This window comes from Pinus tabuliformis, chromosome J (genome assembly GCF_031772625.1).
Source record: "Pinus tabuliformis cultivar Carrire ecotype Pingquan chromosome J, CPIR1, whole genome shotgun sequence".
In the NCBI taxonomy this organism is placed as follows: domain Eukaryota; kingdom Viridiplantae; phylum Streptophyta; class Pinopsida; order Pinales; family Pinaceae; genus Pinus; species Pinus tabuliformis.
Genome location: NC_142295.1, coordinates 593,978,562 through 594,050,650, shown reverse-complemented (window position 1 = coordinate 594,050,650; position 72,089 = coordinate 593,978,562).

Genomic DNA, 72,089 nt, shown 5'->3' with positions numbered 1-72,089 from the left:
CATCTCCTCGCTCGGCACGACGTACCGATACACTGTCAAAATTGAGCAAAATTTCAAACAGAAGAAGTGAGATTTTGGATCTGCAAATCCGAAGACCAAAGGACAAAGCCAAGGCGGGGTGACCCAAGTCAACCCGTCGAAGCCGCAAGACAAGAACAACACCATGAAGTTGAAGAAGGACACAAGAAAGTGGTGTGAGTTCCACAAGAGTCCCACTCATAACACAAGTGAGTGTCGAACCAACCAGTCGCTAGTGGCCGAGTTGAAGGCTTCATAATCAGATGCATGTTCTGACCCTAAGTCAAAACCTGACAAGGGGAATGGCAAAGGGAAATAGATCATTGATGCGGAGCCCAGTGTCACTGTTGCCATCGCCAAGATCCAGAAGAATGAGCCCGAAGATCCAGAGGAGGGGGAACGTCTTTTCCACTCACAGATGTGGGTGAAGGGTTTGTCGCTGCAATTCATTATCGACAGTGGCAGCCAAAAGAACCTCATTTCAGAAGAGGTCATGAAGCGGTTGGGCCTATCGACTACACCACACCCGCAACCATATAGTATCGAATGGCTTCATGAAGGACGAGATCTCAAAGTTCGCCAACAGTGCCGCCTTCCCTACAGCATCAAGCCCTTCACAGACGAGGTATTGTGTGTTGTTACACCTCTGGATGTTTGTGATGTATTATGAGGCCAACCGTACTTGTGGAGGTGCCATGCTGTGTATGAGTCAAGGCCTCGCGCTGTCATTATTTCTTTGGATAATTCATTATACAGGATACCAGAGGTAGCCCCACCAACCACCACCTCTTTGATCTCTACTAAGAAAGGCAGCAAGCTCATCTCTGAGACTAGGAAATTCATTTTCTGTCTGATTCGCTCCCAAAGTAAGGGCAAAATCATCACCACATCCATGACCCCTGCGAAGGGTTCCTCCACGTAGCGGCAACAATAAAGGAATACAGTCATGATAGAACACAGGAACAACTTCTCCTCACCCACAAGGGTACCACACAAGCTTCAGGTGGGCAACAAAGTATGGTTGCATCTGCAGAAAGAATGCCTTACAAGAGCCCATCAAAAGCTCCGACCACGGTGACATGGTCCTTACACCATTACTAAGGCTGTGGGAAATGATTCTTTGGAGCACAACATTCGTCCATTCCTTCGCCTCCACTAAGTGTTCAATGTGTACCGCCCTCGACCATGCTTCCCACCATTACTGGACACATCCGAGATTGCAGAACAACTCCCCAGGGACCATGTTCAGCAGATGGAGGAACTCAACGCAATGGGGACCATTGCTTCCTAAGGTGGGATGAATGATCCAGGCGAATGTTGGTGGCCACCCACCTATCCCATTTGGACCCCCACAATTTAAGTAACTTGCTAAGCTAACATAAAGACATAAATAAACTTCAACAACTAACTACCATTCTAGGCTAAGAATACAACTACAAAAGAGGAACTTCCACTGCTAAGGTTGGGCCCTAACCCAAGAGATTCATCCCTCTGAGTCAACTTAGTGTTGGATCAAAACATAATTTTTCATTATCATAAAAATTTCAAGTACATCATAACATTAATAGTCAAAATGTTATAGCTCATATGGCCTCTTGGCTACAACAAAAAATCAAATCCTAATGAGTCCTTTGGCTCTCTGATCCAGGTGGATGTTGGTGGCCAACCACCTATCCCATTTGGACCCCCACAACTGTCTCTTCTAGTTTTTTAGTTTCCGTAATTGTAGCACAATTTACTATTTTTAGCAGTTTTTGGGCCGTGAACTAACAGAGCCATTTTGAGGCCCTAAATGACGTTTTTTTGGAAAATTTGGGAGCAACATAGGTCAATGGATCGATGTTTCTCTTCCCAAAGTTGTAGTGCTCAGATAGATATTTCTAACGAGCTATTGTATGCATCAAACGAAGATCGGGTGCCAAAGTTACGGCCTCGGGAAGTTGATGTACCAACTTACCCAAAACGGGGCCCACAATTTGGCGTTTCATCTTTTAGGGTTAGGTTTTGGGATGTTAAGGGTTTTCCATTGTTTCTCAACAATAATAGGCCTTCGAGCCTCATTGTAACATAGTTCAGAGGCATGTAGCCGCCACATGTCTTCTCAGAGATAAACTGCCATTGCCCTAGCTGGTGTATTTCCATTTCTGTTTGTAAGCATATTTTAGTATTTTACTTTAAATGAAATGAAGTATTATTTCTACTGCATCTCGGTATTTATGGTTATATCTATAATCTGTTGCATTCTTGTTTAAATCCGGATCAGTGGTATCACAACGGTCAACGTTTTCTTTGTTTTTCTTTGCATGTCCCCAACAAGGTCGGAATATAAGGAGTTAGGGCTTGAATTGGTCGAACATTTGCAAGACCAGCCTCGCAAATCCCGACAGCCTCCCATGGCGGATGAAAAGAAAGATGATGGGGCAGGAGATCCTATCAAAATCTTGCTCGAAGAAGCCCTTGAGCGGCAAAGGAACGTGATGATGGATAGCTTTGCGCAGATCCTTCAACGGCTACCCAAAGGCGACGCATTAGCTTCCAACAACTACTCTCGAAACACCACACCGTTTAAGGTACAAGTTAATTTTTAAATCCCCATCTTCAAGGGTCAAATAGATGTAGATGCCGTAGATAAATGGTTAAATCTGCTAGATGGGTATTTTTCTGTTCATGAATTTTTGAGTCGAGAAAAGATTGTTTTTGCTCTTCTCAAAGCAGCCACCCATGTCAAGGATTGGTGGGAAACCTACTGCAAGTAGAAGAATGAAAGTACGGGCCCACTAGTTTTAGCTGCACCCACTTGGGATTCATTATGGGATGTTTTCAAGGAGCAGTACTACCCTGTCAAAAGCTATGAGGACAAATACATCAAATGGACCACACTACTGCAGGGAAGGGACCCAGATGTGTCGGAGTTCAAAAACATTTTTCATACCCTTTACACACAATTGGGTATCAAGGACTCTGAGCTGCATTTGGTACTCAAATGTCGTGATTTCCTACACAGATACATCCATGAAGAGATGGAGTTCCTTAACATCTCCTCGCTCGGCACGACATATCGATACACTCTCAAAATCGAGCAAAATTTCAAATAGAAGAAGCGATACTTTGGATCTGCAAATTCGAAGACCAAAGGACAACGCCAAGGCGGGGTGACCCAAGACGACCCGTCAAAGTCGCAAGATAAGAACAACACCACGAAGTCGAAGAAGGACATAGGAAAGTGGTGTGAGTTCCACGAGAGTCCCACTCATAACACAAGTGAGTGTCGGACCAAGCAGTCGCTGGTGGCCGAGTTGAAGGCTTCAGAATCAGATGCATGTTCCAACCTTGATTCAAAGACTGACAAGGGGAATGAAAAAGGGAAGTAGATCATTGATGCGGAGCCCAGCGTCACTATTGCCACCACCAAGATCTAGAAGAATGAGCCTGAAGATCCAGAGGAGGGGGAACGTCTTTTACATTCACAGATGTGGGTGAAGGGTTCGCCGCTACAATTCATTGTTGACAGTGGCAGCCAGAAGAACCTCATTTCAGTAGAGGTCATGAAGCGGTTGGGCCTATCGACTACACCACACAAGCAACTATACAGTATTGGGTGGCTTCATGAAGGACGAGATCTCAATGTTCGCCGGCAGTGCCACCTTCCCTACAACATCAAGCCCTTCACAGACAAGGTATTGTGTGATATTACACCTCTGGATGTTTGTGATGTATTATTAGGCCAGCCATACTTGTGGAGGCGACATGCTGTGTATGAGTCTAGGCCTTGCACTGTCATTATTTCTTTGGATAATTCATTATAAAGGATACCGAAGGTAGCCCCACCTACCGCCACCTCTTTGATCTCTACTAAGTAAGGCAACAAGCTCATCTCCCAGACTAGGAAATTCATTTTCTGTCTGATTCGCTCCCAAAGTAAGGGGAAGATCATCACCACATCCATGACCATTGCGAAGGGTTCCTCCACGCAGCAGCAGCAACAAAGGAATACGGTCACGACAAAACACAGGAACAACTTCTCCTCACCCATAGGGGTACCACACAAGCTTTAGGTGGGCAACAAAGTTTGGTTGCATCTGCAAAAATAACGCCTTACAAGATCCTATCAGAATTTCTAACCACGCTGACATGGTCCTTACACCATTACTAAGGCCGTGGGAAATAATGCTTTGGAGCATAGCATTCCTCCATTCCTTCACCTTCACCAAGTGTTCAATGTGTATCGCCCTCGACCATGCTTCCCACCATTACTGGACACATCCGATATTGCAGAACAACTCACCAGGGACCAAGTTCAGTAGATGGAGGAACTCAATGCAATGAGGACCATTGCTTCCTAAGGGGGGAGGAATGATACAGGGGGATGTTGGTGGCCACTCACCTATCCAATTTGGACCCCCACAATTTAAGTAACTTGCTAAGTTAACATAAAGACATAAATAAACTTCAGCAGCGAACTATCATTCTAGGCTAAGAATACAACTACAAAAGAGGAACTTATACTGCGAGGGTTGGGCCCTAACCCAAGAGCTTCATCCCTCTGAGTCAACTCAGTGTTGGATCAAGACATAATTTCTCATTATCATAAAAATTTCAAGTACTTCATAACAATAACAGTCAAAATGTTTCAGCTCATATGGCCTCTTGGCTACAACAAAAAATCAAATCCTAATGAGTCCTTTGGCTCTTTGATCTAGGTGGATGTTGGTGGCCAACCACCTATCCCATTTGGACCCCCACAACTGTCTCTTTCAGTTTTCGTAATTGTAGCACAATTTACTATTTTTAGTAGTTTTTCGGGTCCTGAACTTCCAGAGCTGTTTTGAGGCCCTAAACGACATTTTTTGGGAAATCTGGGAGCAACGTGGTTCCATGGCCTAATGTTGCTCTTTCCAAGGTTGTTGTGCTCAGATAGATCTTTCTAACAAGCTATTGTATGCGTCACGTCAAACAAAGATCGGGTGCCAAAGTTACGACCCTGGGAAGTTGATGTACCAACTTACCCAAAACAGGGCCCACAATTTGGTGTTTCATCTTCTAGTGTTAGGTTTTGGGATGTTAAGGGTTTTTCATTATTTCTCAACAATAAATAGGCCTTAGATCCTCATTGTAACACAGTTCAGAGGCATGTAGCCGCCACATGTCTTCTCAGAGATAAACTACCATCGCCCTAGCTGGTGTATTTCCATTTCTGTTTGTAAGCATATTTTAGTATTTTACATTGAATGAAATGAAGTATTATTTCCGCTGCATCTCTGTATTTATGGTTATATCTGTAATTTGTTGTGTTCTTGTTTAAATCCGGATCAGTGGTATCAGAGTGGTCTGCTTTTTCTTTGTTTTTGTTTGCATGTCCCCAACGAGGTCGGGATATAAGGAGTTAGGGCTTGAATGAGTCAAACCTTTGCAAGACCAGCCTCGCAAATCCCGATGGCCTCCCATGGCGAATGAAAAGAAAGACGAGGGGGCAGGAGATCCTATCAAAATCTTGCTCGAAGAAGCCCTTGAGCAGCAAAGGAATGCAATGATGGACAACTTTGCGCATATCCTTCAGCGGTTACCAAGAGGCGACGCATTAGCTTCCAACAGCTACTCTGGAAACGCCACACCATTTAAGGTACAAGTTAATTTTTAAATTCCCATCTTTGAGGGTCAAATAGACACAGACACCATAGATAAATGGTTAAATATGCTAGATGGGTATTTTTCTGTTCATGAATTTTCGAGTCGGGAAAAGATTGTTTTCTCTCTTCTCAAAGTAGCCCCTCACGTCAAGGACTAGTGGGAAACCTACTACGAGCAGAAGAATGAAAGTACGAGCTCATTATTTTCAGCCGCACCCACTTGGGATTCATTCTAGGATGCCAACAAGGAGCAATATTACCCTTTTAAAAGCTATGAGGAAAAATACATAAAATGGACCACACTGTGGCAGGGAAGGGACCAAGATGTGCCAGAGTTCACAAACATTTTTCATACACTTTGCACACAGTTGGGTATCAAGGACTCTGAGCTGCATTTGGTACTCAAATACTGTGACTGCCTACACAGATACATCCAGGAAGATATGGAGTTCCTAAACATATCCTCACTCGGCACGACGTACTGATACACTATCAAAATAGAGCAAAAGTTGAAATAGAAGAAGCGAGACTTTGGATCTGCAAATCTAAAGACCAAAGGGCAAAGCCAAGGTGGGGTGACCCAAGTCAACCGATCGAAGCTGCAAGACAAGAAAAACACCACGAAGTCGAAGAAGGACATAGGAAAGTGGTGTGAGTTCCACAAGAGTCCCACTCATAACACAAGTGAGTGTCGGACCAAGCAGTCGCTGGTGGCCGAGTTGAAGGCTTCAGAATCAAATGCATGTTTCGACCTTGAGTCAGAACCCAACAAGGGGAGTGGTAAAGGGAAGCAGATCATTGATGCAGAGCCCATCGTCACTGTTGCCACCGCCAAGATCTAGAAGAATGGCCCAAAGATCCAGAGGAGGGGAACGCCTTCTCCACTCACAAATGTGGGTGAAGGGTTCGTAGCTGCAATTCATTATCGACAGTGGCAGCCAAAAAAACCTCATTTCAGCAGAGGTCATGAAGCAGTTGGGCCTATCAACTACACCACACCCACAACTGTACAATATCGGGTGGCTTCATGAAGGACGAGATCTCAAAGTTTGCCAGCAGTGTCGCCTTCCCTAGAGCATCAAGCCCTTCATAGACAAGGTATTGTGTGATGTTACACCTCTGGATGTTTGAGATGTATTATTAGGCTAGCCATACTTGTGGAGGCGACATGCTGTGTATGAGTCAAGGCCTCACACTGTAATTATTTCTTTGGATAATTTGTTATACAGGATACTGGAGGTAGCCCCACCTACCACCACCTCTTTGATCTCTACTAAGAAAGGCAACAAGCTCATCTTCCAGACTAGGAAATTCATTTTCTGTCTGATTTGCTCCCAAAGTAAGGGGAATATCATCACCACATCCATGACCCCCGTGAAGGGTTCCTCCATGCAGCAGCAACAGCAAAGGAATACGGTCATGACAGAACATAGGAACAACTTCTCCTCACCCACAAGGGTACCACACAAGCTTCAGGTGGGCAACAAAGTCTGGTTGCTTCTACAGAAAGAACACCTTACAAGAGCCCATTAGAAGCTCCGACTATGCCGACATGGTCCTTACACCATTACTAAGGCGGTGGGAAATAATGCTTTGGAGCACAACATTCGTCCATTCCTTCACCTGCACCAAGTGTTCAATGTGTACCGCCCTCGACCATGCTTCCCACTATTACTAGACACATCCGAGATTGTAGAACAAATCACGAGGGACCAAGTTCAACAGATGGAGGAAATCAACACAATGGGGACCATTGCTTCCTAAGGGGGGAGGAATGATCAAGGTTGATGTTGGTGGCCACCCACCTATCCCATTTGGACCCCCACAATAGTAACTTTCTAAGCTAACATAAAGACATAAATAATCATCAACAACTAACTATCATTCTAGGCTAAGAATACAACTAAAAAAGAGGAACTTCTACTGCTAGGGTTTGGTCCTAACCCAAGAGCTTCATCCCTCCAAGTCAACTCAGTGTTGGATCAAAACATAATTCCTCATTATCATAAAAATGTCAAGTATGTCATAACAATAACAGTCAAAATGTTTCAGCTCATATGGCCTCTTGGCTACAACAAAAAATCAAATCCTAATGAGTCCTTTGGCTCTCTGATCTAGGTGGATGTTGGTGGCCACCCACCTATCCCATTTGGACCCCCACAACTGTCTCTTTCAGTTTTTCATTTTTTCGTAATTGTAGCACAATTTACTATTTTTAGCAGTTTTTCGGGTCCTGAACTTTCGGAGCCATTTTGAGGCCCTAAACTACGTTTTTTGGGAAATATGGGAGCAAAATGGGTCCATGGACTGGTGTTGCTCTTCCCAAAGTTTTAGTGCTCAGATAGATCTTTGTAACGAGCTATTTTACGCGTCAAACGAATATCGGGTGCCAAAGTTACAAACCCGGGAAGTTGATGTACCAACTTACCCAAAACGGGGCCCACAATCTGGCGTTTCTTCTTCTAGGGTTAGGTTTTGGGATGTTAAGGGTTTTCCATTGTTTTTCAACAATAAATAGGCCTTCGAGCCTCATTGTAACACAGTTCAGAGGCATGTAGCCGCCACATCTCTTCTTAGAGATAAGCTACCATCACCCTAGCTGGTGTATTTCCATTTCTGTTTGTAAGAATACTTCAGTATTTTACATTAAATGAAATGAAGTATTATTTCTGCTACATCTCTGTATTTATGGTTATATCTGTAATCTATTGCATTCCTGTTTAAATCTGGATCACTCTCTTATTTATAAAAAACTGGAGCTACCAAGAACTCCCTAGAAAATAGGGATATTTGGCTCCCTAACTCGAGAATAACTCTTCTGTGATTCTCACTGGCTTGGCTACCAATGAACTCAGCTTGTTTGGATGTCAGAGACACTGAGCTGATGAGATAAAGTGGAGAAATATTGAAATGATTTGAGGAGTTAAGGAGGGAGACCAACTCCTAAAATATCTCTTGCTTGCCTACTCTGAATTCCTGCACTTGAGTCAATCCAAAACTGCTCCAATTCCTACATTTAACACACATTGGGCCACATGACATAGTAACTCACCTTTACTCTTCTCACTAAGAAAGATATAACAAAATATGTAAATAAATGTGAGAAAATTCAATTTAATAAGTTGGAGAGTGGCATTGTGACCTATATAGTTTACCTATTAATGAGCCTCATCTTCACCCCTTTACTGAAATTATTTTTCATCCTCTCAACAACCTAGTCATCTATATCCATATCTTTCATAGCCTTGGTGGCCTCTCTGACATCCTATGCTTTTGTGGATGGTGTCTCTTCTTTAGGATAGAACCTTGCATTTTTCTCTATCTCTTCCCATTGCTTTCTTTCCTCTTCTTCCTTCCTACCTTCTAGCAAACCCAACAACAAAGGTGGACTGAGATTTATTCCAATCCAATTGATCTTCATTCTTTGCATGGCCTTATCATACAAGGGTGTCCTTTGCAATGAATTTCTCAATCTCTTAGGAGAGTGGTACTCCCTGATCCGAAGACTGTGTGGCAGGTTATTCCATATCCTTTGGCATGTTTGTTGGCTCCCAGTACCCAACAATCTTAAAGTGTTCTCAAAATGGGAGATGACACGTTCTCGGGTAGCTAGGTATGTTGGTGCAAGTTGAGCATCATTGGAAATGATGTTGTGGTTACTAATAACAACCACATAATTTATTTGTCCTTCTTTGATGTAGAAGGGCTCTCTTTCCTATTTTTCTACTATTCTCTTCACCTCCTTAGCCTTGGCCTCCTCATGACTCATCCATGATGCAAGGGCCATCAACTGCAAGTCCCCCAACTTTGCATTGGGGTCCCACACATTCAATTTTGTCAAGGAAATGTTGTGCAGGAAGAATTCAAATAATTTGGACTCGTGCTCTTATCACATAGCTCGATAAATTGCCTATAATCTTGGAATGGCATGGTCCCCTGTTGTGCCAATGTCTTAATTTGAAATTGCATCCATTGATATTTGAGGTATAGTGCATATGATTTAGATGGCAGCCTGCACTGAAGTGCCTCGAGGGAGAGGCTTTCCATGGTGGCCAATTGGCTCTCTTTTCCTCCTCAGCCATGTGTTTTCTTCTTGAAACTGTGTTCTTATGGTGTACTCTCTATCTATCAATTCACTCAACTCCTTACCCATCTTTAGAATTTTTTCTTCCATATGGCCCACATCTTCTACTTTCTTTGACTTAGAAATTTGCATCCATAAATGTGTCCTTCCTCTTTATTTTTCAAGTTCAAAGAAGAAAGGGATTGAAAATTTTTGTGGTATCACTCTGCCTCACTCAATGAACTTGTAGTAGGAGCTCATATTTAGTTATGGGCTAGGCTCCTGCAACTCTAGAAAATCTCCCTCAAATGTATTTGGAGAAGCTACCCCCTCATATACTTGTGGTTTTTATTCCTTTCCTTCTTTGTACCCCTGGTGCTCTTCCTGTGGCTCTTTCTGTCTTTCTTGTAGCGCTACCAGTGTTTCCTGTAACACTATTTGGGGATCCTGTAGCATGCCTTTTCCTTTATGTTGGAGGGTTACATGTGCCTTCGCTTGCTTAGATGATGTTGACCTAGTGACAGGCTTCCTCACATAGGTGATGGTAGCCTTTGGGGTTGCTTTTGGTGATGCGACTTTCTCAACCTTCATTCCCATGGACTCTATCTCCTCCTGCTTGCTTGGTGATTCTTCAATTATGATGGGGGGTTTTATTGGTGTTTGTGGCTTCCCCTACTTAATCCTAGTGCTTCTTATTGTTTTGAAATAGAGGGGAATATGCCACTCCCTTTTCATCTTGGAATTGATGGGTGTGCTCGAGGAAGCCAAGGTAGAAACTACCTCCTTTTCAGTGGTTTCAGGAGATAATCTTAGGGATATCTCCTCTTCTTCAAGTGCAATATTTTTCTAAGGGTTTGTATTTTCCTTCTGCTGCTCCTCTCCTTCTTTCTTTTCTTCTTCCTCTGTTTTGTCGGCCTCTTCTTCTTTGTCTTCTTCGTCTTCTTCTCATTCTTCCTCCTCTTCTCCTTCCTCTTCGTCTTCAGCACTAGAGGTTGGTCTCCCACCATATTCAAGGGCTTGGGTTTCAAGGAAGGCTTCTTTGTCATATCCATAAAAGTGGACCAAAGAACATGAATACTCAATTGGCTTAAGGTATCTTCCATTATTAGCTTGATGAGACCATGATGTTCTAAATGCTAGTGTTTTCCATCTTTCACCTTTTGACGCATGTCTATAATGGACTGTAAAAGGAAATGAGGCACACTGAGCCTTTGGTTTATGGGTACTCAGGCTCTGAATCTCAACTCATGGAGGCGTCTAAATTGGTAGCCATAAATTACAATTAGTATCCCTTCAGAAGAAATGTACTTAAGGATGTGGTAGCCCACTTCATCCCAGGGATAGGGAAGGATCTCCCTTCTGAACCCATTTTTGTCTTCAATTGGATTTTCATCATTTAGGAAGAAAATTTTATTAGCAAATGTGATGTTAGCCTTGTCCTCCTCTCTCAATTGAACCCCTAGAGGAAGTGTTGTAACTATGCTGATCACATCAGGGTTAATCATAATGGATAACCCTCTCACCATAGTGGTAGCACTTGTTATTTCTTGAGGGTTTAGTGCCATGGAAAACTCATAATTTATATCATCATCGTATCCCTTAAGCAACTCAAAGAATCCTAACCAATGATACCTCCTGAAGATATCTACCACAAGGGGGATGAAGGTGAATTCTTGATGTATCTATGGGTTCTATTCTATTGAATCCCCCTTGCATTTTATTATATGGTTTTAGCTGTTTTAGCTAAGTGTAAGAGGTTTTGTAGGATAGCTTTAGTATGGATTTGAGGGTGGCTAAGAGCCTACATTTTTAGTGGATGAATGCAATTTATACAACTCCTTATAGCCACATAAATTTTCTTATATAGTCCCAAACTATGTCTAATTCCCAAGTTGACTGTAATTACTAAAAGAGTGCAGAGTTTATAAATTATCAAAGCATGGACAAGGAGATATGGGCCACTTACTTCTCACTATAATGCTTTGGATTATGCCAATTGATGACCACGTTGACCCTAGGCACCCCCTTGCAAACTTCCTGTGGAATTCCAGTGCTTCATGTAGCTTCCTATAGGATTATGTGTTTCCTATAGTTGTCTCCCATAGGGTAGCCAGAGTAGCGTTTGAATTTTCGATGGCTTCCTGAGCCTGTCCCTATCTCTTTGATCTCGAAATGAGTAAAAAATTGCATGAAATTTTTGGGTTTATGTTATTTATTATCGAGGCTCAGAGCGTTACGCTGGCTGGAAGTGGTAGAGATTTCCTAATTGGGACCGTTGGCCCACTGTTGGTGATCATTCACTTGCTCCTCGTAATCATCACCCACTCCCCCTTAACTGATTCTACCACATTTCTAACTAATTCCCATTGATGTGACACTCTAACATGGCATGTTGTTTGAGAGTTCACTTTTTGATCACGAGTTGAAAGTGGCCAAGTTAATTGGCCACCTCTAGCTTATAAAAAGACCTTTCTTTGACATTTATACATTTTCCATTATATCATATTTAGGGAAGAGCTGGGTAAGTTTCCATACCTATGCCTACATTTTTCTGATCGATGCATGTTGGAGTATTTGAATTTTGTGCTGGTGCTTAGGGAAGTGCTCCTTTGCTCTCTTCTTATGTATTTATTCCTTCTTGTATAACTGACTGCTGGTCTGTTCATGTGTGCATGTGCTTGATATCTCTTTGTTGTTGCTGCTGCTATGGAGCCTGGCTAAGAGAAACAAGGTGTTTATAGATGATGGTAATCATCCTTGCTCTAGTTGGGAAGAAAAATGAAGTCTCAGGTTGATTGTAGTAATGGAACATACTACTACAGGAGATCCTATAGATGCTACAGGAGATCCTGTAGCTACCTCTTTTCTTCCTTTTACAATGATTTTTTATTAGAGGGATGTTGGGTATTGGTGTAGGGGTTGGAGGATGTTGGAAGAGATCTGATGGAGTAATGAATGGTTGAGGCAAGGGAGGACATGTACTCTGATTTTTTTTCATTATATTTTGGACTTTTTCTTGTGTTTTTTCTTAAATGAGACAAAGCTAGGTATGAGTATGGTGATTTGGACCAAGAATGCATAGATGATGGGTGAGTGGTTTGATGAAGTGTAAGGTCCCTCATAAGCCTAGAATAGGCATGCATGATGATTTTATTATAGGGTCCCCTCTCCTATAGCATTTCAGGACATCCTGTAGTGCTACAGGATCTTCCTGTAACAGCTACAAGACATCCTGTAGTAAGCCATGAAAATGAAAAAAATTGATTTTTGATGCCTGAAAATGGATATGAGTGGTAGGGACATGGTTGGCATGGATGAGATGGAGTTGATGGAGGGAGAAATGGAATGAAACTTGGCATGCTGTCCCTATAGCTCTGCATCTTTCACTGCCTTCAAAAACTGCAAAATCACATAATTTATTAGTGGACAGGTTTGAGTTCCCTGCCATGGTATTCTTTTTGTTTTTTTTGAAAGACACACAAGCTGCCTCAAGAGAGGTTTTCAACCTGCCTGCCTACCCTAGGCGCCTCAAGGGAGGTTTTCACCCAAGGATATTTTTTTATTATTTTTATTTTTTTCTTTTCTTACTCCTGGGATGCCTCAAGGAGATTTTCAACCCAAGAATTGGCCTCAAATGCCTCATAGAGGTTTTCATCCAGGCCTCTTTTTGTTTTTATTTTTTCTTTTTTCACAAATAAAAAAACAGTTTTCAAGAATTGTGTGACTTGGAAGCTAGGACACTTCCAATCACATTTACCTCCTTACTAATGGTGCTGATGAACTCCTCCCTGGACAAAGGTCTTTTGTAAGATTTCAATCTATATCCATTGACAAGAAAGGGAATACCTTCCTCATCAATGGTCCTAATTTGAACAACCCCATTGTCATGGCACTTCTCTATCAGGTATGGGCCTAACCGCCTTGTCATCAATTTTCCTTTGAAGTCCTTGAACCTGGAGTCATATAGCAGAGCCCAATTCCCTTCTTAAAAAACCTTGTCTTTGATGTTCTTGTCATGACAAATTGATGAGTCTCATCATTGAGCAATTATATGGGCCTTAATTGACCTTAATTCACCTCCTAGCTTAGTCAAGCCAACTATTCTCACAACTTATTGCATACTTTTGATTATATTTTGTTTATGAGATAAGTAGAGTTGGATATTTTGCTTTGTGGTCTAATATGAATGTAATGCAGGAATACAAGATGAAAGCAAGGAACTATGGTAAATACCTTGGTAAAAAGTCGAATGGGACAAGGGAGAGGAATTGCAGGAGGTAAATCCTCTTCATTTACTGCCCCTCCATTCAAATGTCCCTCCATCTGCTGAAAGTACAAACAACCAAGCAAGTGAAGGTGAAAACAACCAAATCAGGTGTACTAGAAGGCAACCAAGCAAGTGAAAGTATGATTTTATCTTGAGTTGGGAGCCAAGCCTCCCTACTAGAAGGCAACCGAGCTAGTGAAAGGGAAAGCACGAGTTTATCATTGAATTGGGAGTTGTGCCTCCCTAATTTTGAAGGAAGTTGTTAGAGACTTCAAATGTATAAATAGAGAGGCTTAGGACCTCAGTAGGATTCGAACTTGGATTGTAAAAACTTTGCTTTATTTCTGAGCTGAAAAGACTTGTGATAGTTTGCTATGTAATCCATGGTTTTGATAATGAAGATGAGTTTTGTTTTGAGCTAGCATTGAGTTAACTCAGAGGGCTGAAGCTCTCGGGTTAGGGCCTGACCCTAGCAGCCAAAGCTCCTGTTTATTGTATTTTTATGCTAGCATAGATTCCTGTTTTCTGTTCATTTTCTTAATTAGATGCATTTTCATTACAACAGTAGTAAAGATTCATGGTTTCCTGTTCATTTGCTTAAATATTTCATTTGCATCACCACAATATAGAGTAGATGATTCATGATTTAACTGGTTATTTGTTTAAGTAGCTGCATTTCCATTACAGAGGTTTATTGTTTAACTATTTATTTGTTTAATTATTTGCAGTCTCATTACAGTAGTGTAGAGTAGATTAGTTGTGTTTCAGTTTGCTTCATTTATGCTTTCATTCAATTAGCAAGTTAACAAAGAAAAAATCCACAAGGTTGCCCACAGGTGTCTCGGCCTCACCTCCTCCCTCTGGGACCATGACGTGAGGAAGAACCCTGCAGCAGCCCCAAGAACATAGGGTTTTGGTTTTCAGAGGTAGTTTGTTGTTTAACATAGTCATTGGGTTCATTACATTATTACACTATTACTTTCATGATCATCTGCTCCTTCACTCTCTTCCTGTCATTCAATCTCCCTCATATCCCTTTCATTCTCCCTCAGCATGAAATATTTAGGTGGAAGCAGTTAATTCACATTTAAACGGTTCTTAACCGTAGATTATCTTACCCAGCAAAACCAAACCAATCATTGCCCAATTAATTTTTAATGCTAAATTTATGCACTTTAAATCCCCACTGTTGATCTACCTTGTCTTGATCTAATGGCTGTCGCTTCACCCGATTGCCAACTAGATTGGCCGTTCTCCACCATTTATCAGCCCTGCCTGATCCAACGGTTGTCACTCAATCTCGTGCGGAAGCTTGCACGACAGTTATCTAACCAAGAGCATGCGAGAAAAGTGGTTTCGCCATGCTACGTGTCCCCGGGGAGGCTAATCGCGCAAAATTTTAGAAAACTGCTTACAGCTTCGAGGGTGCGCAATATACAACTTACCATCTCCACAAACCCACTACCATTTTCGCATGTTTCTCTTGCCCGTGGTCTAATCCCCACCATCCATTTGCCGATTAATCTTGTCCATCCATCTCTTGACTTAGCCTCCGTGATATAATCTCAGCCGTTCATCCTGTTAGTTAACCCTATTCGCCCATCTATCTACGTACCCTCCTACGATCTGATCTTAGTCGTTAATTTACCTTTCACCTGCCTGATCCAACGACCCTTATGCACTGTTGCTTATTTCGTCCTCTTTTGACCAATTTTGATCTTTGACTTCTCTTCTGCTTAAACATAGACTTAGCTTAGTTTCCTTTGCTTACTCCTTATTCTAGTTTTGATGATTTTACTTCTGTAACTTAGAGAATTAGCATTATAGTAGTGATTGATCTAGTAATTTTGCTTAGCATAGTTGTTTAATTAGTTATCTAGGGTCTAGTGTGAGTTTAGCATTACATGATTGTTTTCTTCATTACTGCAGTAGAGTAGCTCTCCCTTATAATATATTTTCTCTTCTTCCATCAAAATCAAACTTCTTTTGAACCTATAGAAGTCTGGCTTGGAACCCCTAGGGTCTCTTGCCAGATGAGCAATGACAACAGGCAGTACCTTCACTTCTACTTGTTCATATAGCACTGTCACCTACATCTTTGTACGAACCCCGAGTTGATAAGTAAAGATGGTAGCCCTGGGAGTTGCAGCATTCTTGCTACAATACCTAGGCTCATCACTTTTTGGCGTCGTTGCGGAGGAGGTTTCAGAGTGGGATGTGAATTATTGCTCCTTCTTCTATTTCTAGTCTCTAAATTTCGTTTCTTCTACTTCTAGTCTCCAATTATCTTCCATTAGTTTATTTCTGCAAAAGTAATCTAGTTTCTTTCTTTCGTTTATCATTTATCTACTTTCCTTTCTATTCTGCAATCAATAATTTCAATTCAGCAAGTAGTTTCCTTTTTGTTAGTAGTTTTTCATTCAATTAAGAAATTTGATTTTGCATGTAGTTTTCTTTTTGTTAGAAGTCTTTCCATTCAATCAACAATTTCATTCTGCAAGTAGTTTCCATTTTGTTAGTAGTTTTTCATTTAGTCAACAATTTCCTTTCTGCAGAGTACTTTCCAAATTTAAAGAAAATCTTACAAAAACCAACCCAAAAACATTTCCTTTCATGCCTCGTAGGAATAGGGATAATTCAGGAAAACTCTTGCCAAATACCCCCACTACATCCAATAGTCAACTTCCTCTCTTCTTCGGTGACTGTGAATTGGAAGAACCTTTAGGTGAGAAACCTGGAATATTTGAAGAACCTATAGGGGAAGAAGAAGAGGAAGAACCCATTCCTACTAAACCAATGGCTAAAAGCCAAGATGAGATAGGAGATAGAGAGAGAATTGAGGGTGGCTTCCCCATTAGGGAAACCAATGGGGAAACTAAAATGAAGAATATAAGCCCTTCTGCTCTACCTCATTTCCATGGCTTGACCACAGAGGACCCTGACGTTTTCCTATTTGAGTTTATTGTTATATGCTGAACCTATGACTATATAGAGGATGAGACAAAGTTAAAACTGTTTCCATCTACCCTCAAGGATGCACCATTGCGTTGGTTCATGGGTTTATATGGAGATAGCATCATAACTTGGGCTCAGATGCATCATGCCTTTAACAACAAATATAGGGACTACTGTAGGTCAAAGGACACTAAAGAATATATATTCAGGATGACCATATGCCAAGATGAATCCTTAGAAGACTATGAAGAAATATTCCAGCTCAGTTACAAAAGGGCCAGGTGCACACTTGACCCTGAGTCACTGAAGCTGGTCCTGCTTAGAGGAGTAAGGGAGGATATCCTAGATACATTTCATTTGTTAGCATGAGGAGATATCTACCAACTACCCTATGAGGATATCAAGACTGTCTTTAGAAACCATTCTAGGGAAACCAAGAAAAAGGGTAGGAGTAGTCAAGCTATGGCCGATACATCATCTTCCAACTATCCATCAAGGGTGAAATTGGAAATATGATGGAGGACTTCAAAAGTAAAATGCTGCAAACCCTTGCCTTGCAATTGGATACCATGCTTATCAAAAGGAAGGAAGAGGAAGCAAAGAGAGCCTTGGCCATATTTTGTCCTAGATGCACCAGGAGACATCCTAGGAATGAATGCCCATTGAACTCTATTGCGATTTGCTTAGTCTGCGAAGAAAACCACTCCACAGACAAGTGCCCTTCTTTACTTAGACTCAAATCTGTATATCAAGGAGCTGAAGGGGTCATTGAGCAGATTTTCTACATCAACCAAAAGACCTCTTGGGCTTAGACCATACCAACAGGGTATGCAAGGATCATCCCATGCATATTACAGACCCAAACAAACCACAACTATACCTTCTTGGGGACCCCCTGCTCATCCTTCCTAGTCTACACCCCCCCTTGGTCCTATGCACCTCAGTATCATTCCTAGCCAACCAGCCAGTCATTTCAACCTTACATTCAGCCACAACATCAGTGGAATACCCCACCCCAGGGGTGGAGGCCCTAATTCAACAATGTTCCAACCCTATTGCCTCCACCACCTACACAACCACAACTCCTACACTTTGGTCCACCTAAGAAACCCCAGATGCCTACCCAACCAAATCCAAACCCAAACAATAAGCAGGTTCAACAAGGATACAATGGAGACACATCATACCCAGCTTATGCTATATAAATCTAGGAGATCAACCTAAGATCTGGGAGAATTCTCCCAGATAACCAACCTCCCTCTCCACATAGGGAGGTTGAGGAAGAAAGAGAGGAAAGCAACCTTAAAGCAAATCCACCCTTTCCTGAAAGATTATCCCAACCACTCCAGCCTACCCCAGAAGAAACTGAACTTCTGGGAGAATTGAAGAATCTATGTGTAAAGATCCCCCTTCTCCAGGCAATCAAAGATGTTCCTATCTACAATAAGTTGATTAAGGAGAAGTGCTTCAAGCATCTAGGAAGAATAAAAAGGGATGCCCTACCATTAATTTCATTGGGAAGTTATCTGACTTAATGTTGGGGTAGGTAATATGCCCAAAATACTTAGACCCTGGAAGCCTTGTAGTAGATGTGCACATTAATGGAACCATTGTCCCACACAATCTGATTGATCTTGGGGCTCCTATTAATGTGATGAACAAGGACACCATGCTCAAGCTTAACCTCCAAGGGTCATTAAGGAAGGCCATAACAATTATGAAACTTTCAGACCGTTCCACAGTCACCCCTAAGGGAATTGTGGAGGATGTGATGGTCTCCATTGACTCTTGGGAGTACCCTTCAGATTTCCTAGTTCTCCAGCCTAGGGCTAGGCTTACTGGTTACCCTCTCATTAGTTGCAGGGCTAGGCTTACTGATGCCTACATTAGTTGCAGAGCTGGGAATATGACCATCAAGAATGGGCATATGTCCAAATAGTTAGTCTTATACCCTCTTGCTCAACCCTCCCTAGAACATGATTTACCTTTATGGTTGGAGGAGGAGGAAGAAGATGAGATTTATTTTTCCCAACTTTATGCTTTGGAAGCAATCATAGGAGGAGGACAACAAGAGGAGGATGACTTGATTGAACACCTACTCCAAAGTCCAACTCCTAGTTCATTACCATTATAAGAAGAAGTAAAGGAAACATTGAACAATCATAAAATTGACATATGCTTGGCCAATTCCAACCCACTCTGAGTCAAAACCATAGAATTTGGCCCAGATAAAACGTTGAAAATCAACCCATCTTTGCCTGCTCTTGAAGAGGAAAAGCTACGCAATATGTTGAAAGAAAACCTAGAAGCCTTCACTTGGAGCTACAAGGAAATGAAGGGAGTGCACCCCTATGTGTGTACTCACCACATATACATCAAGGAAGGTTGCAAGCCATCCAGGTAACCACAAAGGAGAAAGAATCCAACCCTTAAAGACATAGTCAAAGAAGAACTACAAAAACTATTAGATGCAGGGTTCATTTACCCTATCTCTGACAGTGAGTGGGTCTCTCCTTTAGTGTTAGTTCCCAAGAAAAATGGTAAGTGGAGGATTTGTGTTGATTATAGGGAGTTGAACAAAGCCACAAAGAAGGATCATTTTCCCCTACCCTTCATTGACCAAGTGCTAGATGGCCTGGCAGGGAAGAAGTTCTTTTCTTTCCTAGATGGATTCAGTGGGTACAACCAAATCCAAATCTACCCAGAAGACCAAGATAAGACCACATTCACCTATCCTTGGGGTACTTTTGCCTATAGGGTCCTTCCTTTTGGCCTATGCAATGCTCCTGCCACTTTCTAGAGAGCAGTCTTGAGTATTTTTTCTGAATTAGTACATGATGTTGTGGAAATCTATATGGATGATTTTACACCTTATGGCTATGATTTCCAAGAAGCCCTGACTAACCTAAAAGTATTACGCAAATGCATTGAAATGAACCTATCTCTCAGTCCAGAAAAATGTGAATTCTTAATGATTGAAGGTTCTGTGCCAGGTCATTCCATATCTCAGCAAGGACTGTAGGTGGACCCAAATAAAATAGCCATCATCCAAAGGGTACCACCTCTACAAAAGCAGAGAGATGTCAGGAGTTTATTAGGGTTAGCTAGATACTACAGAAGGTTCATAAAGGACTTCGGCAAGTTGGCCTCTCCTTTTTTTGGGTTGTTGGCCAAAGATTTTGAATTTATATGGTCAAAGAGCTATCAAGAGGCCTTAGACATTCTAAAGGGGAAGTTAACCACTACACCAATTCTCAGAGGCCCAAATTGGGCCCTCCCTTTTCATATTCATGTTGATGCCTCACAAAAAGCCATAGGAGCAGCCTTAGGTTAGGTAGAGGAGAAATTTCCTACGCCGTCTATTTTACCAATAAAATCTTGTCAAAGGCTAAGTTAAATTATAATGTGACCGAAAAAGAACTCCTGGCTATTATGCATTCATTGAACAAGTTTAGGCATTAAATTACAAGCTATCAGAAATTTGTGCATACTGATCATGATGCAATTAAATATTTAATGAACAAACCAGATGTAAATGCTAGAATCATAAGATGGTTACTTTTATTACAACGGTTTGATCTAACTATTGTTGATAAGCCTGGTAAAGAGAATGTTGTTGTTGAATTTCTATGTAGGATGAATCTGCCTTCAGGTGAATAAGGAATGGTGGATGACCAGTTACCATACAAGCATTTGTTTTCTATTTCAGTGCTCTCCCAATGGTTTGCTGATATAGCAAACTATTTGGTATCAACACAATTCCCACCAAACCTGCCCTCCAGAGAAAAGAGAAAGATAATTAGGAAAAGTGCCCCCTTCACTTGGATTGGGGGAAATCTATTCAAACTTGGCCCATATCAGATCTTGAGAAGGTGTGTCAGGGAAGAGGAAGTTTTTGACATCCTTTTGACTTGTCACAATGGGCCTTGTGGAGGTCACTTTGCAGCAAAGAGGACAACATTCAAAGTGATGCAAGCAGGCTATTATTGGCCAACTCTTCATCAGGATGTGAAAAAGTACATTAGTCACTGTGATCGGTGCCAGATGATGGGAAGGCCTACTCCAAGAGATGAATTACCCCTACAACCTCAAGTGACTTTTGAGCCATTTTGCAAGTGGGCCATGGACTTCATTGGGCATATCAATCCTCCTTCAAAGCAAAAAAAACACATTATTGTGTGCACTGATTGCTTGACTAAGTGGGCTGAAACCAAGGCAATTAAGGAAGCAATAGAAGAGAAGGTGGCTGAGTTCCTAAGGGAGAATATATTCTACAAATTTGGGTACCCTAGAGAGCTAGTCACAGACCAAGGCAACCGGTTTACCTCCAACATGATTGAAGAGTTGCTCAAGCATCACAAAATCAAGAATAAGGCCTCCACTCCTTATCATCCACAAGCTAATGGGCAAGTGAAGGTGACCAATAGAGCACTGGAGAACATCCTAACCAAGGTAGTGAACAACAGGAGAAAGGATTGGGTAGAAAGACTAGTTGAGGCCACCTGGGCCTATAATATGACATGGAAGACCACCACTAGATTTACACCCTATGAGCTGGTCTATGGGAAAAAGGCTTTGCTGTCCATTGAATTTGAATATAATACATTGAGGATGGCAACCCAACTATATTTGGATCTCAGTCATGCACATAAAGAGAGATTGTTCCATTTGAATGGCTTGGATGAATTCAGAATGCAGGCCCTCCTCCATACAGAGATAGTTCAGCTTTAGAGGAAAATTTGGCATGACAAGCATATTAAGGAGAAACAATTTCAAGAAGGAGACTGGGGATTGTTATATGGCTCCAGGTATACATACTTCAAGGGAAATCTAAGAACAATATGGCTCGGACCTTATGTGGTGGAAAGATACCATGACAATGGTTCAGTGCAGATCAGAACTATAGATGAAGAAGCCATTCCATTACTAGTTAATGGACATAGATTGAAAATATACAAGAGGCCTTTATCTAAACAAGAGTTCATTGACAGTATCAATAAGACAGTGATGATGGTGGAGCAAGTTTCAACTCCTCCCTCATTAGGTCACTGAAAAAGAAAGAAAACAAAATAAGGATTTAGGTGAAAACCTCCATGAGGCGCTTGAGTGCCATCTTTGGGTTGAAAACCTCCATGAGGCGGCCCAAGGATGAGGAAAATGGAAAGAAAAAGAAGATCCCTAGGTGAAAACCTTCCTTGAGGCACCCAAGGAAAATGTCTAGGGTGAAAACCTCTCTGAGGCAGCCCAGGTGTTTAAAATATATATATATATATATATATATATATATGTATATGTATATATATATATATATATATATATATATATATATGTATATATATATGTATATATATATGTATATATATATGTATATATATATGCATGTATATATAGTATATATATATTATAGATATATATATATATATATATATATATATATATATATATATATATATATATATATATATATATATATAAGAGAAAGATTTGTATTTGCAGGAGGATGAGAAAGACAATCAGAGAGCAAAGAGAAGATCCAAAGGGAACCCTGCCTCACATATGTTCATCTCCTCCACTCCTTACCGTGCATCCCTCCATAAATTCCATTGTTTTCCTCTTCATTACTCCAATTCAGGTGAAAATTCTATTTTTTACAGGATCCCTTGACTTGTAGATTGGTTAGGTCCCCAAAATTCATTCTAGACATGATCTAACCCGTCACCTCATCCATTACCATCATCCCTGTATCCACACACACTCCTACTCCCTCTGTCCATTCAACAACATCAGATTTGTAGTCAAGAAACCATTAGCGAACAACAGAGGAGGAAGAAGAACGACCATTAGCAGCACCTTTGATCTTTGACAACTGAAGCGTGGAATTAAGGCCACATGTAAGTATCCTACTCACTCACTCATATGCATCATTTGATCAAAAGTTGTAAAGGTTAAGAGGCAGTTGGTTTGTAAGTAAAAAGGTGGCCAGTTTCCTCTAGAAAGCTAGTGGATTACATACATAGGAAACTCTGTTTTTTTTCAAAGAATTTTCTTATTTCCTCCTCAAGCCTCACAAGCAAGATGCTCATCAAGTATATCTCATGTGAGGGTAGATACAATGTCGTTTATGACTACCATTTTAGAGAGCTTGAAGAATTGAGATTTGGGGTAGAAACCCCTATTCACCAAAGGCTCAGCATACTCTATTTTCTGATACAATCACTCCTGGACTCCAGCAGCAAAGAAAAGACAGGAAATTCCCAACAGTTAGTTCACCATGGGTTGACTAGAATCCTCATTGAGGATGCCCTCCAAAACCTCAAGATCCCTATAACATGGTTAGTCTTCTGAGACTTACCAGCAGAGGATAACATCAAAACCCTCATCTATGATGTTAGTCCTTCTGTCAGTAAGGAGGAGGCAAAACAAGAAGAAGAAGATACAAAGTTAGATGAGGATGATATGGATGAAGAAGGAACTAATATAGAAGATGATGTTTAAATAGAAAAGAAATAAGGCATTGAAAGAAAGGAGGAGACAAAGCAAGAAACTGATGGAGATGAGAAAGAAAAAATCAGAGAGGAAGTAGGAATTGACACAGAAGAGGAAGAACAAAAGGAGGAGTCACCTAGGGTGTCTCTAGAGGTCCCTAAGTAGAAGGCAACAACTTCCATCACTACTCTCAGCACACCAGTCAAGCAAAAAAAGGAAAAGAAGGAGGCAAACCCCTCTACATTTCAGAACAAGAAAGAGCAGCAAGAAACAAAAGAGCTAAGTGGCTTCATGGACAAAGAAGTAGCTGAACAATCAAATCCCATGGCCCTAATCAACACCCATAATCTAATTGTGAATAATCCTCAGCTGGCACCTCGATATCTTGCTACTCAAGGGAAAGCAATTTCACATTTTGAGGACATGATTAGGCTGCTAAGAAATGATAATATACATGCCTGCATAAGGAAATGGAAAACACTGCCACATAGCTTGAAGATTAGAGAATATCAGTGGGAAGAAGTAGAAAGGAAAGCAGGCTTCTATAAACAAGAAGTAGAGACCACAACAGAAGCATGAGATGTCAGAGAGGCTACCAAAGCCACTAAGTTGCTCAGAGGATGAGCAACACTTTCAGTAGGGGGGTGATGATGAGCCTCATCATTGAGTAATTATATGGGCCTTAATTGACCTTAATTCACCTCCTAGCTTAGTCAAACCAACTGTTCTCACAACTTATTGCATACTTTTGATTACATTTTGTTTACGAGATAAGTAGAGTTGGATATTTTTCTTTGTGGTTTAATGTGCATGTAATGCGGGAATAAAAGATGAAAGCAAGGAACTATGGTAAATACCTTGGTAAAGAATCGAATAGGACAAGGGAGAGGAATTATAGGAGGTAAATCCTCCTCATTTACTGCCCCTCCATTCAAATGTCCCTCCATCAGCTGAAAGTACAAAAGGCCAAGCAAGTGAAGGTGAAAAAAACCAAATCAGGTGTACTAGAAGGTAGCCAAGCAAGTGAAAGTATGAGTTTATCTTGAGTTGGGAGCCACGCCTCCCTACTAGAAGGCAGTCGTGCTAGTGAAAGGGAAAGCACGCGTTTATCATTGAATTGGGAGCTGCGCCTCTCTAATTTTGAAGGAAGTCGTTGCAGACTTCAAATGTATAAATAGAGAGGCTTAGGACCTCAGTAGGATTCGAACTTGGCTTGCAAAAACTCTGCTTTATTTCTGAGCTGAAAAGACTTGTGACAGTTTTCTTTGTAATCCATGGTTTTCATAATGAAGATGAGTTTTGTTTTGAGCCAGCATTGAGTTAACTCAGAGGGCTGAAGCTCTTGGGTTAGGGCCTGACCCTAGCAGCCAAAGCTCCTCTTTATTGTATTGTTATGCTAGCATATATTCCTATTTTCTATTCATTTGCTTAATTAGAAGCATTTTCATTACAAAAATAGTACATATTCATGGTTTCTTGTTCATTTTCTTAAGTAGTTCATTTGCATCACCACAGTATAGAGTAGATGATTCATGGTTTAACTGGTTATTTGTTTAAGTAGCTACATTTCCATTACATAGGTTATTGTTTAACTGTTTATTTGTTTAAGTACTTGCAGTCTGATTACAGTAGTGTAGAGTAGATTAGTTGTGTTTCAGTTTGCTTCGTTTATGCTTTCATTCAATTAGTAGGTTAGCAAAGAAAAGATCCACAAGGTTTCCCACAGGTGTCTCGACCTCACCTCCTCCCTCTGGGACCATGACGTGAGAAAGAAACCTTGCAACAACCCAAAAAACACAGGGTTTTGGTTTTCACAGGGAGTTTGTTGTTTAACGTAGTCATTGGGTTCATTACATTGTACTCTATTCCTTTCATGATCATCTTCTCCTTCACACTCTTCCTATCATTCGATCTCCCTCATATCCCTTTCATTCTCCCTCAGCATGAAATACTCAAGCAGAAGCAATTAATTCACGTTTAAACGGTTTTTACTCGTAGATTACCTTACACAACAAAACTCAACCAATCACTGACCAATTCATTTTCAGCACTAACTTTATGCACTTTAAATCCCCACCGTCAATCTGCCTTGTCTTGATCCGACAACTGTTGGTTCACCTGATCACCAACTAGCTTGGCCGATCTCTACCATTGATCAGCCCCGCCTGATCCAACGGCTGTCGCGCAATCTTGTGTGGACACTTGCACGACTATTATTGAGCTGAGAGCACGCGAGAAAAGTGGTTTCCCCATGCTACGTGTCGCCTGGGGAGGCTAATCGTGCAAAATTTTAGAACACTGCTTACAACTTTGAGGGTGCGCGATATACAGCTTACCACCTCTGCAAATCCGCTACCATTTCCGCACGTTTCTCTTGCCTGCGGTCTAATCTCTGCTGTCCATCTGCTGATTAATCCTGCCCGTCCATCTCTTGACTTAGCCTTCGCGATATAATCTCAGCCGTTCATCCTGTTAGTTAACCTTGTTCACCCATCTATCTACGTACCCTCCTGCGATCTGATCTCATCCATTCATTTACCTTTCCCCTGCCTGATCCAACGACCCTTATGCATTGTTGCTCATTACGTCCTCTTTTGACCAATTTTGATCTCCGATTGCTCTTCTGCTTAAACACAGACTTAGCTTAGTTTCCTTTGCTTACCCCTTAGTCTAGTTTTGATGCTTTTACTTCTGTAACATAGAGAATTAGCATTAGATTAGTGATTGATCTAGTAATTCTACTTAACATAGTTGTTTAATTGGTTAGCTAGGGTTTAGTGTGAGTTTAGCATTACATGATTGTTTTCTTCATTACTTCAGTAGAGTAGCTCTCCCTTAGAATAGATTTGCTCTTCTTCCATCAAAATCAAACTTCTTCTGACCCTATAGAAGTCTGGCTTGGAACCCTTGGGGTCTCTTGCCAGATTAGCAATGACAATAGGTAGTACCTTCACTTCTACTTGTGCATATAACAATCTCACCTCCAATTTTGTACGAACCTCGGGTTGATAAGTAAAGCTGGTAGCCCTGGGAGTTGCAACATTCTTGCTGCAATACCAAGGCTCGTCACAAACCTTTCTCTGTACTTGGATAACTTCAATGTGTAGGAGGGCCTGCATCTTGAATTCATCCAAACCATTCAACTAGAGCCACCTCTCTTGCTGTGCCTTTGTAACATCCAAATCTGGCGGTGCTTCCATTCTCAAGGTGTTGTACTCAAACTCAATGGAGAGCATAGCCTTCTTTCCATAGACCAAGTCATAAGGGGTGAAAATGTTGTCTTTTGTTTATACAACCTCCACTATCTATAACAAAATTTTTGATACTCAAAACTTGTGATTATTCAACCATGCTATTTTCTGACAATACTTATCTCAAACTTGATGATCATGATTTAGGAACCTTACTCCATTGACTTCATATCATATCCTCAACAAATTTCTTGGATTGATGTGAATGCCTCCAAAATCTCGACACAAGTTCTCTAGGGTAATCAGACTCCCTAATACATTCTCCCTTCAAAACTCATCCACTTGTAGATCCTATGTTTCTACCTTGACAACTTTCCCTCTCAACCCCTTTGTCTTGCTAATTAGTGCCTACAATTATGTACTTTCTCTGCTCTGATGGTGGATTAATTGGCCCAATGAAATCCATGCCCCACTTGTCAAATGGCTTTAGAGTCACCTAAGGTTGCAAGGGAATTTCATGCTTGGGAGTAGGTTTTCCCATCCTTTGACAATGATCACATCGACTGGTATATCTTCTTGCATCTTGGTGGAGAGTGGGCTAGTAGTAGCCAACTTGCAATATCTTGAAGGTTGTCCTCTTGGCTACAAAGTGACCTCCACAAGGCCCATCATGACAAGGTAGAAGGATGTCAAAGAATTCCTCCTCCGTGACACACCTCATTAAAATTTTATATGGGCCCATCTTGAAGAGATTGCCCCCAATTCAAGTGAATGGGGCGCTCTTCCTTACAATTCTACTCTTCTCCCCGATGACACATTTGGAGGGAACTTTGCAGCAACTAGGTAGTTGGCTATGTTAGAAAACCATGGAGAGAGAACTGAAATAGAAAATAAATTCTCATATGGCAGCTGATCATCAACCATTCCTTCCTCACCTACAGGCAAAGCAACTCTAAAAAAAAATCTGCAACTATATTTTCTCTACCTGGCTTATCAATGATAGTTAAATCAAACTTCTGTAATAAAATCAACCATATAATACTAATAGCATTCACATCAGGCTTGTTAATTAAGTATTTGATAGTAGCATGGTTATTACACACAAAGGTTTGATAATCAATGATGTAGTGTTTGAATTTTTTCAAGGAATGGACAATAACTAGGAGTTCCTTTTTAGTCACAGTGTAGTTCAATTTAGCCTTGGAATTCTTTTTTCTAATGAAGTAAGTGACATAAGGAAAATTGTTATCTATATGGCCTAGATATGCTCCTATATCTTTTTCAAATGCATCAAAATAGATGTGGAAAGGAATAGCCCAATTTGGGCCTCTGAGTATGGATGTAGTAGTCAACTTGTCCTTCAAGATTTCTAAGGCCTCTTGGCAACTTTCTGACCAACAAAATTCAAAGTCCTTGGCTAGCAATCCAAACAATGGTGAGGCTACTTTGCTGAAGTATTTGATAAATCTCCTATAATATCCAACAAATCCCAAGAAAATCCTGACATCCCTCTTCTTTTTAGGAGTAGGGACCCTTTTTATGATGGAAATTTTATTCGGGTCCACTTTTAGTCCTTCCTGGGATATTGCATGACCCAAAACAGTCCTTGCATTCATTAAGAATACACACTAATTGGGACTAAGTGATAGGTTCATTTCAATGCACTTATTTAATACTTTCCCAAAGTTATAGAGAGCCTCCAGGAAGTCACACCCATAGTGAGTGAAATCATCCATATAGATTTCTATAGATCCATGGACTAGCTCAGCAAAGATGCTCATCACTGCCCTTTGAAAAGTGGCAGGGGCATTAAATAATCCAAAAGGAAGGACCTTATAAGAAAAGGTACCCCAAAGATGAGTGAAGGTGGTTTTCTCTTGGTCCTCTAGGCTGATCTGGATCTGATTATAACCATTGAATCCATCCAAGAAAGATAAGAACTTCTTCCCTGCAAGACCATCCAAGATTTGATCAATGAAAAGTAGAGGGAAATGTTCCTTTTTAGTGGCTTTGTTCTCTATAATCCACACAGATCCTCCACTTTCCATTCTTCTTTGGGACCAAAACTATAGGAGACACCCAGTCACTATCTGACATGGGGTAAATGAACCTGCATCTAACAAATTTTGCAGTTCTTATTTGACTATGTATTTGAGGGTTGGGTTCATTCTCCTCTGAGGTTGGTGCACTAGTTTGCAACCTTCCTTGATGTAGATGTGATGAGTACACACCGAAGGGTGCACTCCCTTCATTTCCTTATAGCTCCAGGCAAAGGCATCCAGGTGCTCTCTCAGCATGTTTCACAACTTCTCTTCCTGATGTGTTGAGAGAGGGGTTTATTTTCAAAGTTTTATAGGGACCAAATTCTACCATTTTTACATAAATAGGACTTGAGACAACTAGGTTCTAGAGCCTAGATTGACCTCAGGCTGAAGGGAGGCAATTCCAGGGTAACCACAAACCAAGCTTAACCTGGTAGCTTGCACTACCAGGTCGGGACAGGGCACTCTCCTTATGGATCTTAGTCAAAATGACTAGATCAGATATGGATTTTAGACTAGGTATAGTAGCTCTAGGTTTTTGATTGATTTTGTTGGTTTTGTTGCTAGATCAAATGGAGCCAGGCAGTTTTGGGTCCAGGAAATCAAGTCAGGATGCAGGGTGTCCTATGGGGTGAGGTAGGTAGGTGCTTTGGAACTTGAAATTGAGTGAGATGAGAGATATTAGACTGGTGAGGAGTTGAGGAGGGCATGCAAATATCATGTATCCTTCTCAAACAGTAGAAAACATAAAAAACTGAATGGCTTCCCAAGGAAGAGCACTGTAAACAATGAATTCCACCTATCTATCTTGATATCATTCAACTAGAAGCAATGAATTAGATTGTGGCGCACATAAAACATGAGAAAAAATAATAAAATAAGAAAAAACTATGCAAGAACACCATACCACAAGTATCCCATAAAAATAGTTGCAAATCCTGGTTTATTTCCTTGACAAACTGTTGATAAAAGTGTACAATATAGCTCAGAGCATCCAAGAGAGTCTAACTTCACCAAATGACTAAGAAAATACATAATATAGGCATAAAAAAACTCATCTTGACCTTCAGGGGTCGAATCCATGAGAAAATGGGTTGTTACAACTATTTCCAAATAGGGACCAGGAATATAGGCAGTGGAACAACTTGCCTCTATAAGCATGGAAACTGATTCATTGACCCCAAAACCACTTCAACTTAATGAATCTACTCTCTAAGACCATTTCACCATTACATTTACATGCCAAGTCATTAATTACATCATTGAAATCACCCATGAGGAGTGAGAAACCAAAATTACAGTGAAAACAGGCGAAATTTTGAATTTCTGACAAACTGGCCAAAAGCGCAGTGCCACTGGCCAAAAACGTAGTGCCGATTTCCACCCACTTTTTGAGGCCTTCCCCTTAGCAAAATTGAGCCCAAGATAGCTCATTGGAAAGGTCTTCTAGTATGGTTTCTGGAACAACTTGAATTTTTTCATTTGGAGGTCATTTGCCCCCTCAAAACTGGAATCGCCCAAGGCAACTTCTATGTGTCCAAAAAGAGGCAAAAAGGTCATTGTTTTTAGTACTTTTTGGACTTTTGGTGGGCCAATTTTGCTCCAAAAATTCTGAAATTTTTTGGGGTGGATGCTCTCATCATTCTAAATCCAAAATTATAAACTTTTCCTCCATCAGATGCTCCAGGGAAAATCGTCTGGGCCAATTTTTTGTGTTTGAAAATTAAAATATGAAAAATGCAAAATTTTCCCAAGATTTGCCCAAATTTGGCACAAGGCACCATCATCAACTACTTTGATGGGCTAGGGAGGCTTCAGTGAATATTTTCAATTTGTCTTGCTCTTTGTTGCTCTCTAAGGCCTTTCTCAACCTAGCCAGAGCATTCTATTGTCCCTGTTGGCCTTGTTGATCAGTCCTTCAAGATGGAAGTTGACCCTCTCAAGCCAAGTTTCTCGGTCATGTTCAATCTCTTGCTCAATGGGAGTCAAAGTGACGGGATGCTTTTTGTCACTTTGCCTTTTCAGTTTCAACATTTCAAGTTCCATTACGCCCTGCTTATCCTCCAACTGTTTGTTCTCTTGCTATAGATATGTGACAATATATCTAGCTCTTGCCAAGCTATACATCAACATCCGAATGTGGGCATCCTTCTCCTTCAAAAACATGTTTTGAGCTGAAGTTTCAGTTTGACTTTCAAGATCAATGACCTCTACTCCATGATGAGTCTGGTGTTGTGGCTCATCATCATGCTCTTCTAGCTGACATTATCTTTCTTGTTCATCATCTATATCATCCTCGTGCATCTTCTCTTTGCCTTTTCTTTTTTGTTGCTGTGAACACTTGTGGTTATATATGGAAAATAGTGAATAATATAGTGAAATCAGGGTTGAGGAATGGAGTGGTCAGAGTGTAGGGCGGAGTATGTGAGAGTATGGTGTGCAAATAGGGTTTAGGGAGTATGAATGTGATTTTAGGAGAGTGGGTAGGGTTTAGTGATGTGAATAGGGTTTGTAGTGTTTGGGGAGAGTGTAAGTGGGAATGAGGAAAATGTATGAGGGGAATGGTATTTAGGAAATATGTAAATGGGAATGGGGTTTAGTTTAGGGAATAATGGCAAGTAGATAGGTTTTGTAAAATACTTTGTGAAATGAAGAAAACTAGGGTTTCACCCTAGAAGCTAGGGTTTGATATTAAGAATTCACAACACCAAAACTTGGTGAACAAAATCTTTGATTCACAGGCTATGACAAGTGTACTTGAAAGAGAGAGCAATTGAAGATTTTGAGGTGAATTCGACAGTTTTGGATCGTTTTGATTGATTTGAAACTTGGCTAGGCAGGTGCGCAACGCCTCACACAGGTGCGCAACGCCACTTTGAAAGCGCAACACTTGTGGAAATTTACAAAGAAAAACACTGCCAGGTGCGCAATGCCAACTTAGATGAGCAGCGCCCTCCTCAAAAGCGCAACACTGGTAAATTTTGTCCCAAAAACGCAGGAGCTTACTTGTTTTTGCCTAATTTTGCTTGAAATCGCTCCTTGACTCTCCTTTTGGCACTTTGAACTCTAACATAATGAAATGACACATAGAAGGATGGCTTTCTTTATAGGTTTCACTTTTTGATTTTTTGTTGATAAAACCCATTTTTATAATGTCTATCTATTCTTTCAAATACTCAGTTTTTTGATGCTTGGTTTCTCTGCTTTGATAGGTGGACTGATGCTCAAACTCTTTTGACTTTTTGCAGTGGCAGTACTTTGGCAACATCACCAGATGTCCAGGAGTAGCATGGGACCATTATTACATATGAGAACAATAAAATTACATCAAATTTAAAGATAACATACAAATGCTCTGTTTTCACCTCAAAACTAGTTTTGAGGTGAGAACTTCATTAAGCTTACAAATTAACAAATTATGAATTTCTGATTCATTATTGACCTCCTCATTTCTTTGCTGACCATTATTAACAATACCCACTGAATTTTGACCATGGTGAAAACCCTAAGACCTAATGAGACTGAAACCCTATGTAATTGATGAAATGAACTGAAAATGAGCATGAATCATGACAAAAAGGTATGAAAGGAGGTCAGCAAGTACATATCATGAGGGAAAAACTGAAATGAACCCTACCATCAACAGATTCATGACCTAATGGAATGCAACTCATTAGAATGGAACTCCTAGTATGAAATGCAAAAGAGTAAATTTTGATCACTGATGGTAGTGTGAAGACACTGACACTAACATTGGCTCCAATGGGGATGGTAGCTCCTTGGAGGTGCTAAGAACACCATAGACCTAGTAGCCTTATCTATTGGGCATGGAGTCAAAAACTCAAACAAAAATGCATGACTGAAAACTGACAACTTGACAACACAAATTGACTTTTACTCAACTAAAAACTGACTCGATACTAAAACACAACTAATAACCGGAAAAGACAAGCGAGGTGGAGCTATTTTAGTAAAACCTACTCTAACTGTTTCATTCATCACCTGATCAAGTGAAATGAAACAACCAATGCAACCAAGTAAGCATTTTGGCTGTTATTTGAATTCTTCACAAGTGCTTGTTTACGAGCAAGAAGAGAGAACTACTGAAACGCAACTCCCATGAAAATTTGTGAACAAATCCGTTGAATAATATGGATTCTCTATCCAACTTCAAAAATATTGCACAAGGATCTTGAAATTCATGTGCACTGGGGCTTAGCTCATCTAATGGATTACTTTTCTTCTCCTCATACCATGAATGCAAACTTTCATCTAAGCTTTGTGACGAGACTCCTACTGAAAATTACAAAGAAACCGACTGCCTATAGAAAATCATGCTCTTAAGCCATGGTCTTGAGCATCATACTCATTCCTACAAGGAATGAGTATTATGCTCATTCCTACAAGGAATGAGTATTATGCTCATTCCTTGTGGTGATCTTTTGCATCATCTCTTCCACTGTACTTACCAAAATGTCAAGCTTTACCTCTAAAGATATCGATTCCTATGGATCTATGTTCTTCATCTCTTCTTCCTTCAACTTTTCCCTTCTGATCAGTAGATTAGCCTCTACATCTACTGCACTGTTTTGCATCTATTCAAGTGTTGCAAGGTTCCTTTCTCTTAGCTGAAACTCCATTTCTGGATCAAAGGTATCTGGGTAGTGCAAGAGAGTGGATCCAGGAGGAGGTCTTATATTAACAGGCAACGAACAATAAACTTGGTTAAATCTAGAAGAAAACTGTTGTACTGTCTCCCCTGGCTGTCTTTTCAGCTATTTATACTCTTCTAGAATCAAGAAAGGGTTCTGTCTGACCACCCACTTGTCGAGGAAAACTTTGACGAACTGCTGGAAATATGAGATGCTTGCATCAAGCAGGGTTTTGAACCAACTCTCGACTTTTCCTTGCAAAGAAAGAGCAAAAATCCTAATACTAACAACCTCTTCATCAATTTCAAAAAGGTCGAGAAAAGACTCAAAATTCAATACTTGTCTCTCAGCAGTGATGTGGTCACAGTCACCATCAAATCTTGGTAGATATAGGTAATGATTTTTAGGGAAAGCATGGTATATAGGAGGTAAAATCGGAGGCTTGTAACTATCCAAAATTTTACAAGGTATATGAATATGTACAAAAGGTGTAGAATCAGTCTTGGTCTCTTGAGGTTCATCAATTTGAAGACGGTCATCATAAGATTTAGAAGAAGGGTCTTGATCAAGATCAAAGGCATGCAAACATTTTGTATTCACAATCTTCAAAGGGAAAGAATCAAATGCAGGTCTAGGATCTTTTCTCAAATACAATATACTTCGTAAAGCCTTTTTGACGTTCTCGGGAAATGAGAAGAAATAATTTATAACAAAGAAAATAATGTCTTGGATGAAATTCCAACTTGAATACTTGAACTTTCCATATTGTCCTTTTATGTTTTTGTTGGTCAGGTTCATCCTCCAGTGGAGTCCTTGGATCTGATCTCGATACTGATTTAGAGTCGCCAGGTGAATGATTTCAGCCTTTCGGTGTCTGATCATTTTCCACCATCTACAATCATATCTAAACTTGATACATTTTACTGAGGAACATAAAACTACATTCCCCAATATGGTTGCCACTATGTTAAAGCCTAGATTGACCTCAGGCTGAAGGGAGGCAATTCCAGGGTAACCACAAACCAAGCTAAATCCGGTAGCTAGACCTACTAGGTCGAGAGAGGGCTCTCTCTTTATGGATATCAGTCAAAATGATTGGATCAAATATGGATTTTAGGCTAGGTATAGTAGCTCTAGGGTTTTTGATTGATTTTGTTGGTTTTGTTGCTGGATCAAATGGAGCCAGGCATTTTTGGGTCTGGGGAATTAAGTCAATATGTACGGTGTTCTATGGGGCGAGGTAGGTAGGTTCTTTGACACTTGAAATTGAGTGAGATGAGAGATATTAGAATGGTTAGCAGCTGAGGAGGGCATGGAAAGATCATGTATCCTTCTCAAATAGTAGAAAACATCAAAAACTGAATGGCTTCCCAAGGCAGAGCACTGTAAACAATGAATTCCACCTATCTATCTTGATATCATTCAACTAGAAGAAATGAATTAGATTGTGGCACACATAAAACATGAGAAAAACTGTTAGAAAAATAAAAAATTATGCAAAAACACCATACCACAAGTATCCCATAAAAATAGCTACAAATTGTGGTTTATTTCCGAGCCAAACTACTGATAAAGGTGTACAATATAGCTCATAGCATCCAAGAGAGTCCAACTTCACCAAATGACTAAGAAAATACATAATATAGGCATAAAAAAACTCATCCTAACCTTCAAGGGTCGAATCTGTTAACACCCAGGTTGTTCCCTATGACTCCCAAGGGAATACGGCCGGGGTAACCACTAACCAATCTTTGGATCACTGTTTCTAGCCAAACTGTGATCAGAGAGGGCTCTCTCTTTATGATTTGTAACTGTTTATGATAGGGTTTTAGGCTAGCTATTATGCACAGGTTTTGTTTATGTTTTGGTTGAAGAATTTCCTTCAGATCTCTTGTGATGTAATATTCAGAGAGTCAAGTATCATTGGGCAATGGAGTCTGTAGCAGTAGGTGTCTAGAAACTTTGAGATGAACCGGTGAAACTTACAGGGCCATTTGGATGCTTCATAGAACAAATTTTGATTAGTAACAAGAAACAGGTAAGACAAACAATGAAAGCATTCAAGAATTTTCACTCATTTTTAACTGTTTCCACCAAACTGGTTATGAGAAAAGACAGATGTCACAGGGGCAAACTTGAATCCCTGGGAATGTCTATCACAGCGAAAGATATAGTTTCAAAGTGCAGCAACTAAGAATTACACTTCTGTTACTGTATCTGAGGAAAACATGGATAATAGCTCAGTTTGAGTTCAGGGTAATCATGGATTAAGTCCTGGAACCATTCTTCTACTTCGCTATTAAGTGTAAAACATCTGAACAATAAAAGAGAACAAAAGACTCGAAAAACATGTAATACAGAGATTTGAGAAAACTTATTGTTTTATGAAACACTCTGGAATCCTGCAACATTCACCATTCATCACAACGCACCAAATACACCACGCTTTGGAAATTCCATTCTCCCTTTGTATTATTTCTCTGAGAATTTTTACAGCAAGTGAGAGCTCTTCAAAGGAAAATTACAACAACCCCTTAAGCTTCTATGAGGGGCCAATATATACTTGCGATTGTTTAAAAATATCTGAGTCCTGAGTTATCTCAGACTTAATGTTCTTACCAACTTTGAGATATTATTATCAGAAATTTATTACAGCATTGAATACAAAATAAAGGCGCTTTAATGTTCTGTCAGAAGATATTTTGGCCTTTGGGATCTGCTGAGTCGGTTGAGATATTTTGATTGAATGCTGGAGAACCTGACTTTATGGCTTGTGTGCTGTATGCTGTGTTTGTCACCTGTGATTGTGACTGCTGCAGTGGTGAGAGAATAGCTCTGCTGAGTTGGCTCAGCTTCTGCCTCTTCCTTGTAGATTTTATTCATCAAAATTGTGCCTGCGTATGACTGCTCATGTGCTGGAGAAAAAACCAACCTCACGGGTTCGGACCTGATAAGATTACCTGTGTCAGATTCCTCCACTCTTCCTGTGTGGGCAATTGGTGTCTTATGATTCCCCCATAGTCTCATCTGCCTCAGTATACTTAAAGAAATTCGGTGGTGTATCAAACAGATGATCAATTTCATTCATAATAAAAAACAGATTATCCACCCTATCATACAGATTCTGCCCCGATGCTGGCCCTGTGTCTGCTGATGTACTGGGCTGTTTTGCAATTTGTGCTACCGCATAGGCATCAATCCTTTTGTTGTAATTTTCTAGGGTGAGCAGTCTTCCTACACTGCTTAAAATGCTGGGGAGGCCTCTGTTCTGTAATGCCAGGAATCTGTCCAGGAATTTGTTGATTTCAGTCTGCATGTCCTGTGTTCTCCTCTCCAGTGTTCCAACTAGGTTTCTTAGTGTCAGGACTCGTTTAACTACTGAGATTGTTTCAGTCCTGTTAGTAATTCCCATGGCAGCTAGTTGAGAGCTAGTTTTGTTATTTAAAACATTGACCATTCTGCTGGCAGCATCTGGCATGTGGCCAAGGCTTGCTCTTGCTCTGTGTATTTCCTTGTTTGCCTTGGTGATGAGTGCTATTTGCTCATCCATAGTCTCAATGTACTGCCACTGATTGGTGATGGATCGACCGATGTTACTCCAGAGGACTGCCTTTAGTTCTGCTGTTACCTTCTCTAGTGCAAGCTCTTTTTCTAGTTCAGCTATTCTCTTTTTTAGAGCTTTTATCTCTCTCTCCTTTGTTGCTTCATTCTGCTTGCTTTTGTCAAATTTTTCATTCACCTTGGCCAAAGTCTTCTTGACTTCATCAAGCTCTTTCATTTGGGATTCAAGAATTTGGATCTCAGCTTGTAGCTTCTGCATATCCAGACTGGGAGTCTGTCCTGGTGTTGGTGTAGTCGTTGCTGTAGATGGTGCTGTAGTTCCCGTTTGCTGAGGAGGAGGAGTAGTTGTTGGAGGGACTTCCTCAAGATTAATTATCACAGGAGGAGGCTGGGAGGGTTGGCCCTCTTCTCTTTGCTTCATTGCTGTTTGTAGTGCTGCCTTTGCAGCTTCTGATTGTCCTAGCTGGTCTTGAGTTCGAACCAGCTCCTTGTACAGGGATACCAGCAGGTCTGTAGTATCCTTTTCCTGCCTTTGCTGGGCAACCTCATCTGTTTGTGGATGGATGGTAGCTGGGAGCTTGATTTTCTTTCTTAAAGCCACCATGTCTGCATCCCTTATCTTCAGGAGTTCTTGGATACCCTTAACATCTTTAGGATCATGTCCTATTTCGATAATTACCTCTTCCAAGGACTTGATCCGGTTGTCCTTGGCTTGTGATGATGCTCTCTCCAATTCCAGCTGAGAGGCTGTATTATCAAGGCTGCTCTTCAATTTGTAGTTCTCCAATGTCTCACCTGCCAAGGAGGCATACACCATCTCACCAGTTTGTTTATGTAATTCAATCTTATCCATAGGGTGTATGTCTTTGGCCAGCACCTCCATGTTGGTTCTTAGGTAATCCGAGGTAGATTGAGGGTGCAGTGTTGTGGGCATGAAGTGACTCATGATCATCTTGCCTTCACTTACATCAAAGGCAGACATGAGTCTTTGCTGATTTGTAGGAGCCAGGTTCAGCAAATGATCGTACAGCCGTATTTTAATAGGATCACTCCTCCTCTTAATGTCAATAAATTGCTGCTTGATGCTTGACTGTCCCTCTCTGTGCTGGCTGGAGGAGCTGACCTCTCCTCTTATAGTTCTATCATGTTCATGCTGAGATGAACTGGCTGAAACTTCTCCACTGGGTGGGCCCATGCCCATTGCTTGCCTCACTGCTATGTCATCCTCTTGGGAGTCATTTAGTCTTTGTCTTTTCTCTCCCCGATTAATGGATGAAGTCAGGGGAGTCTCTCTATCCCTTTTCCTGGTGAAGTCCTCCTTTTGTGGGGTTTGGAGGACCGAGGTATCAACAGTGGTTTCTGCTCTAGGAGGCACCACTGTCTGAGCCTGTTGCTCCATCTCTTCTTGCTGCCTGTGGCAAAGTGTCCATTTGTTCTTCTGTCAATGGAGGTGGCTGTTCCACCTGCTTCCCTTTATCTCTGCTTGCTGTCTGTGGTGCTTTCTCGGCAGTTTGCTGCTGTGCTGTTGATGATGTAGCAGCTGCTCCAAGTTGCTTTTTGTAGGAGAGGGGCACCTGTAAATTGGCGAGCAGAGGTCGAGCAGGTGTGCACGTTTGCTGCTGAGGAGGTCGCCTGGGCTAAATCAAAAGGTTGGCAGAAATTTGAACGTAAACGGTCATGCAGGGAGAACAATAGCGACAAGAGCGAAAGTGGGAAAAAACACGGCTTTTTTGGGTAAATATGGGTTTTTTACCATTTTGGCGCTTTTTAGTGATGACGTCAGCATGACGTCATTGGTGGGTCACGGTGAGGTGACGTCAGCTGACGTCGTCGGGTGACGTGGCAGTAGATTATTGGTCCAAGGGGCGATGAGGTGGCAACCACGTCAGCGGACAGGTGGACGAATGGCAGAGGTGAGTACGAGCGGACGTGACGTGGCGATGAATTAACGGAAAATAGGTGGCAGTTAGGACCGTAGCGGTTACGGTTAAAGCTAACCGCTACGGTTTCTCGGGGCGGTTTGGGTACGGCGCAGAAGTTGTCAGGCCCGACTCCGAGATACCTCAGTGCTTGACGCGTGGAGAGGCCCTGACGTGATGCAACGTCAGCATCTCGGGCGGTAAAGTACAGCAGTGGGAGCCGCTCCGATATTGACGTGGATCGTCAGATCTTCAGGCCTTGATCCGACGGTGGGCGGAGTATGGAGGTGCTCGGGTTATATGCGGGCGGGGAACTTTAGGTTTTATGGGTTTTTTGTTGGTTTTTGGAATGATTTTTTCATTTAACCAATTATGCGCTAACCCTTTGGAAATGCGCCAGAGGCGGGTTTTTTAACTTTGGTAATGTTTGCAAAGGATTTGAAGGCGGAATAGGGTTTTGTAAGGGTTTTCCAATGCAAATGGTGATTTGAGGAGCAGTTTGACTTGCATCAAGGGGGAATGGGATGGGACAGGTTCACCAAAGTGACCAGATGTCACTTTGGTCCCTTTTGAAGACCATATGACTATAATGCCAAGGGGAGGGAGTATATATAAGATTTGGGGCTTTATACACCTTAGTGTTATTATTATTAGGGGAAGGGGTAAAATAGGGGAGCTATATAGTAAAATTAGAGGTTAATATGAATGAAGGGAACAAATGAAAGGGATTTTACTGAGTTTATCTGAAATTGACTTGGTTTTGAGAGTAGATCAAAATGAAAAGATCTTAGACAAGAAATGTGGATTCTGAATGAACTAGAACCACCATAAAACCATGATCTCTCTTCATAAACCTCAGCTGAAAGAAAGGGAGTGTTAGTAATGGAATAAAGGGGAAGAGGGAAGTTAGTCATGCTCCTTGCTGTAATATGATGGAATTAACCACTTTTTCTATTGATAGATTTTGCCTTGGCAAAACACCTGTTGACATATGTGTAATGGTGAAAATACCCTTTCTGCAACCACAACTGCCTACCCAGCTATTTCCCTAGCATTTTTTGTTTCTTCATAGAGGGTGCATTTGGACTTGCAAACCCTTACTTGCCTTTTCTTTTCTTTGGCTTTTTCTTTTTTCTTTTCTATCTACTTCTACCCTTATCTCTTCCAAGGTCCCAGATTGAGCTGTTGGGAACCTTTGCTTCTCTACCTAAACTACTTGTCTGCCAAGATTAAACAGTTTGGACAGACTTCTTTCTCTATTCTATAACTCAAAATTGAACACATGGCATGATCCAGATTAGACTGTTGAATCATCCACAAAATTGAAATAAGGTCCTCAATACTTGAAACACTTTACCCACCTCTTGCTTTCTAGGAAATATGGGATCTTTGGGATACCAAAGCAGAGCATATTTGGCCTTTCTCTTGCCAATCATGAAATATGAAACCTATTGGTATAGGTATCCAACAGTGGCTCCACATGGGGATGGTTTTTCTTTTGAAAGACCAAGAACAGCAGGTCAGATTGCCTTGTTCCTTGACTGCCCATCTTTGTCTTTGAAATCTGCTGCATGAATGTGTCAAAATAGTGTGTTTCTCTTTTGGAAGACCTCTGATTCTATTTGCCTTTTACTGCTTGGTAAATCACTTGGGAAAACTGCTTTTTACAATCTAAAACAGAAAACAATATGTACATCTGCATATATACAAAGAATCCTTAGGTTCTACTCATGGGGAATAGTCAAAGTAGTGCTTCAGCATCCTGCCATTAACAGGACCTTCATCCAAGTCAGTTTCAGTAAGACTTTTGAGGAAATAAGTGTTGTTACCTTGTACTGCTTGGACAGCAAATGGTCCTTTCCATAAAGAGTCAAACTTTCCATGTTTCCCTTTCTCTTCTCTTCTTGCATCCCACTTTAAAACTTTGTCCCCCACATTGAAATCTTCTGCTTTGGTTCTTCTATCAAAAGCCCTTTTCAGTTTCTCTTGTAGTATCTGCACTCTGCTGAAAACTTGTTCTCTGGTCTGCTGTAAACAAATTATCTGGTTAATCCTTCTTTGCATGTCATTTGGCTCTGCTTGGCTTTCTTGCAGAAGTTTCATAACCGGCACTCCTAGTGATGAAGGAAATCTGGCCTCTAATCCATAGACTAACTCATATGGGCTGGTCCCAATTGATCTTTTAGTTGTTAGTCTGTCTGCCCATAAGGCATTTACTAGTTTCTTATGCCAGTTCTTTTTGTTCTCTTCCAGCACTTTCTTTATGATATTTATCAAACTTTTGTTTGATGATTCAGCAAGGCCATTTCCTTGAGGATAGTAAGCTGTAGAATGGCCCAAAGTAATGTGAAATTTATGGCAGAAGTTCACCATCTTCTTGGATTTGAAGGCAGCAGCATTGTCTGTTATTATCTTGTCTGGGCAGCCAAATCTAGCCAGTATATTGTTTTCCAAAAACTGAATGATTACTGAATCATTTGCTTGTCTGCATGGGGCAGCTTCAATCCACTTGGTGAAGTAGTCTGTTGCTGTTAGAATCCATCTGTGTTGCCCTGAAGATGAGGGATGAATTTCCCTAATGAAATCCAAGCCCCATTGTTGGAAAGGTCTCTCTGTTGCAATAGGCTTCAAAGGAAGTGGCAGCAACTGTCTTTTGCCTTCAAACAGTTGGCATTTGTGGCATGAGGTTGTAAATTTCTTAACATCAGAGAACATAGTAGGCCAGTAATAACCAGCCCTCAATATCTTGTCCACAGTGGACTTCCAGTACAAATGTCCACCACAGTCTCCAGCATGGAAGTCTTGCATGATATTGTTAGTTTCATTCTCTATTAGACAGTGCAGCAAAATACCTTCATGGTTTTTCCACAGTAGATTTTCATCCATCACACAAAATCTAGATGTTTTCATTTTTAGGAACCTACACTTAGTTCTGGACAGTCCTGGGGGAGCACACAGGTTTTGTAACACATAACAGATATCAGAGTACCAAGGAGATTGTTCAAAGGCTACATTGATCTTTGGAGTCGCCAGCTCTGTTTCACTGTCCAGTTGGTTAATGTCTAAGGCTTGGAAATTTGCTTCTGTCATTAACTTGGCCAAACCTTGTCCTTTTATCAGCTTTGTAGGCTTTATTTCAATGTCAAATTCTAGTATATTGGCAATCCATTTTCCTCTCCCGCCCTCTAAGTTTTCTTGGGTGAGAATGTCTTTGACAATAGGACTTGGTACATAAGCCACAACATGGGAGTAAAGGATGTAAATCCTAAAGTCTTTAATAGCCTTGATCAAAGCATATGCTTGTTTTTCCATTATTTGATACTTTAGGGGGGCATCTCTAAGAGCTCTGCTGAAAAAAGCAATGGGCTTTTCATTCCCTTGGTTATCTTTCTGCAATAATACAGCAACAATAGTATGCTGGGAGGCAAATGAGAAAATAATAAAGTCTCTGTCAAACTGAGGATTAGTTAACACTGGGGTTTGAGTCAAGGCCAATTTTATACTTTCGAAAGCTTGTTTTGTTTCAACAGTCCATTTGACCTTTGAATCTTTCTTTAGCATATTGTTTAGTAATCTGATTAATTCTGCTAAATTTGGGATAAACCTTCTTAAAAAGTTGATTTTTCCTAAGAATCCTTGCAGCTCCTTGACATTCCTTGGGTGAGGCATTTGTAGGATAGCTTGTATCCTATCTGGATCAATTCTTATGCCATTTTTTGAAATAATATGCCCTAGAAGTTTCCCTTCTTCCAAGCCAAATAATGACTTCTTGGGGTTTAAGGAAATACCATATTTCCTGCATGTTATGAAGATCTGTCTTAAATGTTTCAAGTGTTCTTGGTCAGATTTTGAAAAGGGTGTTAGATCATCTAAGTAAATGACCAAGAAGTCATGAATCTCTTTTGCAAAAGCAATGTCCATTGCTCTCTGAAATGTTGCCCCTGCATTTTTCAATCCAAAGGGCATTTTCACATACTTGAAAGTGCCCCATGGGGTAGTAAATGCAGTTTTGTCTTGATCATCAGGGTGTACCAGGATTTGATTGAAACCTGAGAAACCATCCAGCAATGATATCCTTGAAGCTCCTACTACTCTTTGAAGAATGTGATCCATTTTGGGTAAGGGGTAGTTGTCTTTGAGTGACACTTGGTTCAAATTCCTTAAGTCTACACAAAGTCTAATCTCACCAGTTTTCTTTCTTGTAGGGACCAAATTTGAAATCCACTCAGAAAACCTGATTGGTGCTATGATACCAGCTTTGAACATTTTCTGTAATTCTTTTTCAATGGAAGGAAGGAGCACAGGATTGATTCTTCTCAATTTCTGTTTGAATGGTTTTTGATTAGGCTTGAGGGGAATGGTATGCTGGATAACAGAGGTATCGTATGACTTTAGATCCTGATAACCCCAAGCAAAGACATCTTGGAACTCTTTAAAGAGATCAATATATTTGGGTTTTTGATCAGGGGGCAAAGCAGCAGATAGCTTTATTATTTTAGGCTTGTCAGTGGTACCAATGTTACATTCTTCAATTGTTGCATCTAATGGCTGCATCTTTGGTTTCCTGGGGACATCATTTGAGTCAAAAATGTCCTCTAGTGGGGTAAGGCCTGCTGGAAGGAGATTGTCTTTGAGTTGTATGATTTCATCTTCAGCGTTGCTCACCTCTTCACAGTCAATTTGGTGAATTTGCTGAATGTTTTCTTTGTTGAAAATGGTTGGACTGAGTAATTGTTTGGCTGTTCTAGGTGACATTGGGTGGGCAGACTGTTGAAACTGTAATTGTGATGGACTTGCTCCATCAGATATTTGTGATTGACTTGCTGTCTCAAGGTCAATATTTAATCCTGTAAACTCTTGTTGCAAGGTTAAAAAGTTGTTTATTTGCATGTCATTCTCAAATACTTGCCACTCTTTGACATTGTTTGGAATAGAAGGCCTATATTTGACCTCTGCCGTGAAACAATTGTTGGGTTCTAATGGGAATTTGAAGGTGCTGGCAAATGTTGCCAAGCTGTGTGCATGGAGATTGTGGCCCCTTGGAATTTTTGTGATAACAAACTCGGAGAAGGTCTCTAGTATTTCAATTACAGCAGACCTATAGGACCTCAATCTTTTGTCATTGGTAACAAAATTTCCTTTCACTTGTTGAATTACCAGATCAGAGTCTCCCATGATGGAGAGTTTAGGAGCCTGTAGTGATTTTGCTAGCTTTAGGCCCAACAGCAGAGCTTCATATTTTGCCATGTTGTTAGAGCATCTAAACTTCAATCTGTAAGCCCTGCCTTCTGCATAGCCTTTCTCTTTGTTATGTATCCATACTCCAGCTCCTGCCCCTAACTTGTTAACTGAGCCATCAAATTCTAGAACCCACAGAATATCTTGCTGAATAGGAGATTGAACATTCTGTTCATGGGATGGCAATGTGAGCATGAGTTGAGGTTTCTTTTCCCATTTGTTTCCTAGGATAATTTCATCATTTGTTTGACAATCTTTGACAACTAGAGGAGGGTTAATGTGTATTGTTGGGCTGATTGAAGTTTGGCAGGTGCTACTTGTTTGATCAATGTTTTGTTCTTGTATGAGTGTTTCAGTCTTAATGTCATTGTTTGAGAGGCTTGCGCTGTCATTGAAGAGGATGAAGGAGTCTATGTCCGAATGGACAGCATATATTGGAAAATTTTGAGGCTTTTCTTCACTGCTGACCATATACTTCATGAGTGTTTCCCTGTAAAGTCTTTTTGGTTGCCCAAATACAGAGATGGTTGCATATGACATATCTAATTGCAGGGAGCCTTGGAGTTTGGCTCCCCATGATCTTGATAAGAGCATCCCGTATTTGGGTGGGATATCAGCAACTACAACATCCATTAATATGGTTTTGTTGGGAAATTGAACCAGGGACACACATAAATCTTTTATTAGGCCCAAACATTTGACTTGACTAGAATCAAAAGAAAACAGGTCTTTGTATGGTCTTGTTATATCCAAGTTTAATATTTCCATGACAGCTTTTGGCATAAGGTTGTGAGAGGCACCTGAGTCAAACATTGCATTATGCAGTATTTTATCATGAACATGCAGGCTGACATAAAAAGGTAAAACCCCTGTGACTACTGTTTTTCCATCTACCTCTGGGCCAAACAGTAATTTTGGAGTGTCATCTAGCACATTTACATCATCTTTGCTGTTGGTGAGCTGAAGGGATTTTTTGATCTGTTGCTTATATATGTCATGCTTGGCTAGCTCTGAAAGGGGAATTGCTATCTTTAACTTGCCAATCTCTGCTCCTAGGTCAAAGGGTTTGTCAATTTGGATTTTAGAGTCACGGATAGCAGTCCTTTCTCTGTTCATTAAATCTTCTTGTTGGATTTCATCTTGATTTTGGAACCTGCCCCTCATACCCATGTCTTGAGGGGTAATGTTCGGATTTGGGTGGGAGGATGAGGTTGCCGTGGGCTGTTGTAGTGGGGAGAGTAATTCAGTGACTTCTTCAACCACTACTTCCTTTGTAGGCAAGTTAGTTTTGTCATTAGGTTCAGTGACTAAGGTTTCTTTAGATTGCTGTTTCTCCTTTACCTTTTCAGGCTGATTTACATTTACAGTCCGACTCCTTAGTTTGTATTGTTTATGGACTTCATAGACAGCAGTGTCATACCCTTGTTTAAAGTCAAAGGATTCTCCTGATTTTGTTTGGAATGTTTTGCTTTCATCCTCCTCATGGTCTTCTTGTGTTAAGAAAACATGGCTTTTACCATCCAGACCCATTAAGTTGATTTCAGGATCTTCACTGAGCTGATTGGCCGAGGAAGTTTCTGCATAGTTTTCTTGAAAAGGGGGTCTGATATCTTGGTCTGCACTTGTTTTTCCTATGTTTGGGTTCTGCGTTCTCCTAAAATTTGGGTTTCTAGGAGGATTGCTTTGTGGTGCCTCCCATGATGACTTTCTTTCAACTGATTCCACTCTTTCACCCAGTCTCTTCATGCTGTTTAGTATTGCATCCAACTTTTGATCAAAGCCTGAGGGCTCTTCTCTCAAACCAGCCTTCTTTTCCAGCTTTGCCCTGTTTCTCTTAGCAATTAGGTTGGCCTCTACAGTGACTGCAACTCTTTGAGCTTCTGCAAGGGTTGGAGGATCTCTTTCTTTCAGCTGATAGGCCATATCAGAGTCAAAACCGTCAGGGAAGTTATACAGGGCCAAATCAGGAGGGGGCCTTAAGTTCTGGGGGATAGCATTATATACATTGTTAAACCTAGCACAATATTCCAAGACTGTTTCTTGGGGACCTCTTTTGATAGTGTTATATTCACCGAGTATGTGTAGAGGATCTTTCTTCTTCTCCCATCTGTTGGTAAACTCTTGGTACAGGACCTCAGGGGTTGCAATGGAATTTGCATTCAGGGATCTAAACCAAGTTCTGACATCCCCGGTTAAGCTTTGAACAAAAATTCTCATCCTGACACTGTCATCATCTATTTCATAGGTCTCAAAGTGGTCTTGCATCTTCTTAGCATGCTGGACAGCTGTCAAAGGGCCATGGGAGTCAAAAAATGAGATTTTGGTTTGGTAGTCTTGAGGTAGAGCCGGTGCATTGGCTGGTATCTGCAGAGGTGCATATCTGTTAGCCATGTTTATGGGGTTTATAGGGTTAATAGGAACAAATGGGACAGCTGGGATTACAGGTGTAACAGGGTTAATAGGATGGGTAACAAGCGGGAAACTGGTTGAAAGAGTATGTGCAGATGGTGAAGATGGGAGAGGAGGGCTTTGAGGTGTTGATGATGAACTAGGGGAACTAGGGGTGGACCGAAAAAGGACTTTGCAAGGAGTAGGAATGAGGATAGGTTGGTCTGAACTTATATCTGAATCAGCAGGCTTCTCCTGCTTTTGCTGTCTCCTTATGTTCTTTGGAATGATATTTGGGTTATCAACAATGATGGGTTGATCAGGGTCAGGGTTTGCTCTAGTGTGCCTTGGGTTTCTTTTGGGAGCCAGCTTCTACGTATTCTTTTAGAACTTTATACAGGAGGGTTTATATGTACAAGGACTAGGTAAGAATTCTGGAATGACTATATATGTTTCAAAGCTAGGATGAAGATTCCCTAGTTAGCTCTTCCCTAAAGCTGTCCCTGTGTTTACAGAAACAGTTCTAAGGCCTCTTGGCTAGTTTCAGGCTTGATGGTAGCTTTGGAAGATAGATAGTATCTAAAAAACTTTTAAGAATTCCCCAGTGGAGTCGCCAATTATGTTAACACCCAGGTTGTTCCCTATGACTCCCAAGGGAATACGGCCGGGGTAACCACTAACCAATCTTTGGATCACTGTTTCTAGCCAAACTGTGATCAGAGAGGGCTCTCTCTTTATGATTTGTAACTGTTTATGATAGGGTTTTAGGCTAGCTATTATGCACAGGTTTTTTTTATGTTTTGGTTGAAGAATTTCCTTCAGATCTCTTGTGATGTAATATTCAGAGAGTCAAGTATCATTGGGCAATGGAGTCTGTAGCAGTAGGTGTCTAGAAACTTTGAGATGAACCGGTGAAACTTACAGGGCCATTTGGATGCTTCATAGAACAAATTTTGATTAATAACAAGAAACAGGTAAGACAAACAATGAAAGCATTCAAGAATTTTCACTCATTTTTAACTGTTTCCACCAAACTGGTTATGAGAAAAGACAGATGTCACAGGGGCAAACTTGAATCCCTGGGAATGTCTATCACAGCGAAAGATATAGTTTCAAAGTGCAGCAACTAAGAATTACACTTCTGTTACTGTATCTGAGGAAAACATGGATAATAGCTCAGTTTGAGTTCAGGGTAATCATGGATTAAGTCCTGGAACCATTCTTCTACTTCGCTATTAAGTGTAAAACATCTGAACAATAAAAGAGAACAAAAGACTCGAAAAACATGTAATACAGAGATTTGAGAAAACTTATTGTTTTATGAAACACTCTGGAATCCTGCAACATTCACCATTCATCACAACGCACCAAATACACCACGCTTTGGAAATTCCATTCTCCCTTTGTATTATTTCTCTGAGAATTTTTACAGCAAGTGAGAGCTCTTCAAAGGAAAATTACAACAACCCCTTAAGCTTCTATGAGGGGCCAATATATACTTGCGATTGTTTAAAAATATCTGAGTCCTGAGTTATCTCAGACTTAATGTTCTTACCAACTTTGAGATATTATTATCAGAAATTTATTACAGCATTGAATACAAAATAAAGGCGCTTTAATGTTCTGTCAGAAGATATTTTGGCCTTTGGGATCTGCTGAGTCGGTTGAGATATTTTGATTGAATGCTGGAGAACCCGACTTTATGGCTTGTGTGCTGTATGCTGTGTTTGTCACCTGTGATTGTGACTGCTGCAGTGGTGAGAGAATAGCTCTGCTGAGTTGGCTCAGCTTCTGCCTCTTCCTTGTAGATTTTATTCATCAAAATTGTGCCTGCGTATGACTGCTCATGTGCTGGAGAAAAAACCAACCTCACGGGTTCGGACCTGATAAGATTACCTGTGTCAGATTCCTCCACTCTTCCTGTGTGGGCAATTGGTGTCTTATGATTCCCCCCATAGTCTCATCTGCCTCAGTATACTTAAAGAAATTCGGTGGTGTATCAAACAGATGATCAATTTCATTCATAATAAAAAACAGATTATCCACCCTATCATACAGATTCTGCCCCGATGCTGGCCCTGTGTCTGCTGATGTACTGGGCTGTTTTGCAATTTGTGCTACCGCATAGGCATCAATCCTTTTGTTGTAATTTTCTAGGGTGAGCAGTCTTCCTACACTGCTTAAAATGCTGGGGAGGCCTCTGTTCTGTAATGCCAGGAATCTGTCCAGGAATTTGTTGATTTCAGTCTGCATGTCCTGTGTTCTCCTCTCCAGTGTTCCAACTAGGTTTCTTAGTGTCAGGACTCGTTTAACTACTGAGATTGTTTCAGTCCTGTTAGTAATTCCCATGGCAGCTAGTTGAGAGCTAGTTTTGTTATTTAAAACATTGACCATTCTGCTGGCAGCATCTGGCATGTGGCCAAGGCTTGCTCTTGCTCTGTGTATTTCCTTGTTTGCCTTGGTGATGAGTGCTATTTGCTCATCCATAGTCTCAATGTACTGCCACTGATTGGTGATGGATCGACCGATGTTACTCCAGAGGACTGCCTTTAGTTCTGCTGTTACCTTCTCTAGTGCAAGCTCTTTTTCTAGTTCAGCTATTCTCTTTTTTAGAGCTTTTATCTCTCTCTCCTTTGTTGCTTCATTCTGCTTGCTTTTGTCAAATTTTTCATTCACCTTGGCCAAAGTCTTCTTGACTTCATCAAGCTCTTTCATTTGGGATTCAAGAATTTGGATCTCAGCTTGTAGCTTCTGCATATCCAGACTGGGAGTCTGTCCTGGTGTTGGTGTAGTCGTTGCTGTAGATGGTGCTGTAGTTCCCGTTTGCTGAGGAGGAGGAGTAGTTGTTGGAGGGACTTCCTCAAGATTAATTATCACAGGAGGAGGCTGGGAGGGTTGGCCCTCTTCTCTTTGCTTCATTGCTGTTTGTAGTGCTGCCTTTGCAGCTTCTGATTGTCCTAGCTGGTCTTGAGTTCGAACCAGCTCCTTGTACAGGGATACCAGCAGGTCTGTAGTATCCTTTTCCTGCCTTTGCTGGGCAACCTCATCTGTTTGTGGATGGATGGTAGCTGGGAGCTTGATTTTCTTTCTTAAAGCCGCCATGTCTGCATCCCTTATCTTCAGGAGTTCTTGGATACCCTTAACATCTTTAGGATCATGTCCTATTTCGATAATTACCTCTTCCAAGGACTTGATCCGGTTGTCCTTGGCTTGTGATGATGCTCTCTCCAATTCCAGCTGAGAGGCTGTATTATCAAGGCTGCTCTTCAATTTGTAGTTCTCCAATGTCTCACCTGCCAAGGAGGCATACACCATCTCACCAGTTTGTTTATGTAATTCAATCTTATCCATAGGGTGTATGTCTTTGGCCAGCACCTCCATGTTGGTTCTTAGGTAATCCGAGGTAGATTGAGGGTGCAGTGTTGTGGGCATGAAGTGACTCATGATCATCTTGCCTTCACTTACATCAAAGGCAGACATGAGTCTTTGCTGATTTGTAGGAGCCAGGTTCAGCAAATGATCGTACAACCGTATTTTAATAGGATCACTCCTCCTCTTAATGTCAATAAATTGCTGCTTGATGCTTGACTGTCCCTCTCTGTGCTGGCTGGAGGAGCTGACCTCTCCTCTTATAGTTCTATCATGTTCATGCTGAGATGAACTGGCTGAAACTTCTCCACTGGGTGGGCCCATGCCCATTGCTTGCCTCACTGCTATGTCATCCTCTTGGGAGTCATTTAGTCTTTGTCTTTTCTCTCCCCGATTAATGGATGAAGTCAGGGGAGTCTCTCTATCCCTTTTCCTGGTGAAGTCCTCCTTTTGTGGGGTTTGGAGGACCGAGGTATCAACAGTGGTTTCTGCTCTAGGAGGCACCACTGTCTGAGCCTGTTGCTCCATCTCTTCTTGCTGCCTGTGGCAAAGTGTCCATTTGTTCTTCTGTCAATGGAGGTGGCTGTTCCACCTGCTTCCCTTTATCTCTGCTTGCTGTCTGTGGTGCTTTCTCGGCAGTTTGCTGCTGTGCTGTTGATGATGTAGCAGCTGCTCCAAGTTGCTTTTTGTAGGAGAGGGGCACCTGTAAATTGGCGAGCAGAGGTCGAGCAGGTGTGCACGTTTGCTGCTGAGGAGGTCGCCTGGGCTAAATCAACAGGTTGGCGGAAATTCGAACGTAAACGGTCATGCAGGGAGAACAATAGCGACAGGAGCGAAAGTGGGAAAAAACACGGCTTTTTTGGGTAAATATGGGTTTTTTACCATTTTGGCGCTTTTTAGTGATGACGTCAGCATGACGTCATTGGTGGGTCACGGTGAGGTGACGTCAGCTGACGTCGTCGGGTGACGTGGCAGTAGATTATTGGTCCAAGGGGCGATGAGGTGGCAACCACGTCAGCGGACAGGTGGACGAATGGCAGAGGTAAGTACGGGCGGACGCGACGTGGCGATGAATTAACGGAAAATAGGTGGCAGTTAGGACCGTAGCGGTTACGTTTAAAGCTGACCGCTACGGTTTCTCGGGGCGGTTTGGGTACGGCGCAGAAGTTGTCAGGCCCGGCTCCGAGATACCTCAGTGCTTGACGCGTGGAGAGGCCCTGACGTGACGCAACGTCAGCATCTCGGGCGGTAAAGTACAGCAGTGGGAGCCGCTCCGATATTGACGTGGATCGTCAGATCTTCAGGCCTTGATCCGACGGTGGGCGGAGTATGGAGGTGCTCGGGTTATATGCGGGCGGGGAACTTTAGGTTTTATGGGTTTTTTGTTGGTTTTTGGAATGATTTTTTCATTTAACCAATTATGCGCTAACCCTTTGGAAATGCGCCAGAGGCGGGTTTTTTAACTTTGGTAATGTTTGCAAAGGATTTGAAGGCGGAATAGGGTTTTGTAAGGGTTTTCCAATGCAAATGGTGATTTGAGGAGCAGTTTGACTTGCAGCAAGGGGGAATGGGATGGGACAGGTTCACCAAAGTGACCAGATGTCACTTTGGTCCCTTTTGAAGACCATATGACTATAATGCCAAGGGGAGGGAGTATATATAAGATTTGGGGCTTTATACACCTTAGTGTTATTATTATTAGGGGAAGGGGTAAAATAGGGGAGCTATATAGTAAAATTAGAGGTTAATATGAATGAAGGGAACAAATGAAAGGGATTTTACTGAGTTTATCTGAAATTGACTTGGTTTTGAGAGTAGATCAAAATGAAAAGATCTTAGACAAGAAATGTGGATTCTGAATGAACTAGAACCACCATAAAACCATGATCTCTCTTCATAAACCTCAGCTGAAAGAAAGGGAGTGTTAGTAATGGAATAAAGGGGAAGAGGGAAGTTAGTCATGCTCCTTGCTGTAATATGATGGAATTAACCACTTTTTCTATTGATAGATTTTGCCTTGGCAAAACACCTGTTGACATATGTGTAATGGTGAAAATACCCTTTCTGCAACCACAACTGCCTACCCAGCTATTTCCCTAGCATTTTTTGTTTCTTCATAGAGGGTGCATTTGGACTTGCAAACCCTTACTTGCCTTTTCTTTTCTTTGGCTTTTTCTTTTTTCTTTTCTATCTACTTCTACCCTTATCTCTTCCAAGGTCCCAGATTGAGCTGTTGGGAACCTTTGCTTCTCTACCTAAACTACTTGTCTGCCAAGATTAAACAGTTTGGACAGACTTCTTTCTCTATTCTATAACTCAAAATTGAACACATGGCATGATCCAGATTAGACTGTTGAATCATCCACAAAATTGAAATAAGGTCCTCAATACTTGAAACACTTTACCCACCTCTTGCTTTCTAGGAAATATGGGATCTTTGGGATACCAAAGCAGAGCATATTTGGCCTTTCTCTTGCCAATCATGAAATATGAAACCTATTGGTATAGGTATCCAACAGAATCCATGAGAAAAGGGGTTGTTACAACCATTTCCAAACAGGGACCAGGAATATAAGCAGTGGAACAACTTGCCTCTATAAGCATGGAAACTGATTCATTGACCCCAAAACCACTTCAACTTAATGAATATACTATCTAATACCATTTCACCATTAAATTTACATGCCAATTCATTAATTACATCATTGAAATCACCCATGAGGAGTGAGAAATCAAAATTACAGTGAAAACAGGCAAAAATTTGAATTTCTGGCAAACTGGCCAAAAGCGCAGTGCCGCTTTCCACCCACGTTTCGAGGCCTTCCCCTTAGCGAAATTGAGCCCAAGATAGCTCATTGGGAAGGTCTTCTAGTGTATTTTCTGGAACAAGTTGAGGTTTTTCATTTGGTGGTCATTTTCCCCCTCAACATTGGAATTTCCCAAGGCAGCTTCAGTGTGTCCAAAAATAAGCAGAAAGTTCATCTTTGAGTACTTTTTGGACCTTTTGGTGGGTCAGTTTTGCTCCAAAAATTCTGAAATGTTCTAGGGTGGATGATCTCAACATGCTGAATCCAAAAATATAAACTCTTCCTCCATCAAATGCTCCAAGGAAAAGCGCAACGCTAATTTTCTGTGTTTGAAAATTAAAATTTGAAAAATGCAAAATTTTCACAAAATTTGCCCAAATTTGGCATAAGGCACCATAATCAACTGCTTTGATGGGCTAGGGAGGCTTCGGCCAAGATTTTAACTTTGTCTTTCTCCTTTTTTCTCTCTAAGGCCTTTCTCAACCTAGCCTTAAGCTTCCTGATTCTCATATTGCAAATTTTGTTTCGAGTCATATAATGATATGACATGTGCCGGAGCATTCTATTGTCCCTGTTGGCCTTGTTGATCAATCCTTCAAGATGCAATTTGATCCTCTCAAGCTAAGTTTCTCGGTCATGTACAATCTCTTGCTCAATGGGAGTCAAAGTGACAGGATGCTTTTTGTCACTTTGCCTTTTCAGTTTCATCATTTCAAGTTCCATTAGGCCCTACTTATCCTCCAACTGTTTCTTCTCTTGCTCTAGATATGTGACAATATATCTAGCCCTTGCCAAGCTATCCATCACCATCCAAATGTGGGCATCCTTCTCCTTCAAAAACATGTTTTGAGCTAAAGTTTTAGTTTGAATTTCAAGATCAATGACCTCTACTCCATGATGAGTCTGGTGTTGTGGCTCATCATCATGCTCTTCTAGCTGAAATTCTCTTTCTTGTTCATCATCTATATCATCCTCATGCATCTCCTCTTTGCCTTTTCTTTTTTGTGGCTGTGAACACTTGTGGTTATATATGGACAATAGTGAATAATATAGTGAAAACAGGGTGGAGGAATGGAGTGGTCAGAGTGTAGGGAGGAGTATGTGAGAGTATGATGTGAAAATAGGGTTTAGGGAGTATGAATGTGATTTTAGGAGAGTGGGTAGGGTTTAGTGATGTGAATAGGGTTTGTAGAGTTTAGGGAGAGTGTAAGTGGGAATGGGGAAAATGTATGAGGGGAATGGGATTTAGGAAATATGTAAATGGGAATGGGGTTTAGTTTAGGGAATAATGGCAAGTAGATAGGGTTTGTAAAATACTTTTTGAAATGAAGAAAACTAGGGTTTCACCCTAGAAGCTAGGGTTTGATATTAAGAATGCACAACACCAAAACTTGGTAAACAAAATCTTTGATTCACAGGCTATGACAAGTGTACTTGTTTGAAAGAGAGAGCAATTGAAGATTTTGAGGTGAATTCAAGAGTTTTGGATTGTTTTGATTGATTTGAAACTTGGCTGGGCAGGTGCATAGCGACTGTGCAAATTTACAAAGGAAAACACTACCAGGTGTGCAGTGCCAACTCAGGTGCGCAATGCCCTCCTCAAAAGCGCAGCGCCGACCAATTTTGTCCCAAAAATGCAACAACTTACTTGTTTTTGCCTAATTTTTCTTGAAATCGCTCCTTGACTCTCCTTTTGGCACTTTGAAATCTAACACAATGAAATGACACATAGAAGGATGACTTTCTTTATAGCTTTCACTTTTTGATTTTTTGTTGATAAAACCCACTTTTATAATGTCTATCTATTCTTTCAAATACTTTGTTTTTTGATGCTTGGTTTCTCTGCTTTGGTAGGTGGACTGATGCTCAAACTCTTTTGACTTTTTGTAGTGGAAATACTTTGGAAACATCACTAGATGTCCAGGAGCAGCATGGGACCATTATTACATATGAGAACAATAAAATTACATCAAATTTAAAGATAACATACAAATGCTCTGTTTTCAACTCAAAACTAGTTTTGAGGTGAGAACTTCATTAAGCTTACAAATTAACAAATTATGACTTTCTAATTCATTATTGACCTCCTCATGTCTTTGCTGACCATTATTAGCAATAATCACTGAATTTTGACCATGGTGAAAACCCTGAGACCTAATGAGATTGAAACCCTATGTAATTGATGAAATGAACTGAAAATGAGCATGAATCATGACAAAAAGGTATGAAAGGAGGTCAGCAAGACATATCATGAGGGAAAAACTGAAATGAACCCTACCATCAGTAGATCCATGACCTAATGGAATGCAACTCATCAGAATGGGACTCCTAGTATGAAATGCAAAAGAGTAAATTTTGATCACTGATGGTAGTATGAAGACTAGTACACTAACATTAGCTCCAATGCGGATGATAGCTCCTTGGAGGTGCCAAGAACACCATAGACCTAGTAGCCTTATCCATTGTGCATGGAGTCAAAAAATCAAACTGAAATGCATGACTGAAAACTAAGGACTTGACGACACAAACTGAATTTTACTCAACTAAAAACTAACTCGATACTAAAACACAACTAACAAACTGGAAAAGATGCGTGAAGTGGAGCTTATTTAGTAAAACCTACTCTAACTATTTCATTCATCACCTGATCAAGTGAAATGAAACAACCAATGCAACCAATTAAGCATTCTGGCTGTTATTTGAATTCTTCACAAGTGCTTGTTTACGAGCAAGAAGAGAGAACTACTGAAATGCAACTCCCATGAAAATTTGTGAACAAACCCATTGAATAATATGGATTCTCTATTTGACTCCAAAAATACTGCATCAGGATCTTGAAATTCATGTGCACTGGGGCTTATCTCATCCAATGGATTACTTTTCTTCTCCTCATACCATGAATGTAAACTTTCATCTAAGCTTTGTGACAAGACTCCTGCTGAAAATGACAAAGAAACTAGTTGCCGGATCAAGTTTTTATCAATACTTTTTTCAAGCTCATAGTTAGCTAATGAAGAAGGACTTTGACTGCAGACATCATACAATGCATTAGCTATTGGATTGTGAAAAACTTGAAAGGACTGTTGCAACCCATTTTCTATTGGTTCTAATGATATTGCATGATTTTATATAGGCTGCTCATTTGAAGATATACTATGCAAATTTCCCTTCAAAAACTGAAATGATTCAAAATAGAATGGTACAGAATCATCTTGTATCATTTGATCATATGTTCCAGCTTCCAAGTCTTCATCTACAACTTGACAATCAATCGGGGGCTACAAATATAGATATGAGAAGTCTTGAACAAGGATTTCATTGCCCTCTAGATGGTCAAGATAAAAACTTATTGACGGTTGATTCTTGATTGCATGGAAGTTGTCTCTGATGAACTGAAATGAAGTAAAACAAAAAGGCAAAGATCCTTCACTTACTTCAAAATTTGCTACACTTTCCTCCTCACTTCCATAGATGATATGCATCGGCTGATCACTATATTCGAGCTGTTGAAATCGAACTTCCTCCTTCCACAAAGCGACTGCTGATTTGTCTATAAGACTATCTTTTGTTTGGAGAACATAATCATCATCATACTAATCAAATTGATGCAAATCATTAGTATAAAACACATCATCAAGCATACATGTCATATCAACAGATCTCTCTTCTCCAAGTTGATCTATAAAACAATCATTATTAGATCTATGACAATTGGGATAAGAAAGAAAATGTTTTGGATCAGCCACTTGTTCTTCTTCAATTAGCAAGCCATGGTCTTGAACATCATACTCATTCCTTGTGGTGATCTTTTGCATCATCTCTTCCACTGCACTTACCAAAATGTCGAGCTTTACCTCTAAAGATGTTAATTCCTCTGGATCTATGTTCTTCATCTCTTCTTCCTTCAACTTTGCCCTTCTGATTAGTAGATTAGCCTCTACATCTACTGCACTGTTTTGCATCTCTTCAAGTGTTGCAAGGTTCCTTTCTCTCATCTGAAACTCCATTTTCGGATCAAAGGCATCTGGGTAGTGCAAGAGAGTGGATCCAGGAGGAGGTCTTATATTAACAAGAATTGAACAATAAACTTGGTTAAATTTGGCAGCAAACTGTTGTACTGTCTCCCCTGGCTGTCCTTTTAGGTGGTTATACTCTTCTAGAATCAAGAAAGGGTTCTGTCTGACCACCCACTTGTCGAGGAAAACTTTGACGAACTGCTGGAAATATGAGATGCTCGTAGCAGGCAGGGTTTTGAACCAACTCTTGACTTTTCCTTGCAAAGAAAGAGAAAAAAGCCTAATATTGACATCCTCTTCATCAATTTCAAAAAGGTCGAGAAAAGACTCAAAATTCAATACATGTCTCTGAGCAGTGATGTTGTCACATTCACCATCAAATCTTGGTAGATATAGGTAATGATTTTTAGCGAAAGTATGGATATAGGAGGTAAAATCAGAGGCTTGTACCTATCCATAATTTTACAAGGTATATGAATATGTACAGAAGGTGTAGAATCAGTCTTGGTCTATTGAGGCTCATCAGTTTGAAGACGATCATCATAAGATTCAGAAGAAGGGTCTTGATCAAGATCAAAGGCATGTGAACATTTTGTATTCACAATATTCAAAGGGAAAGAATCAAATGCAGGTATAGGATCTTTTCTCAAATACAATATACTTCATAAAGCCTTTTTGACGTTCTCAGGAAACAAGAAGAAATAATTTATAACAAAGAACATAATGTCTTGGATGAAATTCCAACTTGAATACCTGATCTTTCCATATTGTCCTTTCATGTTTTTGCTGGTCAAGTTCATCCTCTAGTGGAGTCCTTGGACCTGATCTCGATACTGATTTAGACTCGCCAGGTGAATGATTTTAGCCTTTTGGTGTCTGATCGTTGTCCACCATCAACAATCAGATCTAAACTTGATACATTTTACTGAGGAACATAAAACTACATTCCCCAGTATGGTAACCACTATGTTAGAGACTAGGTTGACCTCAGGCTGAAGGGAGGCAATTCCACGGTAACCACAAACCAAGCTTAACCTGGTAGCTAGCCCTACCAAGTCGAGATAGGGCTATCTCCTTATGGATCTCAGTCAAAATTACTAGATCAGATATATATTTTAGGCTAGGTATAGTAGCTCTATGGTTTTTGATTGATTTTGTTGCTGGATCAAATGGAGCTAGGTAGTTTTGGGTCCAGGAAATCAAGTCAGGATGCAGGGTGTTCTATGGGGCGAGGTAGGTAGGTGATTTGGCACTTGAAATTGAGTGAGATGAGAGATATTAGACTAGTGAGGAGCTGAGGAGGGCATGCAAAGATAATGTATCCTTCTCAAATAGTAGAAAACATTAAAATCTGAATGGCTTCCCAAGGCAGAGCATTGTAAACAATGAATTCCACCTATCTATCTTGATATCATTCAGCTAGAAGCAATGAATTAGATTGTGGCACACATAAAACATGAGAAAAAATAATAACATAAGAAAAAAATATGCAAAAACACCATACCACAAGTATCCCATAAAAATAACTGCAAATCCTGGTTTATTTCCTTGCCAAACTACTGATAAAGGTGTACAATATAGCTTAGAGCATCCAAGAGAGTCCAACTTCACCAAATGACTAAGAAAATACATAATATAGGCATAAAAATACTCATACTAACCTTTAGGGGTTGAATCCATGAGAAAATGGGCTGTTACAACCATTTCCAAACAGGGACTAGGAATATAGGCAGTGGAACAATTTTCCTGTATAAGAATGGAAACTCATTCGTTGACCCCAAAACCATTTCAACTTAATGAATGTACTCTATAAGTCCATTTCAACATTACATACATGCCAAGTCATTAATTACATCATTTAAATCACCCATGAGGAGTGAGAAATCAAAATTACAGTGAAAACAGGCGAAAATTTGAATTTCTGGCAAACTAGCCAAAAGCGCAGTGCCACTGGCCAAAAACGCAATGCCACTTTTCACCCACTTTTGGAGGCCTTTACCTTAGCCAAATTGAGCCCAATATAGCTCATTGGAAAGGTATTCTAGTCTATTTTCTAGAACAACTTGACTTTTTTCATTTGGAGGTCATTTGCCCCTTGAAAAATGGAATTTCCCAAGGCATCTTCTGTGTGTCCAAAAATAGGCAGAAAGGTCATTTTTTAACTACTTTTTGGACCTTTTAGTGGGCCAGTTTTGCTCCAAAAATTTTGAAATTTTCTGGGGTGGATGCTCTCATCACGCTAAATCCAAAAATATATCAGATTCTCCAAGGAAAAGCGTAGCGCCAATTTTCTGTGTTTGAAAATTAAAATTTGAAAAATGCAAAATTTTCCCAAAATTTGCCCAAATTTGGGACAAGCCACCATCATCAACTGCTTTGATGGGCTAGGAAGGATTCAGCCAAGATTTTCAATTTGTATTTCTCTTTTTTGCTCTCTATGACCTTTCTCTACCTAGCCTTAAGCTCCATGATTCTCATATTGCAAATTTTGTTTCGAGTCATATAATGATATGACATGTGCCGAAGCATTCTATTGTCCCTGTTGGCCTTGTTGATCAGTCCTTCAAGATGCAAGTTGACCCTCTCAAGCCAAGTTTTCTGATCATGTTCAATCTCTTTCTCAATGGGAGTCAAAGTGACAAGATGCTTTTTGTCACTTTTCCTTTTTAGTTTCAACATTTCAAGTTCCACTAGGCCCTGCCTATCCTCCAACTGTTTGTTCTCTTGCTCTAGATATGTGACAATATATCTAGCCCTTGCCAAGCTATCCATCACCATCTGAATGTGGGCTGAAGTTTTAGTTTGACTTTCAAGATCAATGACCTCTACTCCATGATGAGTCTGGTGCTGTGGCTCATCATCGTGCTCTTCTAGCTGAAATTCTCTTTCTTGTTCATCATCTATATCATCCTCGTGCATCTTCACTTTGCCTTTGCTTTTTTTGTGGCTGTGAACACTTATGGTTATATATGGACAATAGTGAATAATATAGTGAAAACAGGGTGGAGGAATGGAGTGGTCAGAGTGTAGGGAGGAGTATGTGAGAGTATGATGTGCAAATAGGGTTTAGGGAGTGTGAATGGGATTTTAGGAGAGTGGGTAGGATTTAGTGATGTGAATAGGGTTTGTAGTGTTTGGGGAGAGTGTAAGTGGGAATGGGGAAAATGTATGAGGGGAATGGGATTTAGGAAATATGTAAATGGGAATGGGGTTTGGTTTAGGCAATAATGGAAAGTAGATAGGGTTTGTAAAATACTTTTTGAAATGAAGAAAACTAGGGTTTCACCCTAGAAGCTAGGGTTTCACCCTAGAAGTTAGGGTTTGATATTAAGAATGTACAACACCAAAAATTGGTAAACAAAATCTTTGATTCACAGGCTATGACAAGTGTACTTACCTGAAAGAGAGAGAAATCAAAGATTTTGAGGTGAATTTGAGAGTTTTGGATCGTTTTGATTGATTTGAAACTTGGCTAGGCAGGTGCGCAGTGCCTCACACAAGTGCGCAATGGAACTTTGAAAGTGCAACACCTGTGCAAATTTAAGAAGGAAAACACTGCCATGTGCGCAACGACAACTCAAATGCACAATTCCCTCCTCAAAAGCGCAGCACCGATCAATTTTGTCCCAAAAACGCAGCAGCTTACTTATTTTGCCTAATTTTGCTTGAAATCACTCCTTGACTCTCCTTTTGGCACTTTGAACTCTAACACAATGAAATGACACATAGAAGGATGGCTTTCTTTATAGCTTTCACTTTTTTATTTTTTGTTGATAAAGCCCACTTTTATAATGTCTATCTATTCTTTCAAGTACTCTATTTTTTGATGCTTGGTTTCTTTGCTTTGGTAGGTGGACTGATGCTCAAAATCTTTTGACTTTTTGCAGTGGAAGTACTTTGGCAACATCACCAAATGTCCAGGAGCAGCATGGGACCATTATTACATATGAGAACAATAAAATTACATCAATTTTAAAGATAACATACAAATGCTTTGTTTTCACCTCAAAACTAGTTTTGAGGCGAGAACTTCATTAAGCTTACAAATTGCTTACAAGTTAACAAATTATGAATTTTTGATTCATTATTGACCTCCTCATGTCTTTGCTAACCATTATTAGCAATAATCACTGAATTTTGACCAATGTGAAAACCCTAAGACCTAATGAGACTGAAACCCTATGTAATTGATGAAATGAACTGAAAATGAGCATGAATCATGACAAAAAGGTATGAAAGGAGGTCAGCAAGTACACATCATGAGGGAAAAACTGAAATGAGCCCTACCATCAGTAGATCCATGACCTAATGGAATGCAACTCATCAGAACGGGACTCCTAGTATGAAATGCAAAAGAGTAAATTTTGATCACTGATGGCAGTGTGAAGACACTGACACTAACATTGGATCCAATGGGGATGGTAGCTCCTTAGAGGTGCCAAGAACACCATAAACCTTGTAGCTTTGTCCATTGGGCATGGAGTCAAAAACTAAAACTGAAATGCATGACTGAAAACTGATGACTTGACGACACAAACTGAATTTTACTCAACTAAAAACTGACTCAATCCTAAAAGACAACTAACAAACTGGAAAAGATGCGCGAAGTGGAGCTTATTTAGTAAAACCTACTCTAACTATTTCATTCATCACCTGATCAAGTGAAATGAAACAACCAATGCAACCAAGTAAGCATTCTAGTTATTATTTGAATTCTATTCAAGTGATTGTTTACGAGCAAGAAGAGAGAACTACTGAAATGCAACTCCCATGAAAATCTGTGAACAGATTCTTTGAATAATATGGATTCTCTATCCAACTCCAAAAATACTGCATAAGGATCTTGAAATTCATGTGCATTGGGGCTTAGCTCATCCAATGGATTACTTTTCTTCTCCTCATACCATGAGTGAAAACTTTCATCTAAGCTTTGTGACGAGACTCCTGTTGAAAATGACAAAGAAACTGGCTGTCGGATCAAGTTTGTATCAATACTTTTTTCAAGATCATAGTTAGCTAATGAAGAAGGAATTTGACTGCAGACATCATCCAACACATTAGCTTTTCGATCGTGAAAAACTTGAAAGGACTGTTGCAACCCATTTTCTATTGGTTCTAATGATATTGCATGATTTTCTATAGGCTGCTCATTTGAAGATATACTATGCAAATTTCCCTTCAAAAACTGAAATGACTCAAAAAAAAATGGTACAGAATCATCTTGCATCATTTGATCATATGTTCCAGCTTCCAAGTCTTCATCTACAACTTGACAATTAATGGCATTCAGAGGCTGAAAATCTAGATATGAGAACTCTTGAACAAGGATTTCATTGCCCTCTAGATGGTCAAGATCAAAACTTATCGACGGTTCATTCCTGATTGCATGAAAGTTGTCTTTGATGAACTGAAATGATGTAAAACAAAAAGGCAAAGATCCTTCACTTACTTCAAAATTTTCTGCACTTTCCTCCTCACTTACATAGATGATATGCATCGGCTGATCACTGTATTCAAGCTGCTAAAAGTGAACTTCCTCCTTCTACAAACCGACTGCTGATTTGTCTGCAAGACTAGCTTCTGTTTGGAGAACATAATCATCATCATACTGATCAAACTAAGGCAAATCATCAGTATAAAACACATCATCAAGCATACATGTCATATCAATAGATCTCTCTTCTCCAAGTTGATCTATAAAACAATCATTATCAGATCTATGACAACTGGGATAAGAAAGAAAATATTTTGGATCAGCCACTTGTTCTTCTTCAATCAATGAGCCATGGTCTTGAACATCATACTCATTCCTTGTTTTGATATTTTGCATCATCTCTTCCACTGCACTTACCAAAATGTCGAGCTTTACCTCTAAATATGTCAATTCCTATGGATCTATGTTCTTCATCTATTCTTCCTTCAACATTGCCCTTCTGATCAGTAGATTAGCCTCTACGTCTACTGCATTGTTTTACATCTCTTCAAGTGTTGCAAGGTTCCTTTCTCTCAGTTGAAACTCCATTTCTGGATCAAAGGCATCCGGGTAGTGCAATAGAGCAGATCTAGGAGGAGGTCTTATATTAATAGGCATCGAACAATAAACTTGGTTAAATTTGGCAGAAAACTATTGTACTGTCTCCCCTGGCTGTCTTTTTAGCTGGTTATACTCTTCTAAAATCAAGAAAGGGTTTTGTCTGACCACCCACTTTTCGAGGAAAACTTTGACGAACTGCTGGAAATCTGAGATGCTCGCATCAAGCAGGGTTTTGAACCAACTCTTGAATTTTCCTTGCAAAGAAAGAGCAAAAATCCTAATACTGACATCCTCTTCATCAATTTCAAAAAGGTCAAGAAAAGAATCAAAATTCAATACATCTCTCTCAACAGTGATGTTGTCACAATCACCATCAAATCTTGGTAGATATAGGTAATGATTTTTAGGGAAAGCATGGGATATAGGAGGTAAAATCAGAGGCTTGTATCCATCCGGAATTTTACAAGGTATAGGAATATGTACAGAAGGTGTAGAATCAGTCTTGGTCTCTTGAGGCTCATCAGTTTGAAGACGATCATCATAAGATTCAGAAGAAGGGTCTTGATCAAGATCAAAGGCATGCGAACATTTTGTATTCACAATCTTCAAAGGGAAAGAATCAAATGCAGGTCTAGGATCTTTTCTCAAATACAATATACTTCGTAAAGCCTTCTTGACATTCTCGGGAAATGAGAAGAAATAATTTATAACAAAGAACATAATGTCTTGGATGAAATTCCAACTTGAATACCTTATCGTTCCATATTGTCCTTTCATGTTTTTGTTGGTCAGGTTCATCCTCCAATGGAGTCCTTGGATCTAATCTCAATACTGATTTAGAGTTGCCAGGTGAATGATTTCAGCCTTCCGATGTCTGATAGTTGTCCACCATCAAAAATCAGATCTAAACTTGATACATTTTACTGAGGAACATAAAACTACGTTCCCCAGTATGGTCGCCACTATGTTAGAGCCTAGATTGACCTCAGGCTAAATGGAGGCAGTTCCAGGGTAACCACAAACCAAGCTTAACCTGGTAGCTAGCCCTACCAGGTTGGGAGGGGGCTCTCTCCTTATGAATTTCAGTCAAAATTACTGGAGCATATATGGATTTTAGGCTAGGTATAGTAGCTCTAGGGTTTTTGATTTATTTTGTTGGTTTTGTTGCTGCATCAAATGGAGCCAGGCAGTTTTGGGTCCGGGAAATCAAGTTAGGATGAAAAGTGTTCTATGGGGTGAGGTCAGTAGGTGCTTTTGCACTTGAAATTGAGTGAGATGAGAGATCTTATATTGGTGAGGAGCTGAGGAGGGCATGCAAATATCATGTATCCTTCTCAAACAACAGAAAACATCAAAAACTGAATGGCTTCCCAAGGCAGAGCACTGTAATCAATGAATTCCACCTATCTATCTTGATATCATTAAGCTAGAAGAAATGAATTAGATCGTGTCACACATAAAACATGAGAAAAACTAATAATAGAAGAAAAAACTATTCAAAAACACGATACCACAAGTATCTCATAAAAATAGCTACAAATCCTGGTTTATTTCCTTGCCAAACTATTGATAAAGGTGTACAATATAGCTCAGAGCATCCAAGAGAGTCCAACTTCACCAAACGACTAAGAAAATACATAATATAGGCATAAAAAAACTCATCCTGACCTTCAGGGGTCGAATCCATGAGAAAAGGGGCTATTACAACCATTTCCAAACAGGGACCAGGAATATAGGCAGTGGAACAACTTGCCTCTATAAGCATGGAAATTGATTCATTGACCCCAAAACCACTTCAACTTAATGAATCTACTCTCTAAGACAATTTCACCATTACATTTACATGCCAAGTCATTAATTACATCATTGAAATCACCCATGAGGAGTGAGAAATCAAAATTACAATGAAAACAGGCGAAAATTTGAATTTCTGGCAAACTGGCCAAAAGTGCAACCCCATTGGTCAAAAACACAGCGCCACTTTCCACCCACTTTTGGAGGCCTTCCCCTTTGCCACATTGATCCCAATATATCTCATTGGAAAGGTCTTCCAGTCCAAGTTTTGGAACAACTTGAATATTTTCATTTGGAGTTCATTTGACCCCTCAAAACGGGAATCTCCCAAGGCAGCTTCTGTGTGTCCAAAAAAAGGCAGAAAGGTCATTTTTTAGTACTTTTTGGACCTTTTGGTGGGCCAGTTTTGCTCCAAAACTTTTGAAATTTTATGGGGTGGATGCTCTCATAATGTTGAATCCGAAAATATAAAATTTTCCTCCATCAGATGCTCCAGGGAAAAGTGCAGCGCCAATTTTCTGTGTTTGAAAATTAAAATTTGAAAAATGCAAAATTTTCCGAAATTTGGCACAAGGCACCATCATACTCTGCTTTTATGGGATTGGGAGGCTTCAACAAGATTTTATGTTTGTATTGATCTTTCTTGCTCTCTAAGGCCTTTCTCAACCTAGCCTTAAGCTTCCTAATTCTCATATTGCAAATTTTGTTTCGAGTCATATAATAATATGACATGTGCCGGAGCATTCTATTGTCCCTGTTGGCTTTGTTGATCAGTCCTTCAAGATGAAAGTTGACCCTCTCAAGCCAAGTTTCTCGGTCATGTTCAATCTCTTGCTCAATGGGAGTCAAAGTGACAGGATTCTTTTTGTCACTTTGCCTTTTCAGTTTCAACATTTCAAGTTACATTAGGCCCTGCTTATCCTCCAACTGTTTCTTCTCTTACTCTATATATGTGACAATATATCTAGACCTTGCCAAGCTATCCATCAGCATCTGAATGTGAGCATCCTTCTCCCTCAAAAACGTGTTTTGAGCTAAAGTTTCAGTTTGACTTTCAAGATCAATGACCTCTACTCCATGATGAGTCTGGTGTTATGGCTCATCATCATGCTCCTCTAGTTGAAATTCTCTTTCTTGTTCATCATCTATATCATCCTTGTGCATCTTCTCTTTGCCTTTGATTTTTTGTGGTTGTGAACACTTGTGGTTATATATGGACAATAGTGAATAATACAGTGAAAACAGGGTGGAGGAATTGAGTGGTCAGAGTGTATGGAGGAGTATGTGAGAGTATGATGTGAAAATAGGGTTTAGGGAGTGTGAATGGGATTTTAGGAGAGTGGGTAGGGTTTAGTGATGTGAATAGGGTTTGTAGGGTTTGGGGAGAGTGTAAGTGGGAATTGGGAAAATGTAGGAGGGGAATGGGATTTAGGAAATATATAAATGGGAATGGGGTTTAGTTTAGGGAATAATGCAAAGTAGATAGGGTTTGTAAAATACTTTGTGAAATGAAGAAAACTAGGGTTTCACCTTAGAAGCTAGGGTTTGATATTAAGAATGCACAACACCAAAACTTGGTCAACAAAATATTTGATTCATAGGCTATGACAAATGTACTTACTTGAAAGAGAGAGCAATTGATATTTTGAGGTGAATTCGAGAGTTTTGGATTGTTTTGATTGATTTGAAACTTGGCTGGGTAGGTGCGCAGTGCCTCACACAGGTGCACAGTGCCACTTTGAAAGCACAACACCTGTGCAAATTTACAAAGGAAAACACTGCCAAGTGCGCAACGCACTCCTCAAAAGCGCAACACCGATCAATTTTGTCCCAAAAATGCAGCAACTTACTTTTTTTGCCTAATTTTGCTTGAAATCGCTCCTTGACTCTCCTTTTGGCACTTTGAACTCTAACACAATGAAATGACACATAGAAGGATCACTTTCTTTATAGCTTTCACTTTTTGATTTTTTGTTGATAAAACCCACCTTTATAATGTCTATCTATTCTTTCAAATACTCAATTTTTTGATGCTTGGTTTCTCTGCTTTGATAGGTGGACTGATGCTCAAAATCTTTTGACTTTTTGCAGTGGCAGTACTTTGGCAACATCACCAGATGGCCAGGAGCAGCATGGGACCATTATTACATATGAGAACAATAAAATTACATCAAATTTAAAGATAACATACAAATGCTCTGTTTTCACCTCAAAACTAGTTTTGAGGTGAGAACTTCATTAAGCTTACAAATTGCTGACAAATGAACAAATTATGACTTTCTGATTCATTATTGACCTCCTCATGTCTTTGCTGACCATTATTAGCAATAATCACTAAATTTTGACCATGGTGAAAACCCTAAGACCTAATGATATTGAAACCCTATGTAATTGATGAAATGAACTGAAAATGAGCATGAATCATGAAAAAAAGGTATGAAAGGAGGTCAGCAAGTACATATCATGAGGGAAAAACTGAAATGAACCCTATCATCAGTATATCCATGAGCTAATGTAATGCAACTCATTAGAATGGGACTCCTAGTATGAAATGCAAAAGAGTAAATTTTGATCATGGATGGTAGTGTGAAGACACTGACACTAACATTGGCTCCAATGGGGATGATAACTCCTTGGAGGTGCCAAGAACGTTGTAGACCTAGTAGCCTTATCCATTGGGCATGGAGTCAAAAACTACTAAAATGCATGACTGAAAACTGACGACTTGACGACACAAACTGACTTTTACTCAACTAAAAACTGTGTCGATACTAAAGCACAACTAACAAACTGGAAAAGACGCACGAAGTGGAGCTTATTCAGTAAAACCTACTTTAAGTATTTCATTCATTACATGATCAAGTGAAATGAAACAACCAATGCAACCAAGTAAGAATTCTAGCTGTTATTTGAACTCTCTGCAAGTGCTTGTTTACGAGCAAGAAGAGAGAACTACTGAAATGCAACTCCCATGAAAATTTGTGAACAGATTTGTTGAATAATATGGATTCTCTATCTGACTCCAAAAGTACTGCATAAGGATCTTTAAATTCATGTGCACTGGGGATTATCTCATCCAATGGATTACTTTTCTTCTCCTCATACCTTGAATGCAAACTTTCATCTAAGATTTGTGACAAGACTCTTGCTGAAAATGACAAAGAAACCGACTGCCGAATCAAGTTTGTATCAATACTTTTGTCAAGCTCATAATTTGCTAATGAAGAAGGACTTTGACTGCAGACATCATCCAACACATCAGCTATTGGATCGTGAAAAACTTGAAAGGACTTTTGCAACCCATTTTCTATTGGTTCTAATGAGATTGCATGATTTTCTGTAGGCTGCCCATTTGAAGATATACTATGCAAATTTCCCTTCAAAAACTAAAATGATTCAAAACACAATGGTACAGAATCATCTTGCATCATTTGATCATATGTTCCAGCTTCCAAGTCTTCATCTACAACTTGACAATCAATGGCATTCAGGGGTTGCAAATCTAGATAGAGAAGTCTTGAGCAAGGATTTCATTGCCCTCTAGATGGTCAAGATCAAAACTTATCGACGGTTGATTCTTGATTGCATGAAAGTTGTCTTTGATGAACTGAAATGAAGTAAAACAAAAAGGCAAAGATCCTTCACTTACTTCAAACTTTTCTGCACTTTCCTCCTCACTTCCATAGATGATATGCATTGGCTGATCACTGTATTCGAACTGTTGAAAGTGAACTTCCTCCTGCCACAAACTAGCTGCTTATTTGTCTGTAAGACTAGCTTTTGTTTGGAGAACATAATCATCATCATACTGATCAAACTAAGGCAAATCATCAGTATAAAACACATCATCAAGCATACACATCATATCAATAGATCTCTCTTCTCCAAGTTGATCTATAAAACAATCATTATCAGATCTATGACAACTGGGATAAGAAACAAAATGTTTTGGATCAACCACTTGTTCTTCTTCAATTAGCGAGCCATGGTCTTGAACATCATACTCATTCCTTGTGGTGATCTTTTGCAACATCTCTTCCACTGCACTTACCAAAATGTCGAGCTTTACCTATAAAGATGTCGATTCCTTTGGATCTATGTTCTTTATCTCTTCTTCCTTCACATTTTCCCTTCTGATTAGTAGATTAGCCTCTACATCTACTGCACTGTTTTGCATCTCTTCAAGTGTTGCAAGGTTCCTTTGTCTCAGTTGAAACTCCATTTTCGGATCAAAGGCATCCGGGTAGTGCAAGAGAGCAGAACCAGGAGGAGGTCTTATATTAACATGCATCGAACAATAAACTTGGTTAAATCTGGCAGAAAACTGTTGTACTGTCTCCCCTGGCTATCCATTTAGTGGTTTATACTCTTCTAAAATCAAGAAAGGGTTCTGTCTGACCACCCACTTTTCGAGGAAAACTTTGACGAACTGTTAGAAATCTGAGATTCTCACATCAGGCAGGGTTTTGAACCAACTCTTGACTTTTCCTTGCAAAGAAAGAGCAAAAAGCCTAATACTAACATCCTCTTCATCAATTTCAAAAAGGTCGAGAAAAGACTCAAAATTCAATACATGTCTCTCAGTAGTGATGTTGTCACAATCACCATCAGATCTTGGTAGATATAGGTAATGATTTTTATGGAAAGCATGGGATATAGGAGGTAAAATCAGAGGCTTGTACCTATCCGGAATTTTACAAGGTATAGGAATATGTACAGAAGGTGTAGAATTAGTCTTAGTCTCTTGAGGCTCATCAGTTTGAAGACGATCATCATAAGATTCAGAAGAAGGGTCTTGATCAAGATCAAAGGCATGCGAACATTTATATTCACAATCTTCAAACGGAAGAATCAAATGCAGGTCTAGGATCTTTTCTCAAATACAATATACTTCGTAAAGCCTTCTTGACGTTCTCGGGAAATGAGAAGAAATAATTTATAACAAAGAACATAATTATGCCTTGGATGAAATTTCAACTTGAATACCTGATCTTTCCATATTTTCCTTTCATGTTTTTGTTGGTCAGGTTCGTCCTCCAGTGAAGTCCTTGGATCTGATCTCGATACTGATTTAGAGTCGCCAGGTGAATGATTTCAGCCTTCCGGTGTTTGATCGTTGTCCACCATCAACAATTAAATCTAAACTTGATACATTTTACTGAGGAACATAAAACTATGTTCCCCAGTATGGTCGCCACTATATTAGAGCCTAGATTGACCTCAGGCTGAAGGGAGGCAATTCCAGGGTAACCACAAACCAAGCTTAACCTGGTAGCTAGCCCTACCAGGTCGGGAGAGGGCTCTCTCCCTATGGATCTCAGTCAAAATGACTGGATCAGATATGGATTTTAGTCTGGGTATAGTAGCTCTAGGGTTTTTGATTGATTGTGTTGGTTTTGTTGCTGGATCAAATGGAGCCAGGCTGTTTTGGGTCTCGGAAATCAAGTCAGGATGCAAGGTGTTCAATGGGGCGAGGTAGGTAGGTGCTTTGGCACCTGAAATTGAGTGAGATGAGAGATCTTAGACTGGTGAGGAGCTGAGGAGGGCATGAAAAGATCATGTATCCTTCTCAAATAGTAGAAAACATAAAAAAACTGAATGGCTTCCCAAGGCAGAGCACTGTAAACAATGAATTCCACCTATCTATCTTGATATCATTCAGGTAGAAGCCATGAATTAGATTTTGGCACACATAAAACATGAGAAAAACTGATAAAAAAAGAAAAAACTATGCAAAATCACCATACCACAAGTATCCCATAAAAATAGCTGCAAATCCTGGTTAATTTCCTTTCCAAACTGCTGATAAAGAGGTACAATATAGCTCAGAGCATCCAAGAGAGTTTAACTTCACCAAATGACTAAGAAAATATATAATATAGGCATAAAAAAACTCATCCTGACCTTCAGGGGTCGAATCCATGAGAAAAGCGACTGTTACAACCATTTCCAAACAGGGACCAGGAATATAGGCAATGGAACAACTTGCCTCTATAAGCATGGAAACTGATTCATTGACCCCAAAACCACTTCAACTTAATGAATCTAAACTCTAAGACTATTTCACCATTACATTTACATGCCAAGTCATTAATTACATCATTGAAATCACCCATGAGGAGTGAGAAATCAAAATTACAATGAAAACATGCGAAAATTTGAATTTCTGGCAAACTGGCCAAAAGCGTAGCGCCACTGGGCAAAAATGCAGTGCTGCTTTCCACCCACTTTTTCCCCTTAGCCAAAATGAGCCTAAGATATCTCATTGGAAAGGTCTTCTAGTCTAGTTCTGAACAACTTCAATTTTTTCATTTGGAGGTCATTTGGCCCTCAAAAATGGAATCTCCCAATGCAGCTTCTGTGTGTCCAAAAAGAGGTAGAATGGTCATTGTTTAGTACTTTTTGGACCTTTTGGTGGGCCAGTTTTGCTCCAAAACTTCTAAAATTTTATGGGGTGGATGCTCTTGTCATGATGAATCCAAAAATGTAAACTTTTCCTCCATCAGATGCTCTAGGGAAAAGCACAGTGCTGGTGGCGCTGCGCATCTGGTCCATTTTTCTGTGTTTGAAAATTAAAATTTGAAAAATGCAAAATTTTCCCAAATTTGGCACAAGGAACCATCATCAAATACTTTAGTGGGATAGGGAGGCTTCAACCAAGATTTTCAATTTGTCTTGCTCTTTTTTGCTCTCTAAGGCCTTTCTCAACCTAGCCTTAAGCTTCCTGATTCTCATATTGCAAATTTTGTTTCACGTCATATAATGATATGACATGTTACAGAGCATTCTATTGTCCCTGTTAGCCTTGTTGATCAGTCCTTCAAGATGCAAGTTGAACCTCTCAAGCCAAGTTTCTCGGTCATGTTCAATCTCTTGCTCAATGGGAGTCAAAGTGACGGGATGCTTTTTGTCACTTTGCCTTTTCAGTTTCAACATTTCAAGTTCCATTACACCTTGCTTATCCTCCAACTGTTTGTTCTCTTACTCTAGATATGTGACAATATATCTAGACCTTGCCAAGCTATCCATCAGCATCTGAATGTGAGCATCCTTCTCCTGCAAAAACATGTTTTGGGCTGAAGTTTCAGTTTGACTTTCAAGATCATTGACCTCTACTCCATGATGAGTCTGGTGTTGTGGCTCATCATCATGCTCTTCTAGTTGAAATTATCTTTCTTGTTCATCATCTATATCAACCTCATGCATCTTCTCTTTGCCTTTGATTTTTTTGTGGCTATGAACACATGTGATTATATATGGACAATAGTGAATAATATAGTGAAAACAGGGTGGAGGAATGGAGTGGTCAGAGTGTAGGGAGGAGTATGTGAGAGTATGATGTGCAAATAGGGTTTAGGGAGTGTGAATGGGATTTTAGGAGAGTGGGTAGGGTTTAGTGATGTGAATAGGGTTTGTAGGGTTTGGGGAGAGTGTAAGTGGGAATGGGGAAAATGTATGAGGGGAATGGGATTTATGAAGTATGTAAATGGGAATGGGGTTTAGTTTAGGGAATAATGGCAAGTAGATAGGGTTTGTAAAATACTTTGTGAAATGAAGAAAACTAGGGTTTCACCCTAGAAGCTAGGGTTTGATATTAAGAATGCACAACACCAAAACTTGGTAAACAAAATCTTTGATTCATAGGCTATGACAAGTGTAATT